This window comes from Catharus ustulatus, chromosome 18 (assembly GCF_009819885.2).
Source record: "Catharus ustulatus isolate bCatUst1 chromosome 18, bCatUst1.pri.v2, whole genome shotgun sequence".
NCBI lineage: Eukaryota > Metazoa > Chordata > Aves > Passeriformes > Turdidae > Catharus > Catharus ustulatus.
The window spans coordinates 8,202,668-8,274,756 of record NC_046238.1 but is presented as its reverse complement, the minus strand read 5'-3'; the positions used below and the strand labels follow the sequence as shown (position 1 = coordinate 8,274,756).

General features: G+C 43.7%; 1 protein-coding gene across 1 annotated transcript; it reads right to left on the bottom strand.

Annotated features, from left to right (window-relative positions):
- Positions 1–28,668: 28,668 nt before the first annotated feature.
- Positions 28,669–60,720, bottom strand: HIC2 (HIC ZBTB transcriptional repressor 2). Its single transcript, XM_033076089.2, has 3 exons — positions 60,597–60,720; positions 37,521–37,664; positions 28,669–31,385 (listed from the first exon to the last, which is right to left on the bottom strand). Exon 3 carries the CDS (start codon positions 31,347–31,349, stop codon positions 29,637–29,639), a length of 1,713 nt encoding a protein of 570 aa, XP_032931980.1. The 5' UTR covers positions 31,350–31,385; positions 37,521–37,664; positions 60,597–60,720; the 3' UTR covers positions 28,669–29,636.
- Between the last annotated feature and the right edge of the window lie 11,369 nt (positions 60,721–72,089).

The following is a 72,089-nucleotide window of genomic DNA, read 5'->3' as shown; positions in this document are numbered from 1 at the left end:
CTAATGACTGGAAACTTCTATCTCTCTTGTTTATTTTCTGCTGAGTTTCTCCGTGTGTTTTTGTCCCACCCTGGAATCCTGACTGAGTGTACTTACCAGGCTGCCTCCCTGCCTTAGTCATACTCTGCTGGACAGCAAAACTGAAGCTATCCAATGCTCTTCCCTTCTTTTATTGTTGTTTTTGCAAGGAGAGTTCAAACAAATACACTTTACCTCCCCCCGACATCTGGTGCCTTTCAGGAGCATTAAACTCATGGCCTGAATGAATATGTGGAAAGAAAGGCAGGATGGTAATCCAGCTAACTTGCAAAAACTAGGCATAGACCCAAAGCAACAGACTTTTCCTAAGTTGAAGTATCCAAGAACAAAGTTTGTTTTCTATGATTATCAGTCTTCCCCTTTAGCCATGATCAAAAATCCATTTCTGTGCTTCCCTCCATACCTGCTGGTGTCACCCGCTTTGCTGTGTGGGCACAAGGTCTTCCCTGTGCAAACATTCATTCTAAAAGGGAAAGAATGCAGGGTCCTGCCTGCAGCAGGATTCATTGGACAAAAGGTCTGGAACCAGTTCTGTGTAACTTTAGACTCAGTGTGGCAAGTATCAGCTCCAAAGTGAACTTTCCCTTCTTCTGTTTTTAGCACTGACCAAGTGGATTTGGATATGTTTATGTTTCTTTTCAACACAGAGGATAATTAAAATACAATTGTCAATGCTAGCGTATGTTTTACACAGTCTTTTGTTCATTAGCAAATGTTTCCAGGGTCATCATTTTAGCTCTAGACTTTCAGCTAGGATTTTATTCCTCCAGCAACAGATTTTCATAGCTACACTGAAACTGACAGTCTTAGTAGATGACATGTTAAAACGGGACTACAACTCAAGTGTAGATTTGTGTTTTCTGTGTTTGTTTGGAAGAGAGAGATGTACATTCTAACCAGGTGATTACAGTCTTTCTAAAAGGGTTATTTTTATTTCCATAGAATATAGCAAAGGGAAATTATTTGGTGTATGGCTGTGCCCTAAAAAAGTCTCTAACAATTAGAACTGTTCTGCTTCATTTTTTAAAATTAGAAAAGGGACAAGCACATTCAGAAAGCAAGGACATGACTATCACTTGCTCAGTGAAGCTTTTAGATGTCTGTATGTATTTGAAGTGGCTGTTCTGTTTCGAAGTTCTGGCTGGCATGGGTGTAAACCTCTCAGACTTTGCCCATCGGTGTATGCTGGCACCACCAACCCTTGACTCAGACAACTTTCTGCACTGTGGAAAGCTGCATTTTAATTCCATTGTGATACTGTGTCAGGTGCTGCAGCTGCCTAGTATTGAGCCTCTCACTCTCCTTTTGTGGTGCAAGCAAGTAAGAAAATAAATGCAGTGATAGAACATTCCCCTATCTGCTCTGTCTCCTTGCAGACATTCTGGCTACCCAGGGCTTTATGGCACACTGCACCATAGAGTGAGCTACACGCAGTTAGTTCAGAGAAGAAGGGTAAAGATAAACTGAAGCAGTGAGTTCAGCAATGCATCAGCCAGGTTATCTCAGCTTCCTGCAGGTGCCAAAATTTCCCTGAGTTGGCTCTTTGATACTTGGCTTCTTTGTCTTTAACCCTAGGAAAGCCAGCGTGGTGGTTTTCACCCGTCTGTGTGCTATGTGCCTCTCAAAGGAGAGGGTGGGACAACAGTGCCCAAAGGGCAAGTGTGGAAGGAATGAGGCTGGGTAGCTGGGAGCCAGGGGGATGGGACACAGATGGCTCTGGGAGAACGCTGTGATGGCCCCAGGGCAGTGAAGGAAGACTGGGGCTAGAGAGAAGCTGTGTAAAACTGATCAAATGGAAGATAGAGGTGCATGAAGAAGATTCATGGCTATATTAGAGCAGGGGAGTGGAGTGCTAATATACTGGTGGCACGATCAGGTATCTGGCAGCGTTTCTTTGCAGTGAGGCCAAGCTGAATATTCTGCTGCATAAATGACTCCTCGCTTTGCGGAGGAATTTCTGCCAAGTCCCTTCCTCTTCTGGCTCCCAGGTCTGGGTCTTGCTCAAGTCATGGGGCTTCCAACCAGTTTCCTGGCCACTGCAGACTAAGGTGGTGCCAGTACTTCTAAAAACAGCCTGTGCTCTCTCCTCCTCCTCCTCACTTTGGTAAATTCCTGCCTCCTCCCTTTCAAGCAATGCTTATTCAGCTTTCCTTGCTAGACTCTCGCCCACTCTGGAGTATACTAAGTCCTGACCTGAGGAGTGGAGTGGAGTGGATAATGCAGGAGGGGCAATTTTAGAAAATATTCAGCCTTCCCTGCTATTATGAGACAAGTCTGGCTGCTTTGAGCTGCTTTCTACCTTCAGCAGTTGCTTGATTGTCCCAGCAATGCGTAAATGGACTATAATAAAGCTTTGTGGGTTTTCTCCTATCTGAAGGAACATTTGTATTGTTGAGGATCTGGCCCAGATCCTGTGTACATTAATCAACACTCAGCTGTGCTTTAAGCTATAAGAGCTGAGGGGGTGTCTAAGACTCCTCCAGGTACCTGGGGGCAGGTATGGAGGCAGTTAGGGAAAAGGGAACCCCAGTTGTGGCTGCAAGCAGGGAATGCTCGTGCCCCACTACAGCAGGACCAGGGGCTGCCTTTCCCCACACATGAGCACAGCCACTCCATCAGCAAAGCCAAGGCCCAGGCTGGAGGTGCGAGGGCACTCCCCTCACCCTCTCGGGCCGCTGAGGCTGTGGGGTGGTGCCTGCCCGGCCGGAGGGGTGATGGCCGCCGGGGTCAGGGATGGGGCCCTGGGCTGGCCTGAGCACTTCAAGCAAGGGAGCGCCCTGTGGGTCGGGGGGAGCTCTGTGGGTGAGGAGCAGAGGAGGGGGCTGCCTAAGGCAAGCGTCCGTCCGTGTTGTCTTGTGTGTCAGACTTGATTAGATTTGCCTGGCGCTGGGGCAAGGCCTCCACGCTGTGAGGGGTGGGGTCTGGCCGGAGGGGCAGAGCCAGACCCTCCTTTTATGTGCTGCTGAAAAGTGTCCTTTGTTGTGGGGTTGGCTGGCTTTGTCCCTTTCTGGAAGCAGTGCCCCTTTCTCCGGGCTTCAGCCCCGCAGAGAGGTGAGCAACCCAGTCTTTTTGTGTCAAATCTGAGCTCTGCCTTGTGCCAGCGCTTGGGTGTTGCACTGACCCCCCGGGGGTCGAGAGAAGCATTTTTTTCCCTGCTAGTTTGGAGTTGTTAATTTGAAACTGCATTTGGCAAGGATCCAGCAAGGTGTTAAGCTACTTTAAATTGGGACTTCCCCCCCAGTCCCTCCCCTGTTTCTTCAACCCTTTGTGAAAGGTTTAGAAGAGCTGGAAACAGAAACTCAAATAAAATCTGCTCTTCCAGGCCTTTCTGCAGACATGTCCCCTACAGACTGAATGATCTGCACTCAGCAATTTCCCGTAGGGAAATTAAGGCTTTGTTATTACAGTATTAATTTTGAGGAATATATCAGACTGGGAGTAAACAGGTATTATTGACTTTATGAACCCCTGAGCTCAGGGACTGATCGTTGTCCACCTCCTACAAACTGCATACTCAAATCTTGCTGTGTTGGAGAGCTCCAAGATGTATACATCACAAACCAAAGAGCTCAGTGGGTGTGAAGGGAAAGGGTGGATGTTCCAGGGAGGAATTTTCAGGCCGTGGATCCCAGGGGTCTTGTGTCTCTACCATGGGATAGACCTGGACTGAACGTGCAGCTGTGTCCAAGCACAGTACACGGGCAGTGCTGCATTGCTCCCAGTCCTGAAGGCTTGGCTCACCCAGCAGTCTCTTTGCCACTGTCTCGCCCATTGCATCTGCAACATATTGATCCCTATGCCATGCTCTTCAAAGGGTTGTCATGCATCATTTTATCTTGTCCAAAGCCAGGTGACAGGACAATGAAACAATTTTCAGATAACGCCTGGGTTTATATTTACTGTGTATATTTATTGCTTTGATTAAAATAATTTTAACAGTACAGTAGCTGGAGGGCTGGCTATCTTTCTGTTAATATAACTCATCCCTCCTGTGTTGCCTTTGGCAATATGAGAACGATGACTGATCTGCAGATGCCTCCTCTGCAGACTAATGCTGTCATTGCCCTGGGCATGCATAAAGGTTTGGCACTGCAGGGGTTAAATAGCTCGAGAAGGGTGGAGGATTCTTCAGTCAAACCCAAACTGATTGCACCTGGTTTGCTCAACCTGTGTGTAAATGACACCGTGGTCTTCCCACCCCCACCCCAGCGAATGCCACAGGGGCTGCCAAGGTCTACGTGCAGGCAGGGCTGTGCGAGCAGGTGTGGGGCCTGCAGCGCTGGGAGGCTCCTGGCCCTGCCGCGGGAGCAGCCCGCCCGTGCCACTCACACGGCAGCCTTGCAAACTGCAATCACCCTCAGCTGCTGGAAATCTGTAGCCTCCTGTTAAACATACATCTCTGCCACTGACACTCCTTAGCAGGGTCTGTCCTCTTGAGCAGGACAAGTGCAGATTTTGGTAAGCATGCATCAGGCAGCCTGCTCAGCCCGTGGGTGCTCTGACTGCTCTGTCTTTGTGCAGTGATGTGGCTCTGAGTTCCCAAGGCTGGGCAAGGCCCACTCCTGTCTTTGCTCAGCTGTGCCTCTGGGACAGTGCTGGCTCAATGTACAGAAGAATTGAAAGCAAGGAGGTTGCTCACACATGTAAGCATTGCTTTGCTGTCCTCAGGGAAGCAATGAAGGGTTTAGGTCCATAGACTTGGGAGTCAAAATTTAGTCTTTGGGAATCCAAAGGAATTTAGAGTCTTAGGGAATTGCTAAGGGGGCAGTGAGTTTCTTACAGGAAACTAGTCTGGAAGTGTGTTCAGGGAAATTATACTTCTTTAAGTGTGGATGCCTTGTGCAGCAGTGAAAATTATCACTATCATGCAGTAGAGGGGCTGAAATTATTCACATTTAGTCTCTCTTCCCCCACCCTGACTCCAGGTGGAGCCAGTCCTTCTTTTCCAGTTCATGCTTACAAAGACAATTGTCACTGGGTCATCCTGCTCTGCAGAGCCTGTGCTTTTTTACATGTCAACCAAGATAGCATTCATTTCTTACTCTGTGTCCACTGTTTAGACCGAGCGTGTATATCTGTGGGTGGAAACAAGACTGTTCTGCTGAATGTAAAGTTCTACTCAGCTCTAGTGGAGGGAGTTTGGCCCAGGGCTCCCAAAGGCTGACCTGCATATGGGTTTTCTTTGGCATTGTATAAAGACTCTGAGATGAGTGGTAAGGGCTGGGGAGATTCCATGTTGTGGCCCAGCTGGCGTGTGCAGCCACAAATAATAATTAATTGGCTCTTTAAGAAGTCTTGCAAACTCTTTTTTTTGTCTGTCTGTCTTAAGCTCCTTTTAATTAACTTCAGTCATGTCCCAACACATCATCTTGGCTGAATCATAGACCTCACTGTGCCAGTTTTTTGCATTCCTGAAATACACAGGCCGCCAGTGTTGTGAATGCAGCTTGGAGGCAGCGGCTCAGAGGAAGTCGGGCAGCTCTCCTGGAACTCTGAAATTTTCAGGAACTGTTGTAACATCGAGAAGCAAAGCAGAGCAGCCTCTGCTTCAAACTCCTATGTTGCCCAGTTCCCAACAATGTTGCTGGCTTGCACTTTACCCGCTGACTCAAGGAGCAGGCACCTGTGGACACGCAGCTTTGTTCCTTCAGAAAGCCCCTTATTCGGGTTACAGTGCTTGGGGCATACAGCCTTTTTTCCCCATTCAAGAGCTTGTTTCTTTGTCACACTTCTTATTGCAAAGGGTCAGCTTTCAAGATTGTAGGGCATGTTAACAAGATACTCAGGCATACTTAGTCACCAAACAAAGTCTGTGTGGCAGCAGGACAAACTTTTGTGTCTCTTCACTGGAAAGCTTCAGGCCTGGTCCAAGGACCATTTCCTTCTTTGGAGAAATTTGGGGTTCAGGAATGCTTATTGTATTATAACCTGTCTGTGCCCTCACCAGTGCTGGTAGAAATAATGCCAATGTTTTTATTGGCTCAAAGTTGTACCAATGGCTTGTGTCCCTTGATCTATGTGTTTGAAGCTGGGGGCTTCTCCATTTGGTAAATCAGACTCAATCTTAGGCACTCCATTTAACAATATGCTTAATTTACTGAAAATAAGGGAGGTCTTTTTGTGGTCCCTTGGTACATGTTTAGCGAGTGTAGTTTTGATCATGGAATTGTCCAACTAGGGCAAAAAAAAAGTGTTAACATTCAGTGGTTAACAGCAGCTTTTAAACAAAGGGGGTGCAGCATTACAGCGGTGAAGATCTTTATCCATTTGAATAATGTATTCTGTATTCTTCATTCCAAAGCATTTTTTGAACCAAGTTTGGAAGCAGTCTCCAAATAAAATTATCATATTTTAAAAATAATAAAAAAAGAGAATTTATTCAGGATACTTCTGTGATCTGTGCTGAGGAATAAAGAATTGCAATTTACCTTCTGCCCTAATGAGATAGGAGACAAGGCATTATGATAGCAGCTTCAGGTGGTGTGCCCCAGGCTGCAGGTGAGGAGCCATGAGTTGCCAGAAAACTCTTTTCCAGCAATTCTTGTGTTTCCATAGCAGCTCCAGGAACGACTGCTCAAAGGTTGTTGCTGTGTTGCACGTTGGACTGTTTTGGTGGTGTATTTTGAAAAGATGTGAGGAAAACACATGTGATAGCTGAGAAAAAGCAAAGAGGGAAAAGTACCTCAGTCTTTTGGGAAAAGCATAGGAAAACCAGAAAAGGTAATTTCCAGCAAGCATCAGGTTGGAGCATGGGAGCAATATCTGGATTGCTGAGGGCTGTACAGAAGCACTAAAGACACAAGCATATTGCAAATGAATAAGAAACAGGAGCAGCATTCAATAATGAGCAAAAAAGTAAAGCAAAACTGAAAATGCCTCATCAGTCCCATGGAACTCAAGCTAATTCCCCCTGCATCCAAGTGCATGACGTGTCACTGTGTGTACAGACTCTGACCCAGCTGCACCAGCTCTAAGTGAGGTAGAAGTTGCTTATGTTGGAAAGAAAACTTGTTAGAAGTCAAATAGCAAAATACACTGACAGTGAAAAAGAGAGAGAGAACTTAATGAGCTGTTGGGGGGACCCTCAACTTTGTTGCCTGTTCAGGAATTAAGAGTCTGCTGAGACACAAAGGATTTGGGTCTTTTCAGTTGCAGCCTTAAGGAAAGACCAGGTATGTTACAGTGGCTAATTTCAGGAATACATTTCCTCTGACATACTTTAGAACTAATGACTTGTTTTGAAGGAGCATGTTAGTCACTGCTTCCCAAGGTGAACATTGCCATGGGTCTGGATGCTACCAGACCTGAGGGAATGTTCATTCCAGGTGCACAGAGAATTGCAACCCTAGAATGGGTTGGACCCCAAAAGAGATTTCAGAAGGCTGCCATGCCAAAAGCACATGACTTTAACAAGAGGGTTATAAAAGACTCCTGTCATGGATGTTGCAATAGTATTTTTCCTGAAATTCTTCCTCTCGTGAATAGTAAACACTGGTTTCTAAAGCACTTACTGGGCACCTGTCCCACAAGAAGTGCTGGAACAGCAAAATTGAAGTGTGCTGTCAGAGAGAGGGCTGGACTTGGCCTTGAGCCACTGACAGCCTGTTTAATTCACTCAGTGAGGTGCAGGAGGAAAAAAGGAAAACTGAGTCACTGGTTGTTAGAAATGATGAAAACAACTACCAGGACTTGCTCACAAAGATCCACTGGTAGGTAATGTCCCTTTTCTTTGTGTAGGGGCAAGGCTACTGATCATCACCGATTGTCTAAACAAATCATACAGTGATTTGTTTGGTTTTTTGTTGGGCTTTTTCATATTTTTCACATATTTTCAGCTATGATTTTCTTTTAACAGACCACTTCAGCCTAGGAAATCTATGAGTTAAATGCTGTTTATCCTGAGGATCTGGTGTCACACGTGTTTATAACCAAAAATATGTGCATTTTTGGAAGTGAAGAAGTTAAAATAGCTCTCTTTCATAGATGAAGTGAAGAACACATGCCACTCACTGATGCAGGAAGAGAAAAAGATCTTTGTACAAAAGTTTGGGATTGCTTAATGCAAAAAGTAACCAGTGGTAGAGAAAAAAGAAAGCAGATAGCTGTCAGAACAACGTGTGCTGACCAACCACCAGCTGCCTTCGGAGAGCTGACCGGGCAGCTCCAGGCTTGCTGACTTCTTCCAGCACGCCCCTTCTGTAAAATTGTTACTGGTTCTGCTTCCCTGTGCTCCCCATGGCCCCCACAGGGATCCCCAGGCACTGTGTGTACATGATGTGACTCACAGCACAGAAAAGGATGGGAAGCTCTGCTTCCCAATGTTTTTCTGTCTGCTTCCACCTCGGAAGGGAGGTTCTCAGATCTTCTGCATGGTTGTGTAGCAGGCAGTTTCAGCCTGTGTTCTCATTTCCAAAGGACTTCAAAAGAGGAAGATACTCCCATTAATGTTTTGCATGATAACAAGTTAGGCAAGCATCATTTTTGGATGCAGTTGATGGAAGACTAGTTACTGCCACTGCCAAGTGGGTGTCTAAGTTGAGACTATCAAATGATGTCTGTTGTATTAAATGCTTTGTTAAATTTCCGGCTTGGAAAATTATGCGTGTGTCAGACAGAGCTTTCTGTTCTGGCATTGAAGCAATCTTGGCACCCAGTGCAAACTGTTTACTTTAAAAGCTTAATTTTAAATATAGTTTTGGAACACACTTGGAGATGTCTGCAAATCAACAGTAACAGACAAGAGACTAAAGCACTGTTTCTTTAAGTCCTGTGTCCTTTGAAATACCTTATGCTTTGCTTTGTGTGAGCCGCTTCTGGTTTGCTTATGATTTATTCACACATTGTTTCTTCCTGAATTGGACAGTAGCTGAAAGACAGGTAGGAGCTGACAGCACAAAAGAACATAATGCACAGCACCATTGAAAGTCTTTTCAGTATTATTTAACCCTTTCTTGTGATATGAGACTGGTGCAAGGAGAACATGTTCCATCTTGCTGAGCAGTCAACAGAGAAGCCTGTGTTAGGATCCTGAAGGGCACTCTCCAGTCTGCTGCAAAGCCAGTGGGCATGCCAACATGCAGTGCCATTAATTTCCAGCGAGCAGAAAGGTTCTTTAGAGTGCCAAGCATGACGCCAGAATACAAAACACTTCATTCATCAAAGCCATAAGTAAGAAATTCTGTGTTTTTGGTTTTAGAAGTAACTTTTGTACATTTATGACTTTTTCCACATTAAACATCATTTATGGTTTGGAAATTGTTCAGGCAAGGGGCATGTGGTTTCTGCTCCTGAATATCAGCAGCAGTTTTGCTACGTTTGGTCTCTATTTTTTGTTGACATTTTTTTGCTTTTCGTTTATCTTTTGGGTGGACCTTTTGGAGCAAGCTGCCTCAAAGAGCCCATAACCTTCTTTCTAAATGAAGACTAAGTGATCTGCCTAAGGTGAAGAAGATTACTTTGGTATAGGGAATTTGGGTTCAGAGCCAGACTTTTGCAAAGTACCTGGTGAAGAAATACCTTTTCTGGGATGTTCCCTCATCACAGCAATTGCTGGAACAAATTGAGAAGTAGGAATTTTACACCTGCACTTTGAGACATAAGTTGATAGGTTTTTCCATGGGCAATGTGAGAAGTTACGGAGTAGCTGTTGAATTTTCAGTTAATTCTATTTGTGCTGAATGAATGGTAAAGGGCTAGCTCAAGATCTTAGTTTGTGATCTAGGAAATTTATAAATTACAAATTGTAAAAAAAGGGCCCTGAATAGAGGTCTTGTTTTGTTTCCCTGCTCCTGCCTGTATGAAGAATGAATAAAGGCATACCCTATGATATATTAGGGGAGTTTTCTTCCTTTTTGGTGCTTTGCATCATGGCCCAGTGACTTCTAGTGCTGGGTGCCTCTGTTCTGCTGCAGTGAACTTTGAGACTGAAGTTTGTGAAAGTTCCCTCCAGCAATAGCCAATGTAAAGTTGCCTGGAGCATACAGCAAATGATGCCTAGAACCTCTGGAATCTGGGATGGAAGCCTGCTTGGAGGGAAAGAATGTTGCAGCTATATTTTTAAAATTGCTTCCTCTTTAGTGTTTGCCTGTATTCTTCCATTACCTGACCATGGGCATCCATTTGTCTGTTTTGGGTCAAAGGGCAGTGCTAAATTTCAAGGAGAGAAAACAAATTTTTTTAACAAATTCTTCAGTTTGTTTTCCTCACTTGCCTAAACTTTTTGTGTGTGCCTACTTTGTATCCCAGCTGCTTCTGCAAGTCTAATGTGTCTCTATTTCTAAACCTAGCTTCTTCCTGGTGCCCTGGGATAAGGGCTTGGAGCGTTTCTCTCTGGCCTCCCACAGCAGAGCAGCCTGTAACAGGGGCTTCATTCCCGTCCTCCCAGGTCAGGACCACAAATCCTACACGTGGTGGTGCAAGCTCTCCTAGCTCAGTCTCCAGCTTGATTTGTGATGGTTTCCCAATAATGGGAAGAGATTATGAAATCAAAGAAAGGCACACAGATGGAGAAAGATATTTCAGGGCATCTGTTTGAGATCTCTGAATCAGATGGAGACAGAGCTCCACCACCCTCAGCTTTCCCCACCCTCAACCAGGACATCTCCCTTGTGCAAAGCAAAACCAGCCCCACCCCAGCCATGCCATTTTAGCTAATGGCCTAGTTAATAAATGGCAAATTCCAGGGGTAATCCTGTCAAAGCTTTCCTGACATCCTCAATTGATAATATTAACCACAAAGTGCTCCCCTGCTCATCTGATTAATACCAGAAGAATTCTACTTGATTAGATCATTACTGAAGGGAAATGCAGGAAAGATAAATATTCCAGGGAAAAATGAGGCTTTAGACAAGGGAGATGTCCAGAGTGTCCATGGTTTGTAAAGTTTTTCCCCTTGTGGGGAGGGAGAATTTTGTGATTATCTTCTGCTCCCCAACAACCCTTGCAAAGGATGCGTGTCCCAGCCCTGCTTTGCCTGTAGCTCATCCGTATCATGTTATTGTGAGCAGTGTAAGCCAGGCAAGCCCCTACATCTTTGAAGGGTTGCAGACTTGGAATGTAAAGGTATAGTGGCAGAGACCCACGTAATTGTTCCATTGAAAAGTCTGGCAAGGCCAAATTACTGCAATTTTTGGGCTCTTGGTACATAGCTGAGAGTGAAGGGAGGAGCAGAGGGTTTTCTTCTGTCTTGTCCCGACCCTACTCATTCCCTGGAAAAGCTGGGATAATAGTTTGGAGTCTGGGTAAGAAATACAGTATTTTGGGAAAGATTCTGGGCTGCCCTCTTCCCCTTTCCCACCCTTTCCAGAACTGTGATTCTTAGTGATCCTCTGTTGAGATGTCAGCTAGTCACACTTCTCAAACTGCCTGCAGATTCACACAGGCATCACAAGATTCCTTACACATGGGCTTTTAAGTATTTATCATCCTTCAGGCTTCTAGAAGTGGTGTGAGGAGGGGGTGTCTTTTTAAATGGTTGTCAAGAGTGTGGTACAGAAAATGAGCAGATCAGTTCTTCATCCCTCTTTTCTGATGCTGCCTTTGATAACTCTGCTGTCTGCATCCTTGCTTCTTCATTACCGGGAAGTACAACAAGGTTTGGTCATGCAGATACGATCAGAACAGAAGCAAATACTTAGACACACCTGAGTGGTTGTTTGCTGTGTGTTTCCCTGGCAGCTCTCTAAAACTGGAATCTGCTTTGCTGACCAGAACAGGCATTAATGGGGAAACTACATGGAGAGGAGATCAAAGACAAAAAGTGTTTTTGGAGTTGGATATGATTAGCTGATGTGTCTAAATAGTTGATGGGAGGAATAAAGAAGACACAGACTCTTAGCCATTTCTACTGTAACAGTGTTTGAACATAAGAACTAGTTACCAGAGAGGCTGTGGAGTCTCCATCCTCAGAGATAATCCAAATTCCAATTGTGTGTTCTCAGCACACTGTAGTTGAACCTGCTGTGAGCAAGGGGGGTGGACTAGATGATCTCCAGAGCTGCCTCCAATGTCAGCAATTCTGGGATCCTGTAAATATATTTGCAAAAGACATGTTAGAGGGTAGTTGGGATAAGCTGACTTGGAAGGTGAAATTAGCTTTGGAAGTTCTCACACATCCCTGGAAATACCATAGTTGAAGGCAGCTTTCCATATTTTTGGGTTTTTTCCAATCCATGTGAAACATGGCCTGCAGACTAATTGATAATCTCAGCTGGGGAAAGGGGTGAGCTGTAGTACTGCAGCAAATTCTCTGAAGACATTTTTAAGCTGCCTCAGTTATTTCAGGTAATTTTGCATATAGCTACACTTCAGCCCCTGCCCCAAAGTATGGGGCTGTGCCATTCTCTCTCACATAGCAAGCTTGGCATTTGCCTGAAGGTATGGGAAGAGCATCTAGGAGGTTTGGAAGGGGAGAACTGAGAGAGCCCGAGGCTCTTAAACAAGAAGAATGAAGGAGAAATGTGATAACATCATGGAGTAGTAAAGGGCTGGAGAGACAATACAGATAATACAAGGAGAATGGGTATAATTTGTTCTCCATGTCCAGGGCATATGGGACAAAATGTCGAGGTTTTTAACTTCAGCAAGGCTTTCAGAAAAAAAAAAAACCAAACACCTTTATAGCAGTAAATCTAATGAAGCCCAGGAATAAAATGCAAATATGGCTGTGAGGTCTGTGAAGGAAATATTTAAGACACAGTATAGAAATTTCAGTCAAGGATGGCAGACTGAGCTGACCTGCCTTGGGGCAAGCAGATGGATAGAGCAGAAAGTCTCTTTCTGTCCTCAGCTTCTGTGACTCCCTAAACAGTGGGAGTGCATGTGCAGCAGAGAGCTTGCCTGCAGGTTAACGTACCCCACTCTAGTTTCTAACTCTTAAAAAGCAAGATAAATTCATTTTACCTTGTGGTTTTCTTGCCCTTGGACTGTCTCAAATTGTAAGATGCATAATCTTTTGTGGCTTTCACATCTGATGATGTCACCAAGTTCAGGGTTAGTCCTGTATCCAGCCCTGCCCTTTGCAGGGAAGCCTGTCTAGAAGACCTGTGCCCTGCAATCATATAACTTGCTGCCAATACCAACATGTGTAAAAATGCCATTGCACTCTACATGGTTCCTAACATACAGCAATTCCTTAGGACTGGGTGTGTGGTGGAAAGGCAAGCAAGCTCCCTGGAGTGAGAGAGGCAACCACTGCTTGTTAACTGATCTTGTGGAAGGAAGGGAAATAAGCTGATAAAAATAATAAAAGGTCATAATGCAGAATAATTTGGGCATCAATTCCTGGACAAGAAACCTTTGTAATTCATTGAAAGACTTTAAATCCTGATCTGACATATCCATAGGGAATTCCCCACCAAATATGTCTTATTCCCTTCCTACTTGCACCTCCCACATCTTGTCCCAGACCATAGATAACATTTTTAGGCATGGTCTGTGTAAGCAAGAGGGAATAGATCCCACTGGTAAAGCAGGCCGTTGGGGAGATGAAGTTTCTTGCTTTAAGACATCTTCTCCAGAACCTTCTGGCTTCAAAATCACCTTTGGGAATTCACTAGCAGCTGAGCAGGGATTTTTAGGCTTTTGCTGAGTTCTAAGTTGTGAAACCAAAATCCCTGAGGAAAAGATGTTTCTAAGTCTCCCTCAGCCTCCAGGTCATAGCACCTTTTCATCCCATCTCTCATTTGCTCCTTCAGAGGAAGGCACTGGCCTCAGCAGTCTCCTGCTTTCTGCAGCCTGTGCTTTAGAGGCGCCTTCTCAAGTGTGGGTGAGCCTCACACTGCCCTGGAGAGCCAAAGCCTGTAACGTGCTGAGAGAGCAGACTCCCCGCTCCTGGCACTTCTTTATATTCCAGCCCACAGCCATTCCCTTTCTCAGAAACCTAACCACTCTGTGTCCTTTGTTCCCTCCCTCTCAGCTCCCTGGACACATCTACTGCCATGAGATGTCTCAGCCAAGGATTTGGAGCCAAGATATGAAGGAAATGCTTTAACCAGATGTGTGCCCATGCCTGTGACACTGAACTTTCCGATACTGGTATTTAAAAAGATTGCCATCTCCTCTGCCTCCCAGCAGCAAGGTGAGTAATGGGTGGGACAGCAGCATATCCAGAAAAACACCTCTTTTTCAAATGGAAGCAGAGGAGGTTATAATTCGACTGCAAAAACTTGCTCCAGGCTGAAAACTTGGCAAACAAAAGCTTAGCTTAGGAGTAATTTAAAAGGAAACAACAAAAAAGCATAAAATAAATCAGGGCAGTCATTTTGGGTGGAGATGAGGGTCCAGAGCTTAAAGATCATTTTTAGTGGGGGAGGAGAAGGAGCAGCTCCAGACAGAGTTGCATTTGGCTCCCAGCCCTACTATAACTAAGCCTCTCAAAGCCAGGAGAATAAACTTAATACAAGTCCCGTCCCTAACCCTTTTGTCAGAGGAAAGCAAGGCCCCCTGTACTCTTTAAGGTAGAGCAGATGCAGATATGATGGGATTAGCTGAATTCTTCCTATTGTCACTTTCTAAATATGGATTTCCCTGTACCTTACATTGTATAAGCACCTGAAGTCATTAAGACTCAGTTTGCCCAAGAGGAAAAGAGGGGCAACCCTTGCTTTCAGCATTATGACTCTCCTCAGGCCCTCTCTCACTCTGTGCCATACCATGCCTGCTGCTCAGCATCTGTGCCCTGCTTTTGCCTTCAGCATTGCACAAAGCCACTCCACACCAAGCTGGAGACTTGAAAAGAGGATGTCTGCTCCTTGCAGCTCTTACATGGGGCTTGTTCACAGTCCCAGGCTGACACAGTTAAGGAAGAGGAAGAGGTGACTCGCTGCACAGCAGCAGAGACCGGGATACCTCTAGAGGGAAGGCTTTTTCAGACCATAATGTGCACAGCAAATGTGGTTGGCAGCACACTGGGCACGGGCCTTGAGAGACAAAGACAAAGCCCAGCCAGCTCCCCTGGCTTTTGTCATCTCCGGACCCCTTCAGCCTGTATGCCCATGCATAATTGCATTGCAGACTCCCTTTGTAGTGCTGTGACTGGGAGATTTTCCTGATGGCCTGGAGCCTCCACACATCATGTTAAGGAGAAAAGTGTAATGGTGGCATTCTAAACAAACTCCTCAACCTACAGAAAAAGACTTCACACTGGAGTGGGTTAGACACTGGAACAGGTAGACCAGCAAGTGTATGAAAGCTCCATCTTTGCAGATTTTCAGAACTCGGTTGGATAAGGGCTAGAGCTACCTGACATAGCTTTGCTAACTCTCCTTATTGCTATGCACACTTCTAAAACAGCCGTTCCTTTGGCTGCCTGATGGAGTGCTTTGGCTGTAACAGGTACCAAAGAACAATAGGCTAAATGAATGATCAAAGGCTCCCTCCCACTGCATGGTTTCACTCCCATGTTTGATTCCATCAGCTTAAAGTGACAGACAGTCATGGTTTAGATGGGATGCTAGAAGAGGCCTTCTTTGAAGGGCAGCACAATGTAAACCTCTGGTTTTCTTCATAGTTTGCTCACAAATATTTTTGTATGGGTTCACAGATACTCCCCTCAAGCACCTCAGGGCTGTCTGAAGAACTTAGCACTCTTCAGCTGACAATGCCTTGTTTTGCTTCATATAATGAAATGCATTTGATTCTGTCCTTTCGCCAGGCTTAATGAGGCAGGAAGAACCAGCCACTACAGAAACTTTTAGAAATAGCTCTGTTTGTTCAGAAGGCTTGGAGAAACTTCGTGCTTTGCTTTGTATTTCTTGCAGTATTAAGAGATCTCTTACCTTAACTGCTATACTGTATGATTTGAGATCAGGTTGCCAAAGCATCACCTTTCAAAATATCTCAGCAGAGTCAACTCACTGAGGTGTTGAGGAAGGCTGTTCAAGATGCTGATGCTTTCATGTATTGCCATTTCTAGGGAAGACTGAAGCCATAGAGCATGGAATCCAGCCCTTTTAGCTACCGAAGGACAATAAAAACATCTACAGACTGATCTTCTACAGCTGCTCTGGAGCACTGGAACTTCCAGTTATATGTTTTCAGGGCACAAGCCACCTCAGGAAAGCTGCTTTTCAAAAGGTATGTCATCTCTTATTTAGACTAGAAAAACTGCAAAGGGGGGGAAAAAAGAAAAACATTTAGCTTTGGCATCAAAACAAAGCAAGTCTTTCTTTTCCCTAAGCTTCTTTAATTGTGCTTCATGCAAAAGAAAATGACACTGTAAATATGAATGGGGATGAAGGTAAAGACAAGGTACTGGCATTGGAGATAAGGTTAAATCAGAGCCCAGCAGAAAGAATATGGCAGTGGAAGAAGTTTAACAAGTTCATTTTATGTGCCACTGTGTCACGCTTCCCTTTGTTGCTCAAGAATGTTGCTTCACTGGTTCCTAGGGGTGTGAAAGGGCCATGCTGCTGGGATGATGTGACCCACAGACTACATGAGCTACTATTGGGCTACCTTTTTATCTGGAAATTGTTGTTTTACTTGTATTACCATTTTGCTATGGACCAGGAACTGGTCTGGGCTTTGTAGTCAGAGGTCTTCTGTAGTATGCCAGCTTGTGGAACAGTCCTGTGCAGGGCAAAAGTGCAATGAGAGCAGGTGGGTACTCCAGCTGAGTCAAAGGAAGTCAGTATGCCTCTGCAGAAAGCACTCACAGTGGTCAGGAGGTTTGAAAGGTATCTATCTTGTAAGAAGCTCAGAAGTGTAAGCTAAATGATCTTTAAAATAATGGAGATCCTTCTGACCTTTGCTTTCAAAGGGAGGAGGCAGGACAAGATGCTCACAGACTGTATTGTGTGTACACATTTACAGCAAAGGACAGGAGGAGCCTCACACCCCTTGTCAGGAGGGGGAGAGTGCACTGAGTTTGTGACTAGCCCTGGCAGATGCACACCTCTCCACTGCAAGCCAGGCTAGGGCAGAGCTTACACCAAGGGCTGGCATCTCTCCCTCCTGCCAGCATTGTACACATCCTAAACTGCTACTACATGATCTGGTGTGAGTCCTGAGAGTGAAGGAGCCAGCTGGTAGATCTGCAATGCATTGCTAGAGATCATTGAGCCTGCTTGCTTTCCTTCCCACTGCACCCCCAGTCCTGGGACAAAGAGTCCCGCTGAAAAGCAAAGAAGCAGCTATAGTGAAAGATTCCTGAGTTGCTGCCCATGTCAGCTGCTGCTGCTCCTGCAGGCTGTGGCTCGTGTGATAGGAAGGATTCAATCCATGATTTTTGAATCCTTCCTGTTATGGCACTAAGTCCTTTGTGTGGACACTCAAAACAGAGTGACCAGGAACTGATCAATGTAAATTTATAAAAGAAACAGAGGTGGAACTCTGCTTCCTTCTCTTTTTCTGTGTTTCCTCTACCTAGAGGCACAGACAGGCAGTTTGATGACAGTACTCAGCTGGTTATTAGCTCAACCCTACACAGGAAAAAAAATGAAAGAAAGAGTGATCAGGCTGCTCCTTCATTTGTTCTGCCCTTGGTGATCTTAAAGCCTATTGTGAAGCACCTCTGTGTGAGCTCCAAGAGTAAGTCCATTGTAACTTCCCCTTCTACCCCTTCCAGCATAAAATACACTTTATAGGCCTTTGCTTGACAGGACCACACTTCACATGTGAAGGACTAAGAAAAGGCAAGGTAGGACTCCTGTAACAGCTGTAACTCAGATGTTTTTGCACACATATTATTTTTAGTTAATATAGATGGTGTTAACATTAATGCCTTAACCCTTGAGGAAGCTAGCTAATTTCCAGGTCGATATGACCAGGGAGCTGGCTAATTTCCAGTGTTTTGGGGAGAGAGCCAAGAAGTGCAATGCCAGGGTGTTTCTGGCTGCTGGTGTTCCTGAGTGGACCACATCCGGGTCTGCACTTCATCCTGGCTTTCCAGCCACTGCCTGCCACCCCACCACCCTCTGAATGAGCTGTGGGCTAAAGTGTCTTGAACAGCAGGGCTACATTACCAAGCTGCAGCTGTGTGTTGTGATACTGACACCCAAAATGCCTAGAAGGGCTCAAACTGGCACCTTATTAACGGAGCTGTACAAGGCTGGCAGCCTGCAAACAACCGCCACCCACCGTGCTCTGGGAGTTTAGTGTGAGTAAGATGTAGCAAAACAGTGACACCATCAGCCGTGCACCCGGTGTTGTTACTGAAATATGGGTCTAACCAGGAAAAGGCTGTGGCAAGCAGGCAGGAGAGGAAGAGGGAGGGGGGATTTCAAACACCACAGGCCAGAGAAAGAAAACCTTGCGTTTGTGCTTACGTCAGTAGCCTGTCTGTGTGCTGACCCCAGGCTCACCTGAGCTTTGGCAAAGCTCCCCTTTGTTCTGTGTTGGCGTTCAGAATCCAGAGTTATCCACCACTTCGTGACCCATTCCACCCAGACAGCCTGCCCATGATTGCTTCATAAAGCAAGACCAGGAATCAAAAACAGGGCATGTTTCCTGAGCAGAGATGGAAAACAGCTGTGCTGGAAAAAAGGAGGGTTTTTCTGGCTGAGCAGTGGAAAATACAGATCAAGGCCTGGTTGTGCAATCTTCTCTGGCTGGCCTTTGGCTGCTATTGTGGCAAGGGGACCAGCTGGACTTGGCAGGAGGCTGCTGCCCAGTGATGGGGGCAACGAGAGCCTCTGGTGACAAGGCTAGAAACCCAGAGCTTAGTTCTGCACGTTTTACAGTGCTTGGGAGGCTGAGAACTGACATCTGATGATACTGCTCTCACCACTGTCCTGCAGTCAGATCTGTGTGGCCAGTCCCAGATGGTGTTTGAATGGCCAGGCCTGTTACTGCAAAGGCACAGAGCTCTGTAGGGCTACAGAGAAGCAGCATCTACCCAGGTGTGAAGCTCAGTTCTGCCTAGTGCTCATAAAGTGCTCCCTGTGCAGCCAGAGCCAGGGGATGTGGTTATGTCGTCTGGCCAGGTTCCTGTGTCTGAATCCCCAGTGCCTGACTGGGGACTGTGAAGGGAGACTCACCAAAAGATCTTTGAGCTAGAATCTGCTGTGCCACTGCTGTCCTCTGAAATCAAAGCTATGTCCTGATTTTACTAGCCTAAAAGGCTGCTTGCTTCAAGCATGGCTTCTGGAAGAGTTTTTTATTTTGATCAAATTCAAAATCTCTAATGAAAAGTAAAGGAATCAGCTGTCTAGATCCAGAGACAAGGGATGCAGGATTCTGTCTGGGTTTTTAAAATCTATTTATTGTGTACAAGAAGGAGAGAATGGGCAAGAACAGAGAGGGAGAATTTGGCCTTTCCTTCAGAGCCAAATTATCAAAAAAATTACCCTCTTCTGCTGAGAGAGCCCTGCAACATCTCCTCTCCTCACTAAAAACTAAGGGGTATAATGGTGAGAAAGCAGAAGCAAAGGAAGTAGGCAGGACTATGAATCACCTCCTGGGCTGATACATGCCAGCTACTTTGGCCTCTGCTCTTAGCACCTGGAACAGCAGAAGACAGTATGATGGATGTTCTTTACTCTGCAGTGTTGGAGCTATGGATGCACTGCAACTGCAGGGAGATTGTGCTTTCTTGCAACTGGCTCAGTTACTGAGCTGAAACATATGGATCCAAACTTTGCTCTGCAGCAGCTTCCAACAGTGTTCATCACTAAGACAGCAACTGCAGGGCAAAAAGCAAACCCAAAACTGATCACTGCTAAAGAGCCATGAAGGGAAGGAATGAAGATATGATATGGTGACCTGTAGCAGGGAGGAAACTGTAGAATTTAGGCAAGAACAGTGCCCAGAGTAGATGCAGAGGGAAGCAATTTTGGTCCAAATATCAAACTTTGGAGTATTTATGGTTCTGGGTTGGGAGCTGAACATGATTAACACACCCCATGGAAGGGGTGAGAGACTTAAGCTTCTGCTGAGAACAACCAACCTCTCCTGTGGGAGATCCAGTTTGATTCTTGAGGTGCAGCTTACGGAGGGCTGCAGGAGCTGCCTCCTGCAGCACAAGAAAAGAACAAGACAAAGAACAATGCATTTTGCTATGGCAAGTGCACCTGCTTTAGCTATTACTGGTTTAAGCCAGGTCACACTAAACTTAGTACACAGCAGGCTTTGCACAAGTGCACACAAAATCAATTTGCTGAAACCTGGACAACTTTCTAAGACATCCAGACAAACAAAACTCAGATAGATACACAAAATTAACAGTCAGTAACTGCTTCAGCAGTCTTAGGCCTTTTGAAAATGTAGCATTACTTGCAGATGAAATCTCTAGTGCTTCAGTTTTTCTTCAATACAAAACAAAAAAAAGGATGAAGGCATATTTTAGAAATAATTTGCAAAGTGACATGATAGTTTTTCAGCCTTCACTGATTTGAAATTATTCTTGATTTAAAAACTGTCCTTCCTTTTAAACTTCTTAATGTGATATCAGTCATGATGATTCTTATGAAACAAAGAAACATTCTCCATCTGTATCTACTCAGCAGAGTCCAAATGGGACCTCAACAGCGGCTGAAACAAAATTTCATTTAAAAAATTTTGTTCCCATGGAAGAGTTCCAATTTTGATGAAATATTTCCTGCAAGAAAGCAAAAAACCAAATCTATCATTCAAAAGTTTGACCTAATGTCTGCTCTTCAAGAGGGAGAAGGATAGTGGAGAGGAAGCAAGCGAATGTGGGTTTGGGAGAAAAGAAATCCTACCAATAAATGGGGGTAATGAAAGCAGAGGGAAGAAAGTACAGATTCCCAGGCATTCCAGACATATCTGGTGTCCTTTACATCCTGCACTCTGCACTTCAGTTGTACATATTTCAGTGTTCCACTGCAGAGGCAGCTGCATTTCTGTTGGGAGTTACTGTATGTAGAGTTTTGTATAGTTGTTCCAGGATCTTATGAGATGAAAAGGAGCTAACCACGGCAAAGAAAGTAAAACAGAACATGCAATCTTTTAACTATGCTAGAAACCACTTATGCCACAGAGAAATGGGTGCCAGGAAGCAAAAACTTCCAGAAGAAATTAGAAATACAAGGAAAAAATCCCAGAAAAAGTCATTGGTAGCTGGCAAAAGAGTGCAGGCTTATTACCACATCCGAGATGTTGAAAAACAGCCTCTGGTTTTCTGTAGCTCTTCATCTGTTTTTCTGTTCATTTTTGTCCTTCTCTTTAACCTTGCTGGATAAAACACATCTCCAAGGACAAATAAAAATTATTTTCTTGCCAGTGCTGCTGACTTTGCAACCTGTCAGAAAACTGACTAAACTTGAAGCTCCTTCAGTCAGTCACTTTAAAATATAGTCAGCATTGTGTTTAAAGAAAAAAAATGAACTATATAAATTCAACACCAGGGTTACTCTGCTGCGTATTACAGCATTCTACCAGGCTCCAGGAGAAATGGCATAGCTGAGATGATGAGTAGTGTTACAAAGGAAGTGCTGCAAAATATTAGGCTTGGCTCTTGCAGTGTACTGAAGATACTTTATTTTTTCAATTGAATAGATATTTTATTAAAGAATCCTTTAATAAATCCTTTAATTAGATCCAAAAAAATGGCCTGGAAACCAGAAAAAATACTATTTAGAACCCAGGCTCAGGAAATGTGAATTAGTTTTGCTAGGGTCACATTTAATCTGCCCAAGGAAAAATGACTGAATTGTAACATTGGAGGGGTTGTAATCTGCAGTGGGTGCTTTTGTCACCAATTACATTCATCTTCCCTGGAAGCATTTACCCCTTTTACCTGCGCCATAGGTGGGTGGAGAACTGTAATTGCTTTTGGGAAACTTTTCTGCCTCAGCTTCCTCATTGCTCCTCATAGTTACACCTAGAGCCCAAATAGTCTGGAGGGATTTATGGATTGGCAGGTCCACCTACTGTCTACTGTGAACTGGGAAACGCTGCTTTCAGGCTCTGGTTAGGACAAAACAGGGGTAACTTTTCAAAATCAGCCTCATTTTGCTCAGGGTCACACCAAAAAAAGTGAAATTATGATTGGTCCATTATCCACTGCCTGCACTGTGTGCCCACTTGGCCCACACAATTAATCCTTTCTTATATTCTAACAAGTGTCAGATTTTGGCTTATGACCCAAGTGCAAAGATGCATAAAATGTGAGGTTGAGTTCCTTTTTTAGGCTGTGTATGTGGGGGGGATCTCTGTAAAGAAGCTGGTTCAGATCCCTGGGCAAGAATAAATGAAGAGAAAATATGTAGAGAGTCAGCTATGGAAACAAGGTGAACTCCAGAGCAAGAGATGTAATTTTTCAATCAAGCTTTTAATGAAAAGATCATAAAATAACAGTTTCTCATCACTGTACATTAAGACTGCAAATTTCTGAATGCTGAGATCATATTATAATTTCTGTATCTTTTTATATGACACTTGAGTTGAAGCCACAACTATTGTGGCTCTGACCTGAATTCAAGCTCTTGAAGGAAATGAACAGAACATTGAAGCAGGAATGTCGGCCTTTCCCTTGCCCTCCCCCCCACCAGGAAACATCCAGGGCTTCCAGTCTGACTGATAGTTAAGGCTTAAAATGAAAAAAAAAAAAACAAAACCAAACAACCAAAAAACAAAAAGGGGTGATGCAACATCCCTTTTTCAGTTGTATCTAAAATATTAAAATAAAATGGGGAAAAATATCCAGGCAGTCAGAACAAGATCCTCTCCTCACAGAAAAGTTATCCCCAGCCAGTCAAAAGTCCCATGGAAGGTCAGAGGAACAGCTGTGCTGGGAGTGCTTCCATTGCTAACTTGTGACAGAGGAAGTTTAAACCAGTCCCCCTCCTCAGGGAAAGCAGCTATGAAGTGGGTCCCTAACTGCCAACAAATGCCACATCAGGTGTGGGGGTTCAGACCTGCCCCAGCACATGCCACAGGGGCTGCTCTGTTCCAAAAACACTGATCCCCTGTTCCCTGTGTTCAACACTGGCCTTTAAAAACTTAGGATAATAGGAAGGAAAGGAAGGAAGGAAGGAAAGGAAGGAAAGGAAGGAAAGGAAGGGAAGGAAGGAAGGAAGGAAGGAAGGAAGGAAGGAAGGAAGGAAGGAAGGAAGGAAGGAAGGAAGGAAGGAAGGAAGGAAGGAAGGAAGGAAGGAAGGAAGGAAGGAAGGAAGTGGTAATAGGAGACAGTAGAACAAAAACGCGTTTCTATCTCTAAACTTATGTTTCAGGATCTTTGAGTTGTTAGTTAAAACAAGGAAAGCAGAATAAACAGCAGTTTTGATGTGGCTGAAAGATGAACCAGGGCTGAACAAAGGAGTCTTCCCGACTTGGATGACCAGCTAGGAACCTTACAGCACAGCTGGAACTGCCTCACAAGGGTTCCCAAATCCTTCCCTTTTGCAAGGAAAGCAGCAAATTTAGTGAATCTAACAGGAAATAATCAAAGGTGAAATTTCTTACCCTATTCTGAAAAAATGCAAAATACGAGGAGTGGAAAGGGACTGAGAAACAGCATTTCCTTTTGCCTGCTTGTCACCTGCACTAAAATCAGGACCATAGAGTACCATGGGACTTCAAACACTGCAAAAGGGTACTTCCATCTATTGAAAGCAAAATCTTCAAGAATATGGCCAGTTCTGGAGTCCAAGAATAAGCTTATAAAAAGAATGGATTTTACAGTAAACTGAGAGACTTGACTGATGTTGAGCAGATAATTATTTAAACAAAAACTAGGAAAAAATGCCAGAAGTCTCTTTAATTATTCCAGAATTACAGCTCTGAGTTTATTTAGATTTTAAATTCTTGCTTAAACAAATGTTTATTCAAACGTGCCATCTCAGTGATGAGCATTTCTGCTGTCTGGGGACAGCTTGATGTTTGCTACCTAGAGCCTTTTAAACCCACTTAAAACGTAGGAAGGTTTTGTCTCTTTGTTTTTTTATTTGCTTTTTCCTTAACTCCAGCACTGCCAATTGGAAAGGTTTCAGAATTTGGCAAATATCCAGGAATCAGCAAACATCCTTTCTTCATGCTAATTTGTAAGGCTGTAGTAGGTGCTGACTCCTCCACTACTGGAACAAGAGGCTTTGTAAAGCACAGCTTTTGTGCTCTGGCAAACCTGATGTTTCAGTGTGGTTTGCAAGGCCCACCATGAGATGGCACAGAGGCTGTGGGGTTTGGCACGGAGCTTCCTCTGCCCATCCCAGGCCTCCACTCCCCACTTGAGATCCTTATTGCTACCACAGTAAAAAGTAAGTGAGGGATGAGGGGGACTTAAAAAAGGAGCTACATCCTGTTCTTCAGGCAGGACAACAGACTTGTCTCGGTCACAAACTGCAATGAGAAGCACATAACTATTCCTCAAGTGACTTTTACCTTCTCTGGATTTTGCCAGCAGTCACCTCAGATTTCATTTTGTTTCGCTAAGTGCACTGGATGTTTCTCTGGTCAAGACCAATATTCCTGCTTTCCAGAACTGAAGCAACATGGTAAAATACTGCTAACCCAGACTTTGAACCTGCACTGCTTGGAAACAATGCTTTCCACACACAAGAGAGAGAGGAAAACAAAAACAAAAACCAAAACAGGAATCGTAAAAGAGTGACACTGTAAATTGAAACATTTAAATACAGCAAAACATAAATTCCTCTTCTATGCAAAGCTACAAAAGTCCAGTCTTTGTATTGTCTTCACAGGTTATGGTTTATGGCTATGCTGAGTCTCTGAGATTCCTTTTTTCTTTTTTTTTCTTTTTTTTTTTTTTAATATATTTTTTTCATTTTTTTGAAATCCTGTAGAGAAGACCCTGCGGACACATCTTTGTGTTTGCAACTTTCTGAATTACATTGCAAAACTGTGCATACAGAATCTGAGAAATAAATACATTCATTACTGCACATACATATTGATACAAAAACAACACTGTCAAATAGTGTTTGCACCATCTTTGTTAGATATTAAGACCAGGCAAAATTAATATTTCATTTTCCATCAGCCCCCCCTCAAATGTTGGAGGTGGCTTTGGTGTAGAAGGTAAAAGCTACAAAGGGTCAAGACTAATGATGGGGAGCTTTCTTAAACCTTTTTATTTTTGGCTTCAGCGGTATTTTAGCAAACCACCTTCATTGGTCATCTTTAACCTGTTCTACCATGCAGATCAGCTTAGGTTTCCACCTAGGCAGCCGTAAGAGTTTTGGTTGGGCTCTTTGCGCAGGACTGTAAGGTCTGGAGTGAATCAATCCAGCAGTTTTGTTAAGGGGGCTGGGAGGGCCTGGAGAGCCCAGCCTAGCCCGGCCCAGCCTGGCCCAGCCCAGCTCGCACAGGCAGAGGCCGCTCGGTGCCTCACAGAAGCTGCATGTCAAGAGCTCTTTGGTGTCTTCTGTGATCTTTGTGGCTCCTGCTAACACCCCCAAGCGCACAGAGCTGGGCCTTTGGGGGCTTTTGTGCCAGGAATTTGTTTTTGGAAGTTTTGCAGTAAAGGACTGGAAAACAGCCCAGCTCCCCATGGCTAAAGTTAAGGAGATGTGCTGGATACAGCAGCTCCCAACATGTTCTGACATCCTTTTTTATCTCTAGAGCTTCTTGCATCTCCCTTTGCCCTCTTGGTCCCCTCAGACTCCTCTGAGGAAGAGGGAGGCTGGAATGCCTCTACAATAGTGCCTGGGTCTCACTCCCAGCAACATCTCTCATGGATTGAAGAAAAAAAAATTCTACATGCCATGTTTCTAATTGCCCACCCTCTCCCCACCCTCCCCGAGCAGTGCTGGAATGCAGGCTGGGACACAGATCCCCCCTCCCAAGCTGGGGAACACTGCGTAGCCTTCAGACAAACCAATGGAAAAAGCAAAGATTAATTTTGACTGGCCCCTAGATCTGTTGAGGTCTGAAACTGTAAAAGTTTATGTAAACAATGAGATAAATATATTAGTACTTTTCTGAGCCAAGTGAGGTTCCATACTCATTCAAATGTGCTTTGGTTTAAAAAATAGTTTTGTGAATTTGGGTATGAGCTTCTTTATTCTTTTATACTATTTGCTATTTTATCTTTTTTTTTCCTGTTATTCCGAAAACATTCTGGAACTAAGTGACTAAAGCATATACTTAAGCTGCCTGGCCTCTTTTTTTTCTTTTTCTTTTTTTTTTTGTTTCCTTTTAAATTGTTTTATTCCTCTTGAGGCTCTTTGTGTATTTAAAAAAAATTCAAAATAAAATAAAAAAAACAAAAAATGCAACTCCCTCCCCCCCCCTAAAACTTTTAAAATCTTAAATATGAAACTAGTGTTTTGCTTTCTCATTAAAATACAGAAAAATGTTGATACAATACTATGTCGTACAAATGCAGTTGAGTGTTTAGGCCCCAAGCAGGCCTGAAACAGTCCCTGAAGTTTTGAGTATTATTAGTAATTCATTATTACTGTCACAATTTGGAAAACGTTGTTTATACTCAGTCTATGGAACACAACTTTACACAGCTATTTGAAAAAAGAACGTAATTTCCTTTTGTACAATACTCTTGCTGTACACAGACTTTATGTCGTACTGTTTAAGTGCTGGGGAGGGGATTAAAAAAAAAAAAAAAAAAGAAGATGCTCCAAAATATAGTTATTTAAAAATAGCATTGGGTCCTGAAAGTTCAACGTAATTCTCAAGGCTTAAGAAACAAATGAAGAGGGGGCCTGGGGCAGGGGGAGAAGCTACATCACCTACACATATGTAAAAATGGAATTAAGAGAGGGGAGCAGGCTCCGTGCCGGGGCTCCCTCGGGCCGCTCCTGGCTCGGCTCCCTCGGGCCCAGCCCGAGCTGCGCCAAGGGGGCTCCTGGCAGCTCCAGCCCGCCCTCCCAGCGCCACTGCAGGGCCAGAGCCGCATCCCAGCCCCGCAGCACGGACAGGCCAACCCGGCCGGAGCCCCGCTAAGGCAGCCAAACCCTGCTCCGGCAGCGGGGCCGCGGCCGGGCGGCTCCGCCTTGGGGGGCTGCAGGGCTGGAAGTGCCGAGGAACTCATCGTGCACGGCTGGCCCTGGGCTCTGCTCACAGCCGCTCTGACAGCACGGTATTGACACGGCTTCCCTGCCCTCCCCAAAGACCATTTTGGGGACACGGTCAGCGGGGCCTGACAAGAACTCAAGGAGAAAATAATTCAATGTATATTCAAAAATGTGGAAGTGCTAAAGACGCTAAAAGCCCAGTTAACCCCCAAAAAGAAAACAGCGCGTCTCAGCACAATTCGACAAAACCAAAAGTCCAAGCACCCCTCCCGCGCTCCAGGGCTCGCAGGCGTCCCGGAGCAAGCGGACAATGGCACTGGGAGAAGCACAGGGGAGCGGCTGGAGAGGGGCGAGTGTTCCCTGTAACGTGACACCAGGCCGAGGCTCAGCGCCTTTGGGTTGTCTATTGCTTGGAGCCTGGATTCCAGTTTCCTCAGTTCATTCAATTGACCCAAAAACTTCTCATGGACTAGTCTACCTTAAAAAAAAAAAAAAAAAAAAAAAAAAAAAAAAATCCAACCAAGCAAAAAAACCCCAATAGAAAATGAAGCTTATATTTCTTTGTCTTAGTCAAACATGCTCACTTTTTACTTTTTTTTTTTTTTCTTTTTTGGTCAAAACTTTAAAAAATTGTTTGTTTTGTTTTTTTTTTTAAAAAAAGACAAAACGTGAGGTTTGGTAAAACTTACGCATAGAGACTATACTGGTTTGAGTGGAAAAAAAAGAAACACCAAAAACCAACAAATGAAAAAATGCAAGTGTAAACCTTAGTCATTTCAGAAGGGATGATTCTACTGGCTGTGAATTTTTACCACCACAGTCACGGGAGGCTTGAAATAAGCCATAGCTTTCCACAAGGTCACGCCAACAAAGTCAAGGGGGCCAAGAATCGGTGGGCAAAGTTCTCTGTCTTCTCTCCTAAACCAATAGCAGCTGTTGGCTGTGATGTCTTAGGCAGATGTTGCAAGAACATTTTGTTTCTTTTTCTTTTCATTTTTTCTTTTTTTCTTTTTTTTTTCTTTTTTTTTTGTGTGCGTGTGTTAAATTGTCTAAAAGGGAGGATATGAAACACTTTGGTTTGCTTTCTCCTCCTCTCCCCCACCTTATTGCACTCTGGATTCTAGTAAATTATAGGCTGCTATGCCCTCACCCTCTGTCCTGCCAGGTGTTTACAGACTGACCCAGATGTGCTGGGGGAGTGGAAGATGAGGGGGACATTTTCCCCTCCCCATAGTATCCAGACTCAATAAACAAAGCTGGAAAGGGCCCAAAAAGCTCAGAGAAGTTTTCTGCTTTTATCTAAAAGTGACTACAGACAGCCAAGAGACTGCGAATTGAGCCAGTCCGAGCAGCCAGCACAGCCTCTAGCTCAGTGAATTTTTTGCTTTGTCTTTGGCCAAGCTTTGCTTTAACATTTCTCTAGTTGACTTTTGATGGAAGGACGGGGTGGTAAAAATCCCTTAACTTTAATTTAGGTTCTACTTTTATACATTTAATTACTTACAATAAAAGGAAAAAAATGCCTAATCTTTCACTAACCATCTTATTGTTCTCATGAATTCAAGAGGTAGCAAAGGTAACAAGTCTGTCCACACAGACTTGCTCTTTAGTGAGGGAGGAAAGCTAAAAACATACACACACACAAAAAATAAAATAAAAAAATAATAAAAAAGTACCTATGGAACTTGTAGCAAGTCCAGCCTACATCAAACCCCCTCCCCACCCACCCACCCTAGAATTAACCTCAGACCTTCCAGTTCAAACATTCACATAAACGTTACAATGGTTTTTCCTTTAATAAAACAAGTACCTCTAAGCAAAGAATATTCATACGAAACTACTAGAAAAGTAAAGACGACCCCCTGCTCACTGAAAGAAATTCCCAGGGCATCCAGTCCCTGTTCAGTCATGGGTAAGGCAAAAGAGGTTTGAGTGTTTTATGGGAGAAGGTGGCACATGGTTATGTGTGCCAAGGACAAAGATCAAAACCGAAATGGGGAGGGATGGTAAGGGAGGCTTCGCCATTTCTTTAAGTGAAGTACTGGGGCTGGTGCAGCCCTGGGAGCTGCTCCCCCACCATCACAGCCCAGGAGATGGGGGTGGGCTCCACCACTGCTGGGGCTTTCCCACAGTCTCTGGAGGGGCTGCCAACCCTGTGAGATGGTCCACAGACACAGCTTCTGCACTTGAGAATGCTGTTATTTCACAGCTACTCAGGCCACTGAAAAGGTGTACTTTGTTTTCTTTTTAATGCAAGAAATACCCCTACTGAGTTTGGTTTTAAGAGAGGAGGTGAGTAGAGACAGGAACACAGAAGGAGGCAGGGAGGGGGCAGCCAGCAGAGGGTGAAAATTCCCCACGGTCCCCCTACCTGCTCCAGATAAGCAATATGGCAATGAAGTCGATGTGTGCAAAAAGAGGTATTTCTTGCCAGGTCATCAGAATTTGAAGGGAGACTGGGACTAAATGCATCAGCTTGGCTGTGGACCTTTCTTTTTTTTAAAAAAGGGAAAAAAATGAACTTTTTTTTTTTAAATGTTAAAGCTACATTTGTTTAGGCCTCTCATGACTGAACAGAGTATGGGGAGTTGCCCCCTTTTTTGTTTTTTGTTTTTTTTTTTCGTTTTTCTTTTTTTTTTAAGCAGCAAGTCTACAGAAAGGTAAATCACTGCGGATGGGCTTGAAGCTCATTCTGGAGTCTTTGGCTTATGTGGGAGAGGTATGCATTCGCAGGTGGCTGATCAGATTGCGCTGCTGGGTGAATTTCCCACCACACAGTTGACATTCGTAAGGTTTTTCTCCTGAGTGGACACGCATATGCTCTGTTAGTCGGTACTGTCGGGTAAAGCGCATTCCACATTCCTCACAAGCAAAGGGCTTGAGCCCCAAGTGGCTGCGCATGTGCCGTGTCATGGTGCCCCGCTGCGTGAACATCTTGCCACAGATGTTGCAAGGGAAGGGCCGTGTCAGCCAATGAGTCTTCTCGTGCTGCCGCAGCGTGGCTGGATCCTTGTAGCTCTTCTCACACACTGAACACTTGAAGGGCCGGGACTCCGCAGCGTAGGACTGATTGGGGTTGGACAAATCCTCAGCTTCATCCTTGCTGCCGTATGTGCCTTCCTCCTTGATGTAAAGGTCTTCCTCGGTGTGCGTTTCCACGTGGGCATTGAGCTGCTCCGAGCTCGGGAAGCCTTTTCCACAGGGGATACAGACATACAGGTTATCACCATAGGCCACTGGCTCAAACCCCTCCTGGCGGTAGACATAGTTGGCACTGGTATGGCCACCACTCTCACTCTCACTCTGGCCGCTGTCGTCACTGTTCTCCTTACCGTTTTCTACCTCCTCCTTACACGGGTAGGGCAGGTCTGCCCCGTAGGCCCCGGCCAGACTCCTCTCCACAGACTTGGACAAGGGCCCCAGCAGGATACCATTGGGCAGCCCTTCACCCTCATCCCTGTCTTTGCCCCCTTCCTTTCGGTCAAAGGCGTTGTCTTTCTTGATCCACTCCTTCTTGCGGGACGAGTGCCGGAGGCCCTTGCGCTGGCTGCTCTCTGTCAGTGAGTGGTGGCACTCCTCGCTCAGATCCATCTCCATGGGGTCGCTGCTGTCCGCCATGCTGTGGGGGGCTCCGACGCCAGACTCGTCAAACGATGAGGCACTGTTGGCTGCAGGGGCTGAGGCAGATTGGGGAGAGCCTTGCTGGCTTTCGCTGTGCTGCGTGTCATCGTGGGAGGCTGCGACAGGGAGCGAGGGGCTTTTTTTGGACAGGTCAAGGCCTAGCTCCTGGTCACCGGTGCTCCCATTCGCACTGCTGCTCCCACCGCCGTTCTTGCTGGTTCCCCTGCTTAAGGAGTGACAATTCTCTTGGTTGGAGCTGCTGATGAAGACCTCGTCATCAGAGAGCTTTCCCTTTGACAGCTCCTTTGAATGCGAGCCCTTCAACCCCTCATTTGACCCTGAATAGCGAGCTTGGATGACTGAAGCAGTGGAAAGTCTCTGACTCCTGGCAGATCTCCCAACACCAAGGCCACCAGCCTTGCCAGCGAAGGACTTGCCATTCCGCTTCAGCTTCTTTCTGCAGAGAGCTGCCAGGTCGTGCAGTTGGAGGTAGCTTGCTGCGGTGAGGAGAGCATTAAAGTTCTGTTCACCAGGCTGGTCAGTTGTTAAGAGCTTACCAGTATAAATAAAGTCCAAAACCTGCCGGAACACAGTGGGGTTCACCATGTCCGTGTCTAAGTTTATCAGGTTGTCATGCAGGACAAGGGATTTGAAATACATGCTGCTGGCTGCCAGGATGTTCTTATGGGCACGAAACAGGGCATTTTCTACCACAATGATCACATCACAGAGGAAACCTTTGGCTCGTTGCTGGTTCAGCTGCAGTAGCAGTTGTTTGGCATGATTTGGCAGTTCCATCTCCACCTTCTCTTCCTCTCACCTTCACCTTACCACCTGCAAAACAGGAGGATGAGACATGTGAGCTTGCTGTTTCCACTAGAAAAGGTCACATTTAACAGACTGGTTTTAACACAGTGCAGTCTATGTTAGGCTCGACACTGACTAGGGAGATCTGAGTACATTGAGCCCTGCAAGCGGTAATCCTGCTGGGAATACAGAGAGAAATATTCCTCAAGCTAAGACTTGATTCAAGTCTTTCAAAAATCAGATTTATAATTACCTTTTTACAAAAGCAACTGTCACTGGCTGGAGTCACTATTGAAAAGATACCATATGAAAACAATAGTTAGGTACAGGGGAAAGCTGTTCTCTCCTGACACAGACTTGAAGGGAGGATGAGAAGCGAGAAGAAGGAAGAAAAGAGAAGCATCTACTTCACTGTCATTTGCATATCTGAGCATGTAAAATAATTAGCATAAGCTGCAGCTTCCCTGCTTTAACATGTAGTTTGTTTCTTGGCTGTTGAATGCTAAAATCTTATAACACCCAGCTGCTCTGGGGCTGAGAAAATGACATGTAGCAACTAAATCCATTAAAGATGGAATTACCCACACTGAGGTGTGAATGGGAAGCCTCCTTAAGAGTATGAAAAGCTGCTTTAAAAACTATTCCCCTGGCAATGTCTATATCTCTATCCATTGATATGTAGGGTTAGAATCAGCCCTCACCTGGCTGAAATTCAGGATGCTGAGCTAGCTCAATGTCATCAAATGTCTTCATAAATCTGATACATTTTTCTCGAGTTAATTTTGGTCTGTCTTTAATTTTGAGAGAATTTTGTTTAAAATAATAGAGTTGAGTAACATGTCTGAAGTCACAGTTTCTCTATCCTGAAATACTGTAAAGAGAGGAAAATTGTAGTTACCTGCATATAGTTCACGCGTTTCACAAACAGTAGTCATGATGCATTTTAGTTTAGATGTTTATATTGGCCTTCCCAGTAGTAAGGACTGTAGGAAACACCCGGTTTCAGATATGTCAGAACTAACTGCAGTTGCACATCTGGTAGATATTACAATCCATAAAACCCAGAATTCAATCTGGGGCTGCATTTGGGAATCCAAGATCAGTATTATTTTTTTTCCATTGTTGGTATATTTTGTGTGTGTTTGTTTGAAAGTGACAGCTACTTGCATTTATGCATTACAGTTGATTTAAAATAGTTTCTGAGGTTCAAAAGTAGGAATTAAATACCAAATTTACAACAACCACCACTTAGCTCTCTACTTCTTTCCTTCCTTTCCCAGTTCATCATATTATTGAAATATTTCTCTTATTGAAGGAGAAGCAAGCCAGAGAAATTAAGAACTTAAGTTTTCTTTTAAAAATCATGATCAGTTAATTTTTTGGTTTTTTGAGTCCCACTACCACACTGTCCCATCAGAGTTCAAATGATGAAGCATTACACTGCATTATGTTCCCTCTTCCAAGTAGAGGTACACAACAAAAAGAAATAAGGAGTGATGCAGTTAGTATAAAAAATTGCTTCCCTCAAACCTGATTCTTACTACTTGGTGATAAATAGAAAGATTTCATTTGGCAGAAAGGTGGTAAATTTACATCATCCATTTCTGCATAACAGTGAAGTTTTGCTTTATGGAAAAAAGCTACAAAATAGTAAAAAAATTGCAATATTTCCTCCAGTGTTGTTGCTTGACTACCCTGGTACTTTTCCAAACAGATCTGTCAAGCAGGTGCCTCCCTTCTTCCACAGGACACAGCTCTTCACTTGTTTTGCTGGTCAGCCTGGTGCTTGCTTATGCTTTTGCTGGAATTTTTTGGTGGCCCTTCAATGCAGCAGCACCTAATTTAGCGTCCACACAGATCCCTCTGGCTCATCACCCTGACCCACAGCTAAAAAGGCTGCTCTGTTTTTCCATCTGATTTTATTTCAGCAATGGATGGCAAACCAAGAAGACAGTGGATTCACCACAGTGCCCTTGTGCACATGGATGTTGTTCCCACAGCTCGATGGCTTTAGAAAGGGTGGCAGCCAAAAGGAGGAAGTACAGGCTTGCCATGGTGCTAGTTCCACCTACAGTGTTTCTGTAATAGAAACTCACCCTGCAGAATCAGAAAAACATGGCAGGACAAGGGTTACCTCCACTGAGCAGTGTTGAGCACTTGAAAACCAAGTTTTGATGTAATTAGTCACACCAGAGCTGCAGCACAGAGGCAGCATGTCTGGTTCTAGTGGCTTGCTTCCAGAATTGTTGATTAAGAGGAAGAAGCAGCAGTACAGAGGCACAAAATACCCACTTTTATCTAGCCAGGCTGGTAAGAGCCCTTACTTCTGGGTCACTGAGATACATTGATAGGGGAGGACAAAAACACAGCTTGTAATTTAACAGCATCTCTATATAGACACATCCTACTCAAGATAGCAAGAAACAGTCTAGTACTACAATTTCACTACAAACATAATGCTGCTTTCCCATGCATGAACACACAAAATCCCTGGGTATGATTTTTAAGTGTTCCATAAAGGACAAACATGGGAAAGGAAGTAAAACAGTACAACCAATATTTTCTGTCTAAACAAAGCAGTAGCAGTAGCAATTATTAGTATTATTACTGAAGTAAAAGTGGGTTTATTTCCCATTGATGTGGCTCTTAAAGCAGAGGTCTAGAAATGGTTGTATATGAGTTGTCTAAGCCTTAAGACTTGCAACAGCTATTAATGCAGAATATTTACTTCTTTTTGCTTTACTTTTTATTTTCTTTCTACCTTAAACAATATTGAAACCAGGTAATGAGCCTGCAGAGAAAGTCTTGGAAGCAGAGTTAGAATTCTAGTTCTGCTACTGATGTTAATGAGAAAGATTATGTTATTATTAAACTTCAGTATGTTCTGCAGCATAAAACCCAGCATACTACAAGTTGTTTAAATTACCTCTATTTATCTCACATGTCAAATTTTACAGAACTGTTCGTGTTCAGTAGAACATATGTATAAGGTAGGCTATTACCTTCAGTAGATTTTAATAGCAGTGGTCAGGTGTCAGCAGTATAACCCACCTATCAAATTTAAATTTGTTAGCTGAAGTCAAACATGGATTTAACAACCCCAAAAAAATTAATGTAATGAATCAAGGCAGCAAAACCTTCAACCAAGCTTAGAGCACTGTTTTTAAAATGTCAGAATTGCCCACCAAGGGCTTTGGCCAGGCCAGGAGCATGGCTCAGAGAACACTCCTTTGGCTGACGTCCCTTTGTTGACAGAAGCCTTATATAGCAACCTGCCTTGTGCATCTTGTGCAATCTTCAACAAAAATAAATCCAGTCCAGATATCTTCCAGAGGCTAGTTACAAGCCCTTCTTTTAACAATGGTGCATTTCAGAGGTGGAGGAGGAAAGGTGTGTTGGAAAAGTTATTAGCAAAAGAGAAGTAGGCATTATTCCTTAACTTATAGCATTCCTAGAACCTCATTTCTAGCTGAAAACATGGGACCAAGGATAACTGTGAGTTTAAATCTGTTTAAAAGTTATCTGCCCAAACAAATGGCAGGTACAGCCTTATAGAAAGGTCTTGCTATCCATTAGTTTGCAGAGAGTGTCTCTTAACAAACCGGAACATTTGAATAACATCACCACAACCCTCCAAAGCCCTAAAAAAAAAAAAATCACAGTGGGTTTATACATCTTGCATTTCAGTATCATTTTTAATAACCCTTCCTTTTCTGTTTTCTGCAAAAAACCCCAGAAAAAAACCATACTCCCAGTTCAGAGGAGCCCTGGCTCAGAAAAGGCTCAGATGCACTTCTAGTAAAAAAACCCAACCCCCCCGACCTCAAGAATACATCAACGTCTCACTGGGGCCACAGTCTTTAAACATTGAATGTGGTGTGCACAATTTCACCCCTTTGCATTTAAAAGAGGATTACAGAAGGCTCTGGACAAATAGCAGCAGTGATGGTCTCTTCCCAGATTCAGGCTGGTTACCTCATATTGAAGACACTTTTTTCAGAGCAGTGAACCTGCTCAAATACTCCCATGCAAGGAGGGAATGAAACAAGACTAAGGCTCTCCATTACCTCCACCATACCCATGACACTGAGACACAGCACATGCAAAGACATGAAAAGTACAGGGCACAAATCACAGAATACAGTAATGCTGCAAGCAGATGCCACACATCAAACAAAGCTTTGCAAGCTAAGAGCTGACAGCATCTTAATAAGCAATACTGCCCCAGGAGCTGGGTAACTGCGAGCTGCTGTGCCCAGCCTGGGGCACACTGTGACCCCATGGGCAGCAAGGTTGTGCACAACACACAGGCTGCTCCTGAAGCTGTGCTGCTCTCACTACACAGCAAGAAAAACTTCATTTGCTCTCAATTTCCACAAAGACATCACAGAAAATGAAATTGCTAAACAGAGGAGAAGAGAAATCCCTTCACCCCTTTCAACAGTATAAAATCTACATCTTCATTACAGGTTTGATTTCTCTTTAATAGCACTAAATCTCTTCCTAACAGTAATTACTGAATGAATGCTAAATGTGTTATCTTAGCAACCTCTGGCAGGAGATGTTATTTGATTTCATCTCTGAGTTATAGATTGCAGCGCATGAATATTGTTTACCTTTTAAGAAGCAACACCAGTGAAGCAAAGAATCAATCAAAAACAGATCTAAGGAATCACTCATTTCACGTAGAGGATTTGTGGCTGGATGAGAAGGCTAGACACCGAGCACCTGAACATGAGCTAACAGTACTGCAGATAAAAACCAACAAACAGATTAGATGTGATGTATCAAATTAGATGCTGTTAAAACATCAGCCTACTGTGCATGTTATAATAGACCCAGGAAAAGACAGTGGCCTGCTCACTTATTTCTCCACCTTCCCAAGCAGTTGAGCTGCACTGAGCAGACACTGCAGCAGTGAGTATGCAGAAGAACGAGACAAAATGAAATCCACCATTTCCTACATTGCTGTCTTCCACCAATTTAAGACATTAAAAATGCTGTGTCCAACTGCTACTGGAACCGAGTGAAACTGAAACAGATGACTTCTGCACCTTTCCATTTCAGATGGACCAACTGTTTTTTGAGCACTTAACGAACCCACTGGGAAGAGAGCTTTCCTGTTCCTCACTGGCTCATCTGATCTTCCTTTTCCCACATCCCAGCAGAACCAGGACTCTCCGAGGCCACTAACCTGCCCCCAGGAGTTGCATTTGGCAGGTCATTAGCCCATGACTTTCAAAGGTATTCACATTCTAGAACAGCAGAAGCATGGGGAGAAGTGCTGAAACGTGTTAGTCCAAATGGTTCCCTATCCCCAGCCCCTGCGAGCAGTCAGACAGCAGAATTCAGAAGCTGAGGCACAAACATGCATTTTCATCTTTGGCAGTGGAGCAGCAGAAGCTCTATGAAGAAGGCTCAAGCAGAAAACAGGATGCAGCACCCTTGTTTTTCTCACACAAATATTTAGCACTTTAAAATAGCTAAGATTGATACGTGAAGTTACTCAGGCAGAGGTCTGCAGAGCTAGGGGAGGGAGAGAAAACATGCAGGACAGAGCAGGATGTGCAGCTGATTTTTAAGGATGTGGGCATGGGAAAAAAAAAAGAAAATAGAGGATGGAGGATCATTTTGCAGAGATTACCACATCAGCAAACTGAAAGTGGCCCTTGTTTAGTTTGTTACATTCCAATTAGTGCCAGGCAGAACTGCCCTCCCGGCTCCCTGAGGCAGCTCTTGCAGGACTCCCACAGAAACGGCACAGTTTTGCTTAAGGACATGAGCACCTGTCTGGTACCTCTGTGCGGCAGTGTTTGGTATTTGGGATGTGGGCAATACCTGCTCAACTGCTACCAGCTCCTGGCCCAAAAAGGAGAGAAAAAAAAAGAGTGAGATGATTTCCCCGTTCCTTCTCTCATGTTCTAGAATAACATGGAGAGCCTGACATGGCTAGGCCCTTCTCTACTGCGTGGCAAACTTCCCAGGGAAAGGGAATCTCCATGGGTGAAAAGGGTAGGGTCCCTGTGTGCACGAAAGCACTAATATCAAGAGAGCAAAGTGATTTCCAGTCAGTGCAAGGCTGCAGCAAAGCAGAAACACCTTGCTACACAAGCTGAAACTATGAGCAGTAGAATGCAGATTAACCACTTGGTTGCCGCTTACCATGCCAGGTACATTGGGCTAAAGGCACCTCCATCCAGTGCTGCCCGACGTGCCAGGTACATCCCATGATGTTCCATTGAAATCACAACAGGCCATCAATAGAACGTGGCTGCACGGATGCAGAATGGAGAACCAGCAGGGACGCTGTTAAATGCAATTAAAATACTGCAATCAAAATTGAAACGTACATTTTAAAACAGCCACCTGCCTTAAATATGTAACTGCTAGAACAACCTCCCCTCCACCCATCTCCCCACAGCTGTTGAACTGTGACGGAAGCAGAACAGAAAGACTCTGCAAGTTTCTTACTGATGCTCCTTGGTCATTTGCGTTTATGACTCCCAACAGCACTGAGCTTCAGGGGAACCAGTTCACATGTGTCCAAAACCAGCAGATGCCAGGATGTCTGCAGCAGCTCTCTTCTGCCCAGAAATTCAGGCAGTGAATTATCATCACCATTTAGAAATGCCTCTATGTCAAGAACACCCTGGTGCCAGAGTTTCATGTCTCATTCCTGACACAGTACAGGCAGCAGAAGAAACTCTTCGAACCTGATCTGCTGTGCTGTCCCTGTTACCCTGACCCACTTCCCAAGTCTTTGAAAATATCTTCTAGAGATGTTATGGCATTGGGCCAGGCTGGATACTTTGGTGTAAGGCAGAGGGAAGAAGACACTGTATACCCTCTCCTATTTATAATGATGCTTCACTGATAATTTAATCTCCATTCTTGGAGACTGGAGGTCAAGTTGATTCATGGTGAACTGCAGCTTGTATGAGCGTCGCAAAATTTAAGATCTATAATTCCACCCTCCCCTGCCCAAAGGAAAAAGCAACATCATCTTTTCCATGTCAGGGAAAGGCACATATCACAGCTACCCTCGGTTTGACAAGCTGGTTGTATCCTCTGCAGTGCGTATCCTTTCCACAGAGTTCCTCTAATCAGCTCCAGTGGGGTTATCATGGAGGAGTCTTAGGGTAGATGCTAAACACAGGTTCCTTTCTATAAGTGGTGATGCTGCCCCAGTGAAAATAAACCAAAAAAAAACCCCACCAAAAACCAGTACAGAAATAAGCCTGCAGCCTGCCAGGGATTTAACACAGGTTTTAGACCCTCATGGTGAAGTGAAACATGTGCATAGCTCGTATCACATTGATGGCTGCATGTCTCCAGCTGTGTTTCTGGAGACAGAAATCTTATATTTAAAAAGTGAGAATACTATTCATTACCAACCTTAAAAGATAAAAGGCCAAATGAAAAATATCTATAATACTTAATGCTGAATGCGAGCATAAAGCAGGACCCAGGTCTGAGAAATGGAACGGGTTGTCATGAAAGAGAGAGAGTATATACAAGAAGATAGTTCATTCTTCCTGAACATGTGCTGGTCTTAGGCCCAGGACAGTGTTCCCATCATTCCCACCTGCATTGCTTATCTCCACAACTCTGTAACCAAATCCCTTTCACACTGAACTAATAAGTCTTTTGTATTCAGATCACCCTGTTTTGACTGCTGTAGGCTGAAGATTTTTAAATCTTGTCAATACAATGAAGAAGTGAAATGTAAGCAACTGTTTGCCTACTGACCTGGGCTGTGCTGAGCCAAGAGCATTTGCTGAACTAGTCTGAACAGACCACTGCCAGCATGAGCAGGCCAACCCACAGTTAACTACCACACTTGAAGCATAATGGGCCAGAGCCCCAGGAATCTGGAGCTCCCCCCTCTCCAGATGATCACACTCTGCATAGCATTAAAGCAACCTGAACTCTGGCTTCATCTCCCAGCATCACAACTCTGAAAAACCCTCAGCAATACCAGCAATTCTCAGTTTAACACAGGCTGAATGCTGCATAAAGGTATTTCCTGAACAGCAGCTCAAACACGAGGTTTTTCCCACCCAGATTACATCAATTTGCTTCTTGCTATTGTGAAGCAAGAGCTCTTCTCCATAGTTGTATTTCCCCTCTAGGGTAGAGTTTAGCAGAGAACTGCTTCAACCAAAGGTGTTTCCTACCGTTAGAACATCTCACTGCAGACAGAAACGAAGCTTACTGCCAACTCCTAAACAGAGTGCTTGTATATTGTATATTTATTGTCACTGCTGACACATAGGAGACCAGGACTACCCAAACCTCCACTGGGAGGAGAAGGGGAGAGGTATGGACATTGCAGATCTTGTCAGCCAGAGTCCAGCACTAAAAATTCCTGCATATCTGCGGAGCACAGTTTATCTCAGGAACAGAGCAGTGGCACAAAACAAAGTTTCAGAAGCTCATAACCACTTAGTGACCAGCAGTAGACTCTAGGCTCCTCTTCCTACATCAACTGAGCAAACTCAGTTTTAGCTGTACCTGCATTGCAAGTAGTAAAGGCAGTGCCAATGTCCAATGCTAATCTCATGTAATTCATTTATTTACTCTGTATTGCACAAAAATAACAACGTAGCTTAAGTAGCTCAAAAGTAGCTCAAAGGCCCATTTGGTATGCAAAATTTCTGTTTCCTACCCACCTCCGAGCCTGTACAAAATTCCCCTTTACAATGCAAGAATTTAGGACATGACTAAAGGTTCATTGCTATCTCCCATTTAATCCTAGAGAGTGTCAGCCTTGGGCCCTGTCCTGCAGTAAGTTAGGCCATTTGGCAGGGGGTGCATGGGTTGGCAACCTCATACTGAGCATGGTTCTGAGGGCAGGAGCACACCCCAGCACTGTGGAGAAGGAGGAATGTCATGACCCTCTTCCAACCAAGACTGTCCTACAGGACACTCCCTGCTGCAGCACTGCTTTAGGGCTCTGAGTCACCACAGGTACGAGCTGATAGCAGGTTGTGAAATGCAGTAATACTGGAGCAAATGCATGACCCTTTCCACTGTCCCCGCAACTGGGGAGAGATCTCCAAGACAGGGATGAGGCAGGCAGCTGGAACTGGGGACTGTGACTCAGGCTCCTTAGTTACGTGGTTTGTTAGAGCAAACAAAGCCTCAGAGTACTAGGAAAAATGGGAGCAGGTTTGATAAAGATCCTCCCAATCGGCCTGTTTATTTTCATTTCTTGTGTGGACTCAGCAAACGTTTCTGCAGAGAGAAGCAGTCTGCACAGGAGCATATGCATACACAATACTGCTAATATCATAGGTTTGCAATAGTTAGCACCAGGTTTCCATGCTGAGGGGTGTAGTATCTGTCTTGGACCAAAATGTCATCTCTCTCACCATATACCAGATACCAGTGAGCACAAAACAATCGTTGCTGTCTTGTTTTTTCCCAATAAGAAAAAAAATCTCATTTCCTTTACCCATATCTATAAATCCAGCAACAGTTCTTAATATAAATGATACCTTAAATGCAGCACTTTTAGCATTTATCCACATCTTTTCACTGTACTTTTCCCCAAAATCTGACGCTATACTCAGCCCTGTACTTCACAACGAAAGCTTTGGTTTTATGTTTCGCTTGGGTGAAATCTTTCGAACAAACCACTGTGAGAGTTGGTCCCAGCAGTATTAAGACTGTACCGCCTACCAAACATCCCTCCAAGCCAGGAGGGATCATCCTGAGCCCTTTTTATTTGGTTCTTTGCAGCCACCAAGAAGTCTCAGCACATCTGAGCCTGGCAAATGAGAGGAGGCCAGAAAGCCACTATTGCTTGTAAAAGCAAAAGGCCTAACAGACTCAAAGTTCTGCAGACTGCCTGTATTGCATCCAAATCTCTCCAAGTTGAAGATAACCTAATGGGAAAGCAGAGTTTACTCACTTTCAGAATTCTTCATTTCTTTGGCTGCTTTTCCTCAACCCCTACTTCTTAGTTTGACTGTTTTATTTCTCTGTCTTCTTCACTTGAGACTTCAAGCATTATTTAAACTCAGCTCACAGACTGCAGGGAAGTCACTCTATGTATGTTTCCAAAATCCACCTCTTCCCAGCAAAGCTCCCATCCTGCTGGCTTTGTCCTGCAGCCCTGCACAGCAGTGGTCCAGGGCTGCAGATATGTAGGGCACATTTGGCCAGCCCTCCCTGGCACACAGCTTCTCAGCCTGGGGGATTACAGCCCCCAGCATACTAGGAAAGGCAGCACAGCAAGGTCATGGGGTGTTGAAAACTTTGCTACAGTCCAAAGCACAGGATCTTCCTCTTTTCCTTCCCTACACACTATTCTCGTCAAGGTCAAGGATTTCCTGGCAGTCCTCAAAGTACACAAATTATAGGCTTTTGTCATGAATTAAGACTTAAAACTTCTCTTCATTTAAAAAAAAAAACTAGAAGGGGTGGAGCAAGGCAGGGGGGGAAGATACTTTTGCCTAAAATTTGGTTTTGGAAAGGGGATTGACAGTCTGTGTATGTGCTTTACCCTATAATCTGAAAGCTCCTCAGGACAGGACCCTTAAAAGTATTTTCTGCTGAACCATATACACATCCCAGAGCAAGAGAACCAGCAGTTCCCTGCATCCGTTCCAGTCTGCTCAGCTTCTCCTAAATCAACACTGCCAGAAGGCAAGACAGCACTATAACAAATTAGCACCACTCACAATTTGTTGAAGTTGCTGTTGTATTGTTTGTTTATTTAAAACACGCGCAAGCACACACACACACAAACCTCCCGAGCCTGCTCTCTGCTGCCATCCCCCAAACTCCAGATTTGTAGCCTCAGAGAGGCGAGCAAAGGCTGTGGATTAAACCCATGCAGAGCAACAGCCACTGTGCTGGGACTCTGCTTGGGTTTTACTCTTTCACTACAAGCAAAACCAAGGAATGCCCACATTATTCCAGCCTGGAACATAATGGTGTAGAAATTATTTCAGCACCTGACTAGGGAAGTGCTGTAAAGAAAAAGAAAGCCACAGGCTTGAAAGGACCCAGCACTAATACAACTCTTAGTGCTAATGCTATTTATGAACATCCAAGGGATAATCTGCACCCCTTATCAGCCCACAAGATTATAAGATCTTTAAAACAGGAAACATGTCTTACTTCATAAAGCACTGTATAAGTTTAAAAAGCACAATATTAGTGGTAATAAATAATTGCCAAAGTCAAGCACAGAGGTGGCTGTAAAACCTGAAGCACCATCACTGTTCCCATTTCATTCTGAGCTCTGGGTAATAGCACTGTAGATTTGCTTGTTGTGCTGACTTGGACTCTTATGCACCAATCTGTTTTTATTTTAAGAGATCATTTGGGAAATGTGCTATGCTTTTACTCACAGGGAGAAAGTAATGTTTGATCATGACGTGGTCACTATGAGCGTGATTTTAAAGATCTGGAGTAGATTCTTATCCTTCCACCAAACAGTTTTGTTTGGCAGCCCGTGTCAGTGTGCCAGCAATGACTCCTGTACATAGCATTTCTGTCTGTAGGCAATCAACACACACAGAGCACCCTACTATCAGAGCAGCTGCTCACCAGCTCCATCATGTAGCCTAGAGAGACAGCTTCCCTTTTATTTCTCTTGGTTTATATGACAATAAGCTCCAGGCTGCTGCAGGCATAGTTTAGAGGACAGTAAACTCAAACCCTTATATGCTTTCATTCAGGTGTTTTTTTCCTCATTTTAGAGAAGTTTTTTCTGTCTTATGAATGCTCTAAATGTTTTCATTTCTGGCTGCTGACAGATAACTGCATCAACCAAAACACCTCTGTTTGCCTGGGCTGAGCATGGCTTTGGTTTCTGGACAGGCGAGTGCCACAGATACCACAGCTATCTCCAGCAGTTTAACAACAATTAAGGAAATGAAGAGATTTTCTATTCCGATTGAGACCTTTGCATGGAACTCTGTTGGTGCCAAAACATCACGATTTTATCTTCAGATAACTCATGATTTATCAAATGTTTAAGTACTTAAGCTTAAGTATTTCAAAAGCTACTCACTTTACATTTGTCACCTAAGAAAAAAATGCCTCAAAAAGCAGAGCAGAATGCATCACCCTCCTTCTTTCAGCATTATTAAAACCATCTCATTGGTAATTATTGTCCTCAAGGTGGGTGTGGGGGAGTGAAAATCTGTAACAGATTCTATTTTTAGAAGATAACCTTGGGAAAAACAGGAGGTACCAGAGAAACAGGCATGAGGGGTAAAGTTATGACAGTACTGAAACTAGCAGGAGACACAGGTGTACCAGGTGTCTGTGCCAGAGAGCTCTGAGAACACAAATGTGGCCACACCTCCTGTAAGATTTAGGCTTGGCTGGCAGGTTTCAGAGGCATTCAGAATTCAGAGACAAGGCACATATTTAAAAGTTTGAGCAAGAGTTAAAAAAAAAAAACAAAACCAAAACCAAACCCACACTAAAGGGTTATTTTAAAACTTTGATGGATCACTTCCCAGGAGTTCTCCCCTCTCAGCAAGGAAAGCAGTTAAAGAAAAAAAAAACAAAAAAACATCCAAAAAGCAAAGCAGAACCAAAACCTAAAAACAGCCAGAGAGGCTGGTACTTCCCTAACACATATGAAACAACACAGCAGTTTTATACTTACATAAATAGGATCAGAATCTGGCCCAAGCAGTAATACATGTACAAACTTCTGCTCACAGCCACAACAAACACTGATACCAAGGTGTGTATCTTAGAGTGGAAGGAAAAAGTAAAATTTTTCCATCCTTACATCAAGAGATGCTCAGAGGATGCAGAAAGCACTCTTAGTGAGGATACGTTTGGACTAAAGCCTCTCTCTTGGCAATGTGCATTCCCTAACACCTGTATCTAGGATCCAGCTGCTTTCAGCCCCTGGCTGCACGTTATTCAGCCACATGCAGTTCTGTCACAGAGAAGGGCTGAATAAATTGTGGCATTGTTATACCACAGTGCAGGTGCTCAGAAACACACACATCCTGAGGCTCGTGCCTCACCAGCCATAGGGATGTTCTGATGCCATCCAGCTTTCCCTGATCCACCAAGTCAGTCCACCTTGGATTAATTTATTCCCTTCTCCAGGCATTTTCTTGGCAGGCACTTCACTCAAAGAATATGTTTTTTGAGCAGGAAAACCACCTCAAAATCCCAAACCAAACAAGTCAATGCCTCTGAAGAACCTGAGTAAGTCACATAGGTGGCATCCTTCTTATCACAAATTAACCTCCATCACAGATGCTAATATGACTTTCACACACCTGCTTTCTCTGCAACCTCATGTAAGAAGCCTGAATAATGCCAAATCCCCAGACCCTTCCAGGAACAGTCACTGCACACCCAGACCTACTCCAGACAATCAAAGTCTTATAACAAGGTATGCAATGTGAAAGCCCGTTTAATCTTGTGCAGGCAAGAAATAGCAGGGACTTGCCTGTTGAAAAATTAGGAGGTATATAGTAATTCATCAAATTGATTTAAAAGAGCCAGCTGCATGTATGGATGCTGGCCCTGGCAGAGACAGTCCCAACCCAAATGCATTTGCTTACAAATAGGCAAAGTGCTTTGGCACAGCTACTGAATCTTTTCAGAAAGTTGGTTTTGACATGTTGGAAAAGGACTTGGATTTTTCAGCTGCTCTCTAAGCAGAAGGCAATTGAGAGAACACACCCTAGAACTGTAGCAGACACTAGTTAAAATTTGTCTTTGTTATGTTCTAATTTTTACACAATTTTCTAACATTAGTAATAGCCAGATGAAATTTTTCATGTTTGTTAAAACACAGGAGAGGTCAGGAAAACACCGTTACACATCATTTGTTCTTTCTCTAGTGATAGTCAGAGTCCACAATCCTGGCCCAGGGTTTCTACTTATATTTTCCCAAATAGAGTTAGTTGTTAAGTGGGCTTCAAAACAAAATGTGCATTAGAAGGGGGATTTTTTTATTGCCATATTATTTAAAGGATTTAGTGAGGAATCTAAAAATCTGTGGAAGGGTTTGTTAGAGGAGGATTAGAAAGAGAAGAGTCTTATAAAACAACCCCACACACTCCAATCACAGAGTTTGTTCCTCTTCTCCATATAAAATCACAGAATCACTTAGGCTGGAGAAGACCCCTAAAATCAAGTCCAACCATTAACCCATCACTGCCAAGTCCACCTCTAAACTGTGTCCCCAAGTGCCACATCTACACATCCTTTGGATAATCTCCAGGGATGGCGATTCCACCATTTCCTTCATCAGCCTGTTCCAATGCTTGATGACCCTTTCCCTGTAATTTTCCCCGATATCCAACCTAAATCTCCTCTGGTACAACTTGAGGCCATTTGTTCTTGCCCTATTGCTTGTTACTTGGGAGAAGAGACCAATCCCCATCTTGCTACAACATCCTTTCATTCTTGTAGAACCTCACCCAAGTGGCCTCAGCCCATGGATCCAGCCTGTCCAGATCCCTCTGCAGATCCTTCCTGCCCTTCAGCAGATCAACACTCCCACCCAGCCTAGTGTCACCTGGGAGCTCACTGAGTTGCCCTCAACTCCCTTACCCTGATTTCTGATAAGGACATGCACACTAAAGCCTGCCTTCCATTAGGGAAACAAATCCGAAAGACCTGGAAAACACTGCACTGAGACACATGACGGGGAGGTTCTGGGAAGCAAAGCAGCAGCTGAAGTTATATGGAAATAACGACAACATTCACAGAAGTTCCCCTTGGATACATGTCAGTGTGTGGGAATGAAGGATTAAGATTGAGTATTTGCATTTCCCAGTCAGATGCCAAGATAGCAAAGCTGGCAGGCTGAGGTGTTGTGGTGTTCCTTGAAGGGAGTCTCCAGCCACCAACACTGTGTGTACAGAGCTCTTCTGCTTGCAAGCGTCTCTCTCTAATAGTGAGTATTTTGAGTTTTTTAAAATATACTCTAGTACAGTGCTTATAAAACTAAAGCATTAACAGCTCCAGCACAGCACAGGCAGCTGGGCAAGCTCTGCTGACAGCTCCTTGCCAACACAACCCCAAATTAATCCTGTGCTGTGCTCCCAACCCACACACAGCAAGCAGGTAGTGCCATGGTGCCAACTGCTTCAGTCAGCATGTAAGAGCAAAGTGCCATGTTATTAACTCTTCTAAAGGCCACAGCAGAGCATTTTGATCCCTGCATACAAGAGACACCTGAATAATTAGGGTGAAGGGCTGAATCCCCTGGCAGACATGGCTTTTAAAATAAGACATAGCTTCTGCATCATGGCCCTCTACAACAGATTTCAGTGCTTTTATGCTACTTTTTTAAAGGCCAGCATTAACATTGTCAATGATACATTGTTTAGCAGGTGGAAAAAAAATCCCAAACCAAATCACACAAAAACAGAGCCATCATTACAGAGGATGAGGCATCATGATCTGTTTTAAGGCATCCAAGTCAGAGCCACCACCTTAAAGGTCAGGTTTTGCTCTCTTTCTGCATTAGCCCTGGTCTGGCTCAGCCTTAACAAGCCCCATGGTCTTCAGGGCAGCAAAGCACAGACCAGGATCAGGAACACTCATGAACAAAGCTGGCTGTAAAGCCAAATCCTACATGTCAGAGGTCACAGCAGTAACTGAGGATTGTGCTTTAACCCCCAAAACATCCTCTGGTATCCAGGAAGGCTGCTGGCAGTGGGCAGCATGAAAGATGATTGTGAGACAGAGGAACAATGAAGAAAAGGTTCTTGGAATTGTTAACACTGTGGTGCATGCACAGTGAGAAGGCAGAGCAGAGTAGCACTGGGACCAGGAAGAACTTCAAGAGAATATTCCTGTGGGCCTTTGGGCCTGAAATTCTCCTCTCCAACACCCCAGTTTCCATAGTCAGAAGTGAGATCAATACCTAACTACACAACATGCTTCCACTTTGTAATGACCTTAATTTCTAGGCGATTAATTGTTGTTGACTTCCTCCCTTGGAACTTTGTAACAACCCAGCAAGAATGAAAGTCTGGAGAGTCTCCCCCAACGTCCCCCACATGCATCAGAAACTGGAATCTGCTGCAGGGCTGCAGTAGGGTGTCTCAGCAGACTCGGTGGGGAACGAGGTCTTCTGAAACAAAGTGTAAAAAGCGTTTCTGTCTGGACTTGCCAAAAGACCTTAATGCAAATAGAACTGCAGGAAAATTAGGGTGGACTCTAGTGGCTGCCTCCCCCTCAGGGTTTTGGTTTTTCTGTTGTTTTTTTTTTCCTTCAATCCTGATGAAATTCATTACAGTTGCATTTAAACTGAGGTTGTGATTTAAATTTTCCAAAGCAGGCAGGACAGGTTTGAAAGCCTGATATATCAGTGTGTGTGCTTCCTGAGAACCAGGGTAGTTGCAGAGCCTTCCCCAAGGGGTGCCTGGTTGGTCCCCTCACCCCCTTGACATGCTTGCTGTCACACAGGCCAGTGGATTCCTGGCAAGTCCAGCAGGCTTGTTCCTTACAGCCAAGCAGCCCCACATTCAAACATGCCACTACGTTCCTTGAAGGTATTTACAGTTTACTTTTTAGTGCTATTTAAGTTCAAAGGGGCTAGTAAAGCCCCATTAAGCCATTTACATCAAACTGGTTAGTTAATTATCCTGTTGCAGGCTTTAAATTAGCAATTTATAACCCCTTCCCTGGAGATGCCAGTATTTGGAAACAACTCAGCCAGGACATTTTGCAGGGTGCAGTTAAGGAACAAAAAACACTACTAAACCAAAACACACCCTCCTCCACCAAAAAAAAAAAAAACAAAAAAAACAAAAACCAAAACAAAAAAAAACCAAAAAAACCCCCAGAATAAATATCTTCAGTTTTTTACTACAATCAATTAACTTCGGGAGAATCCAGTAGGAACAGAGGTGAGGGAGAGCCCACTATTACCAGCTAGCAGGGATAGTGAGGCTGTGTCTACATTAGGCTATGCAGCAAAATGTGATTTGCAGAGACCCAAAGCCAGCCTGAGAGGCTCCACAGCTAGAGGAGGATGATTCTTTCCGTACAACAAGATATTCTGCTTTTCAGTAGCATAATCAAAGGTATTTTTACATTCATGTGTACAAAAATGTGTCTGCCCACAAGGGAGGAAAACTATTTGAGGGTTTGGATCTGGTCAAACTGAACACCGGCATACAGCTGCAGTCCTCTTTCAGGTCAGGATTAAAAAGACACATTTATACCCCTTTGTCATAAGGGTCAATGACCCCATGGCCAAGTGAGGCTGGAGCTGAGGGGTCTCCATTCCCAGGATCTTCTCCCCTGCCAACAACCTTTAATTTCTGAGAAGGAGAGTCTGTCATCCACTCAGGGACTGGTTATTCCAGACAACCACACTGAGTACAAAGCTGTTACAGAGGAGAATTACCACCTTCCCCCCAAAATACCTGAGTGCCCAAACTAACCAGGTCCTAGAGCACAACCCTCCTCCTTATTTCTACTAGCCATTACTTTAGTTCTGCAAACAATTGACATACTGGATGTTTACCTGAAAATCTTACTTAAAATAAAGATGGGAGGGAAAGACTGCTCAGCTGCTGCTATTTCCACACAACAATCTATCAGATGTAGGAGAAGCCTTGGCCCCAGTCTTGGAAGCTGTCCCAAACCAACAAGCACTTAACACCTCACCAAGAGCAGGAATCCATGGAAAGATGGGCCATGTGGAATAAGACTAAGGCAAACTAGGAGATTTCACATGAACACCAAAAAAAGGCACATCAAATTAGAGAGAAAAATTCTATTCTACTTGAAAGACATGACAGACAGATGGAATCAAGTAATATGACAGACCCTGCAATTTCTTTTTCCTTTATCTTAATACATCCCCTTTTCAATAGCCAAAGAAAAAACCAACCCCAAAACTATCAGATTAAACTTAAAAAAGAGAGATAAAAATCTAAGCAATTTAATTCTTTAATGCTATGCGACCATGAGATTTAGGTTGTATTTGCTTGCTTCTTATGGAGAGTAACTGTTCCACAGTAATTTTGGGATGGGGCAGATGGGAAGAAGAGAGGGAAATACACTCAGATTTCAAACCAAAGTGGCAAAGTATTTTTGTACAAAATTTGTAAGATGGTGCGACTTTTATGTGATTTACTGCTCTAAATTGCAAAACAGAGGCCTTATAATAAAAATACTGGTTAAAGACAAAATCTAAATTATCTAAAGACCCGAAAAACCCAACCCCACACATAGACAACATTCCCTGAATTCTCTGCCCTTTCTTGGGAGCAGTTACACCCAAACCATCACTCAGACCAAAGGCTGTTCTCTCCTGCAAACACCAGCCTGGCCTTGGAAGCAGCCCAGTGCTAACAGGCTACAGGGCTGCCTGATATTAGGGAATTAAATAATGTGCAGCCGGGGAGAAAGAAGAAAGCAAAGCCCTCCTGAGAATAAAATGAGAGTCTTTCCTGCTCCACCAAAACCTTCCATTTCCAAGGCATGCAATACCCAGCCTGTGCCTAGAACAGGTGTGTCTCCTTAAATACCTCGCATGTCACACTTGTGTCTCATGGACACAGTCCTGCGGGATTATATTAGTACCAGTGCATACCAGCTGGAGCTACCCTCGGCGGTGTCCTGTGACTCCTCGCTGTGACGGGGGGAGCCGCTCTCTCCGCAGGCACGGCCCCTTGGCCACATGATCCCGGACAGAGACAGACAGACAGACAGACAGACAGCCACTGCGAGCACTTGTGCTGCAGGGGCCGACCCAGCGCAGGGACAAGCCAGAGACCTCCTCCAGGGCAGGAAGGGGCACTGCCGGGACACTGAGCACAGGCTCCAAGTGGCATTTTCTCTCCCTCCTCTGTGCTTATTACCAGCAAATTCTCAACCGATTTATGCCAAATAGACACGCTGAAGACCTCCTTTAAATAAAAAGAGATGAAAAAGAAGGCAAATAGAGCAAAGTCCACCCAGCCATCCCCAAGCAGAAAATGCTGACAGGGCACAATGCAGGTATGGCTAAAGCAGGATGAAGGAAGAACAAAGGAGAGCGAGCCTCATACATCTTCAAGTCAGTGCAGAAAGACACCCCTTGGCAATTTCAACCTAATTCATCACTAACCTTGGAGCGTGCTAGCTGCTAGCCTAAGCAGCTGAAAGAGATAGTAAGAAAAATTTTATGGCAGCAAACACATTAGTGACATTTTTTGTGTCATGGGTGGCACAGATAATACAAAGGGAAGAGCTACTCGGTTTTAGCTATAGCTCTGCATCACAATTCAAAGGAATTCTTGAGCATGAAGAACTGCCCGGATGCCATCCACCATGAAAGGGATCCTGTAGTACTGATCAGGGAGCCAGAGCACTCACAGATGTGAGAAGCTGCTGAGCAGCACACATGGGCTAAGAGGTGGAGCCCTGTAGCTTGTGTCCTTCTTAGTAGCACAAGTGCCTTCATTTCCCAGAGAACAATTCTTGCAACAGCTCTTAGGAGAAAGATTATGTGGGAAAAAAATGAATGGACCAATCTTGATGAAAAGCCTAACTTACAAGGAATCTACCACATCCATAAATTATTACACTGTTTAATTAATTCTGATTTCCAGGTTTCAGTACACATCAGGTTTATCTGCTCATCCCTACAGTAACTGGCTCCAGGCATCACAATCAGCTGTTGGGGATGAAGGCATTGCCAAGCTAAATGTTCTTCTCAAGTGTTTTTACAGTCCACCTCTGCTTTATAACCTATCAAGAAATGGGTGAAACAGAGTGTTCAATGAACCCAGTTCATCAGTCCAGTGCAAGTTGGAAGCAAAGGGAAATTCTCACATACTTTACATCCCATTCATCTCTTCCTCTTACTGGCTATTTCTGCTCAAATAAATCTAGAATAAAGACATTCCATGATACTTCATTCTCAAACACATGAGCAGGACCTCAAAGCCCCTCAGATCCATCTACCCCTACAGACACCTTCTTATTTCTCAGTTTCCATAGGCCTCAAGTCTGCAGCCATAAAAATCAGCATTAACTGCCAGGTGAACTCTTACTACTTAGCCAACTATTTATTGTGCTAGGTCCTTCACTGCCAGGCAAACATCAGTTGCAAATGCCACCCTGTGTTTTCAGACACCAGGACTTTAAATGCTGAACAGTCTCCCATAACCAAAATTTAGTATCCTTATGTTTTCTTTATTCTTTGCCAGCCACAGTGTTAGGGACTTCCTGGGCAGTTAGCAGCCAGCCTGGTAGGAGCTCTGAACTTCACACATTTGTCAGGAAATTTTGGAATACAGACTGTCCTGTACTTCTCAAGCAATTTGAAACCAAGTTGACAGAGCAGGTCTGGGTCCCCAAACAGACAAATGGAGGCACAGCTGTATTTCATAGACACTGTGCCAGATAGAAAATGTGCACTTCCAGGAACCTTGAGACTTGGTGACACACCTAATGCAAAAATGATTATTTAAGAAGCCATTTTTTAAAATCCTCACAATTAGTACAAGAGTGCAATCATTCACTTCATTTTTCCACTAAAAAAATAAATAAAAAAGAAAGAAAAAATAAAAAATCAGACTTTGGGAAAACCAGGCCTTATGAGCAACCCCTCTGCATATCCAGGGCTGCGTGTTCCCATAGGGAAAGTCTGAATTTCTAGGTGAGAGTAAAAGAAAACAACTCCTTAAAGTAGGAGTAGCTGAGAACAGAGCTGTCCACGTGCCTCTGTACAGGCCTCCATCCAAATGCTCAACTCCCACTCCTGTCAGTACTTGCAAGTCTTTAATCCAACTGAGGTTCTTCACCAACCTCCAGCTATTTCATGACGTGCCTGTCTTGCGGCATAAAATCCTAGAGAGTGTCCCCATAAATCAAGCACATTTGTTATATAATTGCAAAGGTTTTAAAGGGGAAAATGGAAAAAGTCCTACTGTCATTAAGAAGAAAATTAATGATCTAGAGCACAGCAGTAATTAGCCAGATAGCTATTCTTTTTTTATTGAGCAACCAGACTCATAATTAAGGTGCTTTTTCTTAAAATAATATATAAATAAACTATTGGAAAGTTTTACACAAGTTTAACTGGTGGAATTTCAGAGTTCAAATAAATTACAAGCCACTTCACTGTTGGACCGTCTGTCTCTAAGGCCATAATTAATTTTAATGTTCAAATTTGCAGTGCCAAAAATGTAACCAGGAGTAAAATAGGAAAAACCTCTTTAGGGGTCTCTTGAAGTTTGCATCAACAATATAGAATAAAGGAAAATAGGAGGCCAGGTGCATCCTCACATACTTTGAGAAGTATTTAAAACAAAGAACTTCAAAATTCATTTGCCCCCATTTGAGGGGGAGGGTAATGGAGATGAGAGAGAGGAAGGGAAAGGAAAAAAAGAAATCAACTGTTCCATTAGAGACTTCATATATGAACACTCAGAGGGAGTTTCCTTTATCTGTGTATCAAACCATTGCAAGTACAGGAAAAGCCAGGGCAATGCCATGCCAGCAGCTAAATGTGATTTTACTTATTTATTTATTTATCCAAGAGAGCATTCAGTGGTACAGGAGACTGGATTTAAATAGAAGTAATTGAAGGCTACCAATTTGAATCTCGTTTTCCATTTACACTCTAGGACACAAGAGATGATCAGTGGCTGGTAACTAAAAAGCCATATTGATTTGCAAACAAATATAATCTGCTCTCAATTTAGTCTTATTTTCTTCTAACCAGAGCTGCACTATCTTCAACTGAAACATTTATTCCATTTCATAGGTATTTATCCAGCTGGTATTTCTCTCTTTTTTTAAATAATTTTAATAAACAGCCAGTGACCTTCATTAGACATGCCTGAAAATTCAGAAAGTAATGATCCATTGAGAATTTTTTACTTGATTTTTGTATCTGCCACACTAAGCATTTAACTCAAAACATTTTAACATTTAAAACAAGTTCTTTCATGAAGAAAAGTAAGCTGTAGCTGATGATCTAAAACTGAATTCACATTGCCTTGTCCCCTTCAAAATCTAGAGCTACCAGATGTTGACCTCCCATTAGATCTACCAGCTTAGAAAAGGAGAACCAGCATCCTGAAATGCTTAAGCTTTCCTTGTTTTCTCAACTGAAATATTTTACTGATTAAATCAAATAAAATCTTGCAAAGGCAGCTTCATCAGTCAGAATGAACTCTTGTTCCTCATATACAGGGCCAGACTTTCTGCAATTGAGCATTCTGTCTTTCCTTAAACCTTTGGCAGAACACAAGCAATGTCTAAATAAAGACAGATCTAAGCTCATTAAGATCTATGAAAATTGCTTAAGGCAGTCATTGTAATTTCAAGTTTCTCTTCCAGGTTATTAAAAAGATTGTTCAATTCAGGAGCTTTTAGTTGTTACATCTACAGTGCATTTGACTTCTTAATCAAACTGCCATCAAAGACTACTAAAACCAACAAAAGCAAGAGGTGATGCATCCATTTCCTACCATACATATTCTGCTTCACTTTTCTTGGTGTATGTACTGATTGCACCTGTCCACATTTTGTTTAGCAATTTATATTAGAGAAAAATCTTATTTTCAAGCAAAATCTTAATACACATGCCAAATAACAAGTTAAAGCTTAATTTGCTATCAGGGAGATGGTAGAGAAACAGAAGACAGACCTCCACTTGATCAAACACAATGTTATGTGCAAAGTGCAGAAGAAACAGGTTTTCATTGAACCTTCACATGCAACTTGCAAATTCATGTTTGCCTTCCTAATCCATGATATTTCTCAAATCACTTCTGCACTAACTTCATTACTCCTTCCCAAGATAGCACTTCCATTTATAAAATTCATACTTAAATTGCTTGCACAGACCTGTAAACTTAGGAGAGCTGAAAGGTGGTAGAGGAGGTGGTGCATGGTGGAGGATGTTGTTCAAGCTCACCCATGGCCACATATTAATCATCCAGTAATCTGGCTGAGGTGACAAAGCAGGAAAAGTAGCACTGGAGTGGACAGGGTGCCCTGGTCCTACATCATGCTGGACCACTGTCATGTATGCAGCTTGGACGTTGAGACAATCCCCCTGGATAATTTCCCAGTATTGCTGGTTTCAAGTTGTGGATAGATAGCAGATGCACAGAATGCATTGTTCTATTCTTACAGATTTTTGACAAAACAAAGTCTGGATGCACTGAAGGAATTAAACCAATAAACCTTCTTTGCTCCTGCTATAAACAGCCATATTGCTGGTGTGGAGGGAGAAGCAACCAGGGGGAACAAAACTGCACATCCCTTTTTTAAAAGAAAGATGACTTGTAACTTGGAATTGGTCTAGCAAGAACACTATTTTCCTTCCTTAATGAAGTTCCTTGTCCAGTATTAAAGGAAAGTAATCTTTCAGTAGCATTTCAGCCACCTTCAAAGGGCAATTTAAAAAAATAACATGGGGTTGTGATGTTTAAACAAGCTTTTCCACCAATTACTTAATAGCATCCAGAGGCTTCAAGTAAGAAATAGGACCCTTCATACCAAACAATTTATAGTAGCAATACACAGAGTGAGGCAGAGGACTTGAAGGGAAGGAAAATGCTGGGGGCAAGGAGAGAGAGGAGGTAAAAACCACAAGTAAAATTACTAAATATATCCAAAATCTAAAAACTGGAATAAAAACCAATGCCCTGAACCAAAGCCTTCTGGAAACACAAACAAAAACAATCCACAAACAAACATAAAATTCCAGAGATCCAGTGGCCCAGTCTGGAGAGAACCTTGTGCCCTGGAGTATTCCTGCATGGCAAGTGATGACAGCTGACGGCTACAAACTCATTTGCCCCAGGACTGCCTGGCATGTGAACTCACAAGGGCTCTGTGTGCTGGAAGAGAAATCTCCCAAGAGAAGAAAGAAACTCTGGCTGTTTTGCCTAGAAAAGGCTCCTCTGGAGAGCAGAGCCGTGCTGAGGGTGGCGGGGAGGCCTGCGCTGCAGCCGCTCTCCTCCTGGGGCAGGGAATGCCACGCTGCAGCGAGCTCGCTGCTCCCAGGTTCACATGGAAGCATTCCAAGCTACTCAGCTTCTGACAGCTCTCCAACTGCTCTTCCACGCGGTATTGCTTTACATTACATTGCTTTCCCTGCCAGGAGGCACTGCTGTATTACAGTACAGTCATCTAGCAAAATGTAAAACTGATTTTTCCACCTCCCAAATATCAGCCGACTGCTGCAGTCACAGCTACAAGCCCTCCTCTGTGTTGTACTTTCCTGCTTTGGTACAGATATACAAGGGATTTTAGTATCTTCTCTTCAGCCTCCTTCCCAACTATCTGCTTCCTCCCTCCCTGTCGTGCTCTACCAGTCCTTTCTGTGCAGGGCAGCCATCCTCAGCTTCCAACCCAAGTGTCACTGCTACTCGAGTTAAAAACGCCCAAGCCAGCTCATTAGGTGCATTATCAGTGACTGTAGCACCAAGAGAACTGTGAAAAGTAGCTGGAAATGTTGTAGTTACTTACACTTCGTTAACAAGCTCAGCTTCCTGTTCACTAAGAATTTTAAAAAAGATGGCAGCTACAGAGGCATTTTATAACGCATATACATTTTTAGGCATTTGACTTCTAATTCTCTTAATTTCAGTGTGCTTTACATTACCTGTGGGCTGCAAGGCAAAACTAGTTTCCTGCACTGCAGGGTTGCTGGTTTCCTTTCTAGTTTTGAACTATAAAAATAGCCGTGTTATAAGAGCAAAGATCTATCTATCTCTCGCTATTCTTCAGCAATAGCCAGAACAGGACCAAAAAGAAAAAGTGAGGGACAGCAGAGAGGGAGGAAAAGCAATGGCATGGAATACAGGCAGTCTTTCTCCTCCTTACACTCTGTGCAATTGTTAAAGATCTCCTGATCCAGAGGTTGCATCCAGGCCATCACTTTTAATAAGGACTTATCTGTCCTTCATCGATTTTTCAATCTGTTTAGACTTCTGCTATCCATAACACCCTGTGGCAATGAATTTCACGTGGTAACTGCTGCTTGACAGAGTGCCTCCTCTTCGCCTGCTTTGAATCAATTTAGCGAAGCCAGGAACTGTGAAGGATCACTCCCTACTCCCCTTCCCATTCATGACAATACAACACATCTGCAATTTCTGTAATAAGTCATCTCTTCTCTATGGCAAAGAGAAATCACAGGGACTGACTTTTCTCTGGGCCTTCCCTAGCCCTCCACTACCTTTGAAGGTGGTGATTAGAACTGCACAGCACCTAAGACACTGGCACACCATGGATTTTCCCAGCAGCACACTGATGGTTTCTGTTTGGCTAACCAGCTTGAGTAAACACCCAGAGTTTGTTGTTTCTTCAGGGAGTACAGCATTTCCTCCCAGCTGCCCATTTGTCTCTCTGCAAGAACTTTCTGGGGACTCACTTCAGAGTGCTCTTAAGTAGTCTGCTGAGATAACAGGTGAGATTTTTCTTCCCCCAACAACTGGTGCCACAGTTCTCTCAATTTTTTTACCCAATTCAAGTCTCTGCCAATTTTCAAAATCTTCCCAAAAGCACTGCAGTTTGCAGTCACTCAAAGCTTATGGGTGCTTTCTTTCACCTGTACACCCAGCAAGGAGGGCCACAAAGCAGAGAAGCAGAAAGGACATGGTTCTCCCCAGCAAACAGGAGAAGTATGGTTCCATTAAAATCTGTACTGACAAACGAAGGAAACTTTCTGTCGTGTCCCAGACAATATCCCAGTCTTAAGAAATTTCCCAGGAGGCCCCACATAACAGTGACTGTCCTGAAGGATCACTCAGACTTGGCAGTGTGATGCACAAATCACTACCCAGCCTCATGAGCCCCTGCTAATCCCAAAAGATGTGCTTCACCAAACAGAGCTGCTCCATATAATTGCTTGGCTTATCTCCCCTCTCTTAGCTGAGCTACCATGGTTCCTAAAGGCCTTAAAATTAATGACAGATATGCTTGCAGATTAAAACCCCTCTACCTGTGTAGTGCTGTGTGCATCACTTGTTCACACAGCATTGTCATCCACAGTCCTCAGCTGTGGTTTCTCTGTGCTTCTTATAAGCAGCTCAAGTGCTGCTGAATTAGCAAACACTGGGAGGAAACATCAGAGCAGTTTGTTTGACCACAATTTCAGAATTTATAGCAGACAGTTGTAACACATCAGGAGAAAAACAACAAAAACCAAAGTTATAAACTGAAACACTGCATCTCGGCTTACCTGACCAGAAAACCGAGCAGGTAATTTGAACAAAACACAGACTCTTACGAACACGCAGTTAACAAAAGTAGCTCAAGACAGATCAAGAAAATAATAGCACATTTTACTCCCATAGTTACAAACCTCTGAATTTGGATGAGGTAACTATAGAAATAACAACCTTTGTACATTGACAAATATCTACAACTACCCATGAGCATAAGACAGTGTGCAGAAGCTGGGGGAATAAAGCAATCCAGTTCAGCATATTGAAACATTCCTTTTAGGTATCTCATTTACTGAATATTTTGCACACAGTGCCTGCAAAAGTACACTGGGTGTGTTAAGATCTGTGAAGAAGAATCCCTGTCCTTCAGTTTCCTAAGGAAATTATGTAAGACAGAACATCCCTTTTACTCAGTAGGATGAGAAATTGCACCAAATCCCTTGTTGGGAGTTCTGACATAAAGACAATTCAGAGAGTCAGCCAGAGACCTGCCCACACCCATCACCATGACCTTCCAAGACTGGAATGAGAAAAAGTTGTGTTTAAGTTTTGCACTTCACATGTCAGTCACCTCTATTTTCTCTTTTGAAATGTATGCACAATATACACACACATTTACATACACATGTACAACTCCCTTCTGATATTTCTTCTGAAATCTCTACTCTGGCACTTCTTGTGGTGTGGAATCTATTATATAGCTCCCCAGTTAGTCTACCCCCTGTGTTATAAAATGCTGCCATCCCATGAGGGATCAGAACCAGCCAGGAGCTTGAACACAGAACACAACAGCCTGCTCACAATAAGCAGAAAAGTTATCGCTGTAAAGCAGTTTGCAAAGAGTGCCTTAAACACTATGACAAGAAAATGGCAGTCTGTTCAGAGCTACACCAAGCAGGGAAAAAACTTTAAGTCACTTGAGTCACAGAGACAAAGAGAGAGTCTCTCTGCTGTTCTCCAGAAAGGAGTGTACAAACAGGTGAGGAAGCAGATCCTTTCTCCTGCCTTACACATGGATATCTATCAGGCTTTGAGCTACAAAAAGTCAGAATGTACTGTTTGCTCACTTCGCCTTTCTTCGGTAACCAACTGAGAAGCTGCATTCTTCTTAGCATGAAAATACCCAGCTCCAGCTGAACTCTCAGAGATCTGACTGAGAAGAATGAGGGATTGAGGATGCCCTCCTTGAGATAAATGTTCTGGCCTCTCGTGGACATAACTCTCCCAGCAGGAATTGACAACTGATAATGTTATTGCAGAAAATGCAGTTTAACTCAGTTCTGTTAATAAAGTCCTCTCCTAGCTGAAACTAAAGGATCCCTGTTCACATGGTATCTTCCACATTTATCCTGCCACTGCTCCAGAAGCAGAACTACTACTAGTGAGGAAAAGTCACCCATAGTAAGGGAATGGACACTACTTCTAAGCCTCAGAAAAAGGACAATGGATGAACTCACTTTGCAATTTGAGAAGAGTACTTGTTATCATCGATGACATTTGCATGAAACAGCTTCTCTAGCTCTTGGTTTAATGAATAAAGGAATCAAATCTTTCAATATATGTCACAAATAACCACAAAGATTTGCCATCTGAAACAGTTATATGTGGTTCTCTCTCCATATCCACCATTTACAAATAAAGATTTCTGAAGTGATCAAATAGGAGGAGAGCTGAAAAGTAGGCAGAGCTCAATGTGTAGCCAAATTGAATCATCAAGGAAAAATCTGGACAACACAATATTGAAAGTCTTGGAGACAGTTTGCAATGGCTTCACTTTGTTCAGTTTTTCCTTAAACAAATGTTTTTCTAGCAAGCTGGTAATTTTCCTGTTGTATCAAATTCCTTGATACCTGCTTGGAAGAAAACTTCATTGATCCATGAACATTTGTTTGCATGTCTTATTTGAGCTGTGAAAAAAATTCAAGTGAAGAGATGAAGAAACTTGCCCAAAGTGAAAATGGCAATTGCAGAGCTAAGGAGGGACCCCCATCCTCATGCCCCTATCTCCTTGGTCATTCTGCAGCTACAGGAAAGCACAGGCAAGAGGCCCTCAGCTGAAGGACAATGGTAGAGTGAACTGGCTTCAACTGCCTGAGCTCAAGCTGCTGCTCCCAGTCAGTAGCAGAATCATCACATCCATCCCTTCTCAGGGAACCCAGAGCTGCCCCAGCAGGCCAGGATCTATCCATGGGGTTAGGCAGAAAGTAGTATCCAAGGTACCTATCATGGTAACATCTAAATGCAAGTATCAGAGTACTTTAGAGACAAAAAGGGCTTTCCCCCAGGCTGTTTAAAATTTGCATGTTCCTGTGTAGCACTGAAGATAGCAGCAATGGTGATTCATTAAGATAATGGTTTAAGTAGGAGGCTTTAAAAAGTTGGGGTGGATTAGCATCCAGAGGGCTGCAGTTGGAGCTTCTCCACTCCAGGCTGCCACCTTCCCTTTTAAGTGAAGGGATGAATTCCAAAATTCAAGAGAACTATGAATTAACAGCAGCTATATCACAACTACAATGTACTGAACCACAAGAGTACCACCTCTGCTCCAGCCGTCCTCCTTGGCAAGCACAAAATTTTATGCTGCAGGAAAATTTTCACGGCATTTTAAATTATTGGCAATTATAAATTATTGGGTTTCTCTTTCCTTGATTAGTTTGTTAGTGTAGGTTCTCCTCAAAAGAAAGGGACTGTGTGAATTTATTTTAAACCAATTGTCTGTCCACTCTAGAAACAATACATATTTTCTTTCAACCAATTGTCTTTCCCCACTATTGAATAATCAGATGGGTTTGATAAATTGATTGCTCCCACATAAGGATGTAAATATACACATTGAGAAAAAGCACACAAGCCCTTTCCACACCCCAACATTTAATCAAATCGTGATCAGTTACGGGTTGAGACATGCATTCTGTCCGTAACACCAGGCTAATGCTCAGACTTCATCCCTGCTAAGACAGAGGCCTCTCTACTGTGATTTTCATATTTACTTTCAGTTGCCTTTTAGAGAGATTTACAGGCAACCAGTTTGGCTATTCTGCTGCTCACTTGGAATGGTTGCAATAGGGCATCCCGGTGTGTATTGCCCACTCACCGCTAGCTGTGCTTGGTCTGAACGTCTTCTAGGCACTCTATCCCATGCTGATTCAGAACAGAATAGCTTCCTGGAATGCAATTATAGAAACAGTGAGGGTTTGTCTTAAAAAGGGATTATTCCAGAACAGCTATTCCTTATTAACTATTCCAAATTGCCTCTTCAATAGGATGATGAAGTTAATGGAGAGTAGCTCTTCCATTCAATTTGTAACTTACCGTGGTCTCAATCAATGACCCTGTTTAGGTGAGCCCTTGGTACAGCCTCACACACCCATAACAAAGGTTGCACCAACAGAAACAGACTCACAGTTGCAATGAAAGTAGAGTTGCACATCTCAGCTGAGTTTGTTTTAAGTTGGGCAGATAACAAGATCAGGAAATATGTTTTAAAAAATAGTTGTTTCAATCACAGATATCATCAGTACTGCCTGTGACATTTTGTACTTGACAAGTCTTAGGATCTGCTTTGTTCGAACTTGGTTTATTCCTCAGATATATGGAGACCATAACAGCAGGGAAATTTTGAGTTCTGGAACTTCTTTGTTTATTAAGTTCTTAGCTTGCAAGATTTCTCATCCAAAAGGGCTGAGAAAGTACCTGGCACATCTTCGATGCTTATTGAATACATTAAATAAATCAAACGTTTTATGATAAAATTCCACTCCCCCACACCAAACAGATGTAAGTGCAAGTCAAGGAGGCTTGAAAAATTGCACTAAAATTGATTTTGCTCCAGTTTTCCCCAAAGGAAAAAATTTGACTGTGGGTTGAGACAAAAAACATGGAAAATTTAAGCTATCATGAACAACTGAATAGAGAAATGGAGAAAAGACAGAAGCCAAAACTGAACTTCACGTTCAGCATGCATAATTTATATTCTCTCCAGTGTTCTACATGAGAGGCATTCCTGGACTCACACGTAAAGTGGGAGTCTTTTTCTTGGGCTCATCATACTTGTAGAGAAAAATGCAAGATACCTTAATGCTGGTGTCTCCTGCCTACTCGGGGGAAATCACAAACCACAGAGATCATGAGAGGATAGAAAAGATAGGACCCAACACAGCTGAGCATGTCAGTGCCAAAAGGATCCTGTGTCAAAAAAATGGTGATCCAGTCTGCCATAAGTTCATCACAGGATCAATCTTTCAGCCTCCTTTTGCATACAGGCAATCTTGCTCCGTGTATGTAATATTCTATAAGCAGCTTTTATGGGTTCTTTTCCCCATAAAAGAGAAAGTTAAGAAAGACATGATAGAAGGGGGTAAGGGCAAATTCAAATATATGCAAATCAAACCAGGGGAAAAAAAAATAAAAAAGGAAAAGAAATTGAAACCACTTCCAGTCTCTCCTTTAATAAATTCCACACTCTCATGGTCTCTGGCACCACTTCACAGTAACCCCAAAAGATGTTCACCTGCTCCCACAGCACTAAGAAACAAACAGTGAAACATGAACAAAGCAGCTCCCACCTAGGATGACCAATGTAATCCCCCGAGAGCACATTGCGAGGGGAAAACCTTATCATGAAAGCAGAAGAAAAACAAACACACACATGCACACACACAGCTCCACTGCTGTGCACCATTAGCATCCTCCCCACTTTCTATACACATCCAGTATCAGGAGATTTATATTCAGGCCAAAAGCTCATGCTGGCAGGAGAGGAAAGTACTTTGGAGAAGAGAGGGGAAGGGGAAAAAAAGCCTACAGTTTCTTGGCTTGTGATCAGCAGGCTGGATGCATTCTGTGGAACTAGGCCAAAGCATTGGTTATTATATTCAAGAGAACATCTGAATCCCAGCTCAAGGGAGCCGCGTTTGCGGCTCTCATTTATGCTGTATATCAATTGAATATCAAACCACATTTTCCGCCTTCTGAATAATAAAGCTTAATAGTTTGGGACTCCCATATGGTCTATTGTTAAAATATTTCCAAACACTGGCTGCTGTTTTATTTCTGAAGGAAAGATTTCTCTTTCCTCTTCAAGCTTTACTTGTTTAAAAGATGCTTGTAGCAAAAGCTAAATACATTAATCTTTTAAATATTTCCAGAGTTCAAAATAGGGCTAAAAAATGAGAGGATAAGGAAAAGAAAATACATTTTGAAACTAGCTTTTTTCTTTTTAATGTCACATGCAAATGTTTGTTCCAGGCAGAAGCAGCTGGTGCCACCAGGCTCTGCTGTTCAGAACAGGGGGTGCAGAAGCTTTCAGAAGCCATGAGTTGCTCTAACAAAGGAGGGACCACACAGACTCAAGCCATTCACAAAAGGACCCAGGCCGATTATTTGACTATTACTTACAAGGAAGCTTGGCCAGTAACGTAGGCTATAAATACTGGAGAAACCTGTTCTGTGCATAACCCAGGTTTGTCTTTTCACAAGTCCTGCTCTCTAATTAGCTACTCATTCCTCGAGGGCACTGCTGATGGATGGAGTGTATCAATTTGGTGCATTTATTTTTAAAAGTCAAGAAACTTGCTAAATAATAAAAGCATCAGCATAATAAACATTCTGCAGTGTTAGGAACAGTCACTAGTGCTCCTTCCCAGTCCCACCAGAGAAGAATATTCCTGTACTTTCTACTTTGCAGAAAAGCACTCAGTGGCAGAGAATCTGTAACTCAAAAGGGCTGCAGTGCCCTGCTCAGAGCCAGGATGAGAACTCAGAAGTGCTCAGCTTTTGATCCTGCATTCACCCCCTGTTCCATTTGCACAGAAGGACTCAAGTGCTCAGCGAGCAGAAGTGAAACTGCAGCACTTGCCTGGTCGTGCACTGGTGTGAACCCCCAGCTCCACCTCACCCAGCTCCTGACCTCTCCAAGGAGCTCCCCCTGCACTCAGGACAGGAACTCTCGGTGTGCCACCTTCCCACACATCTGCTGGACACCCGGCCAAGCACAGGGTGCTGAGCCAGGCACAGCCAGCAGTGCAATAGCACAAAACCAGAGCTGTTCCACAGCCCAGGGAGCCAGCTAGAAACTTCTGCTCTCTCCTTATCTTTTGTTCTAGCCCTCATTGCCGTTTCTCATTCCTGTCTCCTACTTCCCTCCTTCTGCCTGTGTGTTCCCCTCCCCTCCATGGCCTATCTGTCCCTCCATCGCCTGCTGTGCTCCAGTGTACAGGGCTTCAGAGTCAGCTGTCCCAACCCTGAAACTGGTTGCTCTTACTCACCAGCTGCCTCCTCCCCAGAAAGGAAGAAATTCCAGTATTTCAACATTTGCTCTCATCCCAATTCGGGCAGAAAAACTGAAATTAGAGACTATGTAGAATGGAAGTTCACAAGTTTAAAAAAAAAAAAAAAAAGGAAACCTATTTGTGAACACCAGTGCATTTTGTGTCATTTGAAATGGAATATTTTACATTACTGAAACCAAGGTTAGTTCATTTTGGTTTGGTGACCTGACCTGAAAAATTTTGTTCTGAGTCAGTACAATGTTGAGCTGCTTTTCTTCCCACAGTGTTGCACTGCCTCAGTCACTGCAGCTTGGCAGCCTGGTAACCCTGGCCCCACTTCTGGGTGAGACTCCCGTGCTGGAAGGCACTTCCCAAAGCACACACTGAGGTCTCCTGTGGCACTGCATGGCTCCTGAGAGACCTGTACTGCCACAAGGGAAGGCCAGGCCCTTGGAGTCCTGCAGAATAGGTACCTCAATCAAGAGGCCCCTGAGCAGTCAAGGATGACCTGGAATTCAATGCAATGTTTTGAACCAATCCCAAGTGAAGCCTTTTAGATCAGTTAGAGAAAAGCAAAGCAAAGAGCTATTCCCATTCAGGCAGCATACACAGGTCAATTCCTGCTAAAAGCTAGTTTATTAATTTTACAGGTGATCAGAAATCTAGCTTTTTCTAGGAGAAAAACAGTGTTTCCATTTTAAAGAAACTATACTGGTCCCTGAAAAAGCCACTCCAAGGAAAATTCAGATCAGTCTCCTACTGACCACAGTTGCATTCTTAAAAACTGGCTTAAAAATAATACCATGAACAAATCTCCCTCCTGCAGAAACTTCCTCAGCAGGGATCTTAAATTATAGCAGTATCAGCACCCTTCTGCCTCCTGCACAGCTCCTGGCATGACCTAAGGACTGTAGGATTTAGTTCATCAGCTGAGTTTAACGACTGGTTTAGAATCTGACAACTATTGAACCAGGGGGTTTGCAACAGATGTCTGAACATCAATACCTTGCTGCTGCAAGCTAAGGCATGAGCACAACTTTGATGAGAGTTGGGTAGAAACAACTGCTGCTGGAGCTGCTGAAGGCTCTGAGTTCTGCCCCACACGTTAGGGGTGCCACCAACTCATGCTCAGCAACCAGTTCTTAAAAGATGTGGAGAGGACTCAGAGAGAAGATTAGTATGCATTCACAGAAAGCTATTTTAATAGTTTTTCTGTAGATCGTATAATGCAGCTCTTGCAGTGTGTGTTCTTCCCCCAGGTCTGTTTATCTGAGAGAAGGCAGAATGTGTGTGTGAGTGAATTTGTGTGTATGGATGGATTTGATTCACTCTTTAAAAAAAAAAAAAAAAAGGTAAAAGAGAGACACTTAGCCTGTAGTTTCAGTGTTGGAAACTGCAATAAACCTCTCTTTTTAAACCCCATAACCTTGTGACTGTTTTATAGTTATAAGGAATCATAACCAGAGAAAGATTTAGCCTAACAGTGATCTGCCCTCAAAGACATTAATCTGTCACATCTAATAGAAGGGGAATAAGGAGACGAACCTTTCCTCTAAGTAATTCAAACAGATGCTGAATGGCTTTGGTGGGAACTTACAAGTTACCCCTGTAACAAGGGTAAATTTGGCAAGGCTGCACACCCAAAGATGCTATTTACAAGCCAGTGTGAGAAATATCTCTGCACGATTTCCTTGTGTTTTAAAACCTGAATTCTCTACAACCGTATCTCACCGCTTTGTGGTTGACACATTCAACCAGCTTTCCACCCACTTTTTCACCCCCTTTTTGCCAGCAAGATTGAGTCTCTCTTGCTTGCAATTTTAAATTCTTCTCAAAGTAATTTTTTACTTTTGAGGCATCAGCAGAAGATAATTAAGTGCATCATGCCAACATATTAAAGCAGTTTTTTATCACTATTTCAAATATAATTTTCTTTGTCTGGGCTAATAGTAGATTCTTTCTTACCCTGCAAAGCACACCAAAGACTTCAGTTTAGTTTCTCTTTCTTTCCTTCTTCATACCCTCTGTAGAAAATAAAGGTTTATTTTCTCTCCTTTTCTCTTCCCCCCACCCCCAACCTCAACCTCCAATTTCTCTTTTCTAGTTTTATCATACAACTTCTCTTCCTTGCTTCTCCAAACTCACCATAAGAAACATTACTTGACACCTTGCTCTGGGTTCTCGCCTCTCCTCCAGAGGAGCAACAATTGGCTCCTGGGACACTTTGCTCTGTTTCCTCTCTTGGAAAACAGCCAAGGCTTACTCAATTCTCTTTTCCTCAGGTCTGCCACTCTGCCCACTAACCTATCCCCATTTTCCACCCACACTGAACAAGACATAAGGTTTCCAAACTTGTCTGGAGAGCTTAGTCCCAAATTCAGCTCCTTGTCCTATAAGAGACCAGACATGAAACCAATACCAATGCTTAAGAGTTCCCATGATATCTCAAAGCAGGTGAAGACCATTATTGTCAGATTCCTAGCATGCAAAAAGGCTGATAGGGAGCACTGAAAGATATGGGGTAGCAAGAGAGCAAAATCAATTGCTGTGGCAGTCCAGGGCAAAATATGAAATTCAGAGGAACAGTAAACTTAGACACTGGTTTTCCAGACTGGTCAGGGGAGGATTGGTGTTAGAGGACCTGAGGGTAATCCCCAGATTACCCTTCCTCACACTCGCAGGGAGCAAATGTCACTTTGCATGGTGCAGCTCAGGAGCATGCTCTATGTTTTCATGTTAATGAGTGTGGAACCCAACTTCTTCCCCTCCCTAATTTTTATATAATTAAGGATCAGAACGAGCACTTTGTTTCAGTCTACAAAAGTGACACACAACAGCACTACAGAATAACAGCAAAGGGAGAGAATGAAGTAAAAAAATTGCAGGTGGTAGACACTTACTGCTCTGGCCACTGCATGAAATGAAGGCTTGAGTGCACATTTTTGCCTGATTGCATAGCTGTCTCTGCTGCCCATCTAATCTGCTTAGAAAACTGGTTTTGAAGGATATGGTTCAGACATACCACTCGCATGGGGAGGGGGGAATGATGAGGGGAGAAAAAAAAAGTGCTGCAGCTGCAAAAGATAAAATAGAGACAACTAATTTTCTCAGAGCTTGCAACACAACCTCTCCCCCTCCTCCACATGCAGTCACTGCACTGGCAGGATAAGCTGGAGATTCTCCAGCGTAAGCAAAGAAGGCACAATAAGGTGTGCAGGCCCTTCTCCACCCCGCTCCCCACAGGCCTTGGGGGTAGCACAGAGCGGAGGCTGCGAGCCCCGCTCCAGGGAGGGGGACATTCCTCCGCCCGCTCCATTGCATTCCCGTTTTGCAGAGGGGACGTGAGAAAGGCGCAGTGCTGCATGTTATGCCGAGACAATAATGAGCGTATGAGAGCTGCAGACTCCTGCTGTACCAATTGGTGGCTGGGTTCTGAACTCTCATTGTGTGATCCGATTTCTCCTGTCATTCAAGCCATTTTGCAAACTCCAAGCATACGTTCATTTAAGCCATGTGTCCTGAAATCTAAACAGCTGAAGGGGACAGGGAGAGAGGGGTAGGGAGAGAGGAGAACCACTGGATTTCTAGTGACAGTGTCTAAAATACACATTTGCACAAGGAAGTCTCACTTTAGGTCGTCACTTAGCAAAACAACTACAGCTGCTGACAGGCAAGAGGTACAGTTTCAAGTGACCATCAGACATAAAATAGGCCAAATAAATTACTGCAGTCTAAAGGGAGTGGGGGTGTGTGCTCTCACAAATGTAACAGAGATAACAAATGGATTACCACTGGGTGACCCAATGTCAAGATTAGCAGCCCCAGTTCTCATTTCAGCTACACCGTAGCAATGACATTACCCAAGATCTAGTAGAAGCGAAACTGAAATCAGAGTCCAGCCCAGGATGTCAGGGAGGCAGCTGCTTTAGTTTTTTAATGCCTAGAATTTCAACCCAGTTTGCTTTGTTTCAAAAGCCTAAACTGCCTCTGACAGAAGGGGCAGCAGCCTTTGCCAGCTGCCACGTGATCTGCAAGGATGTTTTCTAAATGGATTTCTCTTTTTTGGTGGGGTTGGGGGAGAGGAAGTAGGGGTTGTTAGTGATAGAGGTAGCATAAGGAGTATTTTGGCATGATTTTTCCCTTTCCTCAAAGGTATTTTGTCCCTTATTTCCATTCTGTGCCCATACATACAGTTACCCTCTCCTCTGCACTCTCCTACACATACACACCCATATTTTCTTTGAAAGAATCAAGAAGGCCAGATCTGGCCTTTGTGGGTCTTTGAGGAAACATTGTGTGTGGCTACTCCATCACTGAAGTAAAATACAAGGGGTTTTTACATATGTAAAAATAATTTTAAGCTTTCCAAATATTAATTGCTTATGGAAATTAAACATCTGCTAACAATAAACTCCTCAAACAAATGAGAAGATAGTTTCAGTCTGACTGAAATGCTTTCCATTGCTAATTGCTAAGAATACAATTTTCTTGTCTTTTACAATGGCAATGTCATTAGTTCTCCAATTATCCCAATATTTCAGTCCTTTCTCTTTCACAACAGAATGAAAAAGGTTGGATTCCCATCTCCAACGCAACTTTCAGAGTCCTGCAAAACCAAGTGAGAAACTGGCAATTAGGAGCCACGAAAAGCCCTCGGGGCAGAGACTGACTACGTGGGTTGCAGAGTCCACCTGCACACCTTTTCTTACCACATCGCCCACAGTCCCCTCCGAGTCTGCCGAGTTTTCACAAGTATCGTACTGCAGACTACACCCGGCTGTGGCAATTGGGTGCTGGAAGCGCAAAGAGGAGCTGAAATGCTGATAACCCACGCGAATGCTTAGAATAGCAGATGCCAGGGGGAAAGAAGGGGGCCACCAGCTGAATTTGCATCACACAAGGGAATAAGTCAGTTGGGCAAAAGCCCCATATGGCTGCTTGGGAATGCAGAGCTAAAAGGGCTTTCACTGCTTGGAGGACTGCAGATCTTCTCCAGCTTCTCATCTCACTCTCTGCAACTTGGTGCAGAAGCATATAGAAAAGATTTCAAAACCTCACAGTACTTTTCACTATACAAGAGAAGCAACTAGTCCTGTGCATGAATATGTTTTCTGCATTTAAGAATCAAAAAGCACTTAGCTACAGTACTTGCCCTCTATCCACTTAAGGGACGAAAGCCCCAGCCTAGTTTGCTCGAGGTCAAATAGCAAGTTCAGCAGCAACAGATGACAAGGGCTCAGGTACATCCAAATCCCATTCTACTGCTGTACCCCTTAGACTGAAGAGGTGTTAAACACCCTCATGGCGTCAAGAATGACTAATGCCCTCCCAGGTCAGCTTGTGATAGAAAACTGGGAACTTACACATCTCCTTCCTCTTGCCTCCCACTCCAGTATTGTTGCAAAGCCCATGTGATGAGATTTTCCTAATCAGCAATTAAATAGTTAATGCTTCCATTACGGCAGATGGAACAGGAGTTGCTGCAGGGAAGGTATGCACAGGGAAGGAGGAGAAAAGAGACAGCAAGGAGGAAAAAACAGAGAAACAATCCTAAAGGAAAAGCAGTTTTCCCACTAAAAGGAGTGATTAGTTGACTAGACAACATAACCCTTAAGACTTTTTCTAGACTAGGATAAAATGCTATACTGTTGAAGGAATAGTGTAGGGAAGGCTTGTGGCCTTTGAGGATGTGGTAGCCAAGGAAGAGACTAATTAGGACATGTTCACTAACATGTCTTAATGTTCCATGTTTAAATCCCTGCCCAAGAACTCAAGGCTATGCAAAGCAAAGGTCTCTGATGCTGTTCTAATGATTGTAAAAGCAAAGCTATGACACAGTACAAAAAAATTGGAATGATGAGGAATTGCTGAAGTCGCACATCCCTCATTTTTCTTATGCTCACTGAATCCTGGGAACATTTGCATTTTAAAATATTCTCCGTCATTTTACCAGACGACCTACTATGACATTTTTCCTCTAAAAATCTAATCAAAGGCCTAAATGCCAATAGTAAAAAAGACCACAGGCTAACAGCCTACACTTCTGCAAAACTTATCCTTTTGCTCTAGTGTTTGCACAGGCAGATTTTAGAAGGAGGGCATGACAGAAAAAGAAGATAGGACTATGAAGTATGTGCCCAAGGCTTCAGCAAAACCATCATTTCGATAATCCATTACCAGATTTGTAATTAAAATCAAATCCCACCTCACTAGGACAGCCAGATGCGTCCACAGAGACCTTGTTCTGAGAGTTGTTACACTAAATACCAGGAGAATCACAAATGCTGTAGCTTCTTCTTAACCCTTGCAGCAGTATTTCAGGAACCACCTGTCAGTTTGAAAGACTGATCGTTTTTCTCCCAGCTTGTTGCAGGCTCTAGGTGTGCCCCTAACCAAATAGGCTTACCACTTAAAAGCTTAATTGCACCTGTGGCTTAAACCTTATCCCAGACAGCACTCAGGAGCATTTGGAGTTGGGTGTTTCAGGTGTGAGACTGGGGCCTGCATTCACAGAGTCAGAGTAGGATCCCCTGGTAAAAGCAGGCAGTACACTGGGAAGCAGGGGATGAGGAAGAAAGAAGTGCTTTTTCCATTTTGATCACATTTAACTGTATTTACATTTCCACAGTTGGGCTTGAGTAATGTCCACCTCCTTGTTTGTGACTGAGGGCAGGTTTCAGAGTCTCAGATTTCTTTTCCACAACAAAAAGATCAAAGTTTGAGCCACTTGTGCAACTTAGGTGTTTACAGTGAACTGGTCTAATCGCATGGCAAGCCCTCCCTCCCGTTATCAGTCTCACACTGAGCCCAGCTCCTTCATTCCATAAGCACCAGGGAGGACTGAGAGGAGAGGACCACGTCTGGTGTGGATTATAACCCACCATCCCTTCTATCTTCTCTAGCATGGGAACTAAAATACAGTGTGCAAGGGAAGGGTTTTACATGTTCAAGTAAATATTCACTCGGGATGTGGTCTGCAGGGCTGACAAAGCATTTCCAGGCTGTAGTTTTAAAGAAGCTTTCTAAAAAGCAAGCAAGCATTGTGTAAAGAATCAGAAGAGAAGGCTCCCTTCACTTATCATCTCAGTATTGCCTAGGTAGTACAGCCTCATGGTGCATCTTTTTGTCAAAGGAAACCTGTGCTGCCTTGTCCAAAGTTACTGGCAAAAGAAGGGTAAAGAAATACTGCACAGTAGAAGTCCATGCAGACAAGCTTCCACATTCCTAATCTCGCTTTGTCTCATGCAAAGGACACACAAACTTTCTGGGTCTTCATTTTGTAAGCTATGAAATGGAGCTAAAGTTTAGGGGTTTATGAAATGGTTTTTAATTAATAATTGCAAAGCACACATCTTCAGATGAAAGGTATCATATAAATATTAATGAGCACAGACTACTGGCAGTATGCATGTCTCTTAGGAATCGTAAGCACCATGGATGGATCAAAGAGGACATGTAGCTCTAAGAGACAGAGTGGTGGGAGTAGTCTCTGTCTTTAACTGTATTTTAAAGTAGATCCTCAAGACTGTTGTGGATATGTCCTATCAAGTTACAGCAGCTTTCAATTAAAATGACATTTTATCCTTAGGCAAAATTCCACCGCGCACCTTTTAATATTAGCGAGGCACATTTTCACTCATGTAGATATTTCTTCTACGTACATGCATTACTAGATCCTTGTAAATAGGGGTCAAACCAACTGGGAAATAGGGATTTTACCTTCATTTTCATCAAAATAAATATCCCTTACCTAGTTACATTGCTGAAAAACTTCCAGCTCCAGTGCAGTGCCGTGACAAGAAATAGGATGAGGATGTGGCAGCTGTTTGCTTCGCGGCGCTCCTAGCTCAGTCTGGCAGCACTTCAGACATGGAGCTGTCCTTTGAATGAATATGGCAGAAAATGCCGCATGGTGAAGCTGCTGCTTCTGCTCCCCTGAGCAGGGGCAGCCCAAGCCGTGGCTACAGAGCCGGCGGGGAGAGGAGCGAGCCCCTGCGGGGGCCGTGCGCGGGCATGTCGGTGCAGCGAGGGAGCAGCAGCAGCGCGGCCTCCGGAGCCGGCTGCCCTGCTGGGCAGGCACGCTGGGGAGAGGCTCGCAGCCTCCTCAGGAATGCGGCATGGCCGCAGGCCCCAGCAGTGTTTTCCAAAGAGGTGCTTGCTTTGTTTCTCTTAGGGTCCAGCAAGCCTGTGCTTTTTTGTTGTTGGGGGTGGTGGTGGGGAATGAGGGAGAATTGCCTTGTTGGGGTTTTTAAAAATACATTAGAAGACAACAGGGAGTAGGGAGCAAAGATATTTCTTTGCTTGAGGAAAATTCCGTT

Coding starts and splice junctions, on each gene's coding strand:
- HIC2 (XM_033076089.2), bottom strand. CDS start 31,349: ATGGAACTGCCAAATCATGCCAAACAACTGCTACTGCAGCTGAACCAG.